General features: G+C 37.5%; 4 protein-coding genes across 4 annotated transcripts; 1 reads left to right on the top strand and 3 right to left on the bottom strand.

The window, feature by feature from the left end:
- The first annotated feature begins 2,435 nt into the window (after nucleotides 1–2,435).
- ZIP11 (zinc transporter 11 precursor) lies at nucleotides 2,436–4,870 on the top strand. The gene is made up of 3 exons (XM_088964140.1): nucleotides 2,436–3,092; nucleotides 3,712–3,776; nucleotides 3,885–4,870. The coding sequence occupies exons 1-3, from the start codon at nucleotides 2,627–2,629 to the stop codon at nucleotides 4,407–4,409; spliced, it is 1,056 nt and encodes a 351-aa protein (XP_088820266.1). The 5' UTR covers nucleotides 2,436–2,626; the 3' UTR covers nucleotides 4,410–4,870.
- Nucleotides 4,871–8,593: 3,723 nt separating this feature from the next.
- Nucleotides 8,594–16,971, bottom strand: LOC148875084 (uncharacterized). The gene is made up of 6 exons (XM_088964141.1): nucleotides 16,543–16,971; nucleotides 12,849–13,191; nucleotides 10,001–10,085; nucleotides 9,480–9,566; nucleotides 9,147–9,383; nucleotides 8,594–9,060 (listed from the first exon to the last, which is right to left on the bottom strand). The coding sequence occupies exons 1-6, from the start codon at nucleotides 16,701–16,703 to the stop codon at nucleotides 8,984–8,986; spliced, it is 990 nt and encodes a 329-aa protein (XP_088820267.1). The 5' UTR covers nucleotides 16,704–16,971; the 3' UTR covers nucleotides 8,594–8,983.
- A 5,014-nt stretch (nucleotides 16,972–21,985) lies between these two features.
- LOC148875085 (zinc ion binding protein) lies at nucleotides 21,986–27,349 on the bottom strand. Its single transcript, XM_088982997.1, has 4 exons — nucleotides 26,851–27,349; nucleotides 26,527–26,722; nucleotides 22,545–23,135; nucleotides 21,986–22,409 (listed from the first exon to the last, which is right to left on the bottom strand). The coding sequence occupies exons 1-4, from the start codon at nucleotides 27,003–27,005 to the stop codon at nucleotides 22,218–22,220; spliced, it is 1,134 nt and encodes a 377-aa protein (XP_088839123.1). The 5' UTR covers nucleotides 27,006–27,349; the 3' UTR covers nucleotides 21,986–22,217.
- Nucleotides 27,350–40,180: 12,831 nt separating this feature from the next.
- Nucleotides 40,181–41,044, bottom strand: LOC148875086 (uncharacterized). The gene has a single exon (XM_088966799.1). The coding sequence runs from the start codon at nucleotides 40,832–40,834 to the stop codon at nucleotides 40,202–40,204; it is 633 nt and encodes a 210-aa protein (XP_088822925.1). The 5' UTR covers nucleotides 40,835–41,044; the 3' UTR covers nucleotides 40,181–40,201.
- Between the last annotated feature and the right edge of the window lie 23,329 nt (nucleotides 41,045–64,373).

Raw genomic sequence — 64,373 nt, forward strand, 5'->3', positions numbered from 1 at the left:
AACTCGGTAACACTACTCTAGATTGACACTAGATGACATGAGCTAGCTTTATGCAAATTAGGCAAAAAGACAAGGAGTCCCTACAAGAGTACTTGGCGAAGTTTAATGCCAAGTCTATCCAAGTTCAAAAGCTAGACTAGTCTGTGGCTGTGGCCGCTTTGATGCACGACCTGTAATCCTCCCACTTCAAATTTTCGCTATAGAAGAAGCCTCGGTAGAACACGACCGAGCTCCTAGCACCAAGGTTTAAAGTATCAGAGACATAAAGTGTATCAGAAAGATAATTTAAAGAGACAATCGAGATACGCTTTGGATACAAATGGATACAGACGAAAAATCAAGATATGCATAAATATGTTAAAAAACTCAAATAAATCCTAAAAATATATATTAATAACGATAGTTACAAGTTTCATATTATTGTAAGTTATTTAAAAGTAAAAAAAAAAAACTGTAATTTAATGGTCTATATAAAATTCAAGATATCGGGACACACTTAGTAACTATTGACAAATGATGCAATAACGAAAATGTATATAATTTATCTTAATATTTATTAACATAAATTTTAATAATTAATTCTAACATTTATTGATAAGCATACACTAGGAAAAAGAGAAAACTCACTTAAAAATTAAAAAATGCATAAACCTATAACAAGCAAATGGTCGTGGTTTAGTGATGAACCTCTAGTTGTTAAGTCTAATGGCTAGGGTTTGAATCTTGTTATTGCTAAGTTTGTAGTTTTTTTTTATACTAACAAAACAAATTTAATGAGAAAGAGGGTTATTAATTAAAGAAATTAATGAGAAAGAATTCCAATTAGGCGCTAAAATTGAAATTCAAATTTAAAATTATGCATTAAGTACAAAAGTAATTAACTAACTAATAAGAGAAATTTCACTTAAATATAGGAGTAAATACAAAATTAATGAGAGGTAATTCGGCTCTAAATATAATTTAATGAAATTAATGAGAGTAGGGGACTTGTATTGGGCTGTATTTCGGGTCTATATTGGCCCGAAGCAAACCGATACATACGAAAAAGAATGCTATAGATAATTTATATACATTATGTGTATCAGACTTATAACAAAACGACACGTATTGCGAAATTTTGAACATTGCCTAGCATGAGTCCAAAAGTACATCAACATTGAAGAGGCTCAAACACAACCACGGGAAGCCAAAGAGAATTAGCATGAAACAAAGCATAAAGATCAAGATGACCATTGACCTGATCGTGTCAAGAAGAGGTCAAAACGTTAACGAGACTGTAGGCCTTATACTCCACCCTCGACCTTCAAGAACTTTGTACCCTTACCAAGGTTTTAAATTTTGCAATGCATAGAACATGTATAATTAGATGGTTTTGTATTTTTTCATTCGTATTGGACTGATACGGATCTGTGTCGGCCTCATATCGGACCATTTCAGGTATGTATTGGCTGATACAACCCAAAATGGGCCGATATTGAGACCTTAGTAAATGTTAATATTATTTAATTAAATGCTCATTTGATTTACCTTTAATTATGACATTTAATATGTCATTAAATGTTATTTAAGTCAAATAACTTGTTAAAAATCACAAAGTGAAGGTAACAAGTTTCCAACCCAAGCCATTTGCTTACAATAATAATTAATTAACCATTATGCCAACCTTAGTTGCTTTTTAAAATAACATGTTTTTTTATACTTAAAGTAATCTTCTTGCTTTGGTGGATGTTTCCCAATAAATGTTAAAATTTGATTATTAATATTTATATAATAATAAGATGAGTACATATTCTATTTATTTGTTAAGAATTAAGATATATATTAACTTGTATACATAATAAATATTATCTAAATCTATATAATAAATATTAGTATATATACACACACATACATTTTAGTTCCATTATTTTTCAAGGGTTACTAATTATATCCCGATACTTTATATAAATTATTAAACAAAGTTTTTATATTTAAATAAATTAGTTATAATCACATAAAACTTATTTTTATTGTTATTCATATTTTTTAAGAATTTTTTATTGGATTTTCTAATGTATTCAGATTTATCTTAATTTTTTGTCCATATCTATATATTTTTAAAGCATATTTTAATACATTTCTTAAAATTACCTTTCGAATACATCTTACATTTCTAATACTTTGAACCTTAAGTCAAGAATCGGTTCGACCACCTATTGGATTTCGATGTCCAATTGTTCATACCCCCACACCGAGTTACTCATCCACCCACAGCCATTAAAATCGAGACCGGATCTGCTTCGGCGCCTCACACCGATCTCACAGCTACATCTCCCGTATTTATAATCGGGAGACTGGAGATGTTGCCAAGTCATTAAAATCACTGTCCCGTCTTTTCTAAGTGTCGTACTTTTTTCTTTTTCTTTTTTTTTATTCCTGCAATCTTCTCGTACTTCTCTCTCCTTCTCCCCTCATTGTTTGTTTCGTGATTCATGCAGTACAAACCAAAATACACACCAAACATAGCCACACACAGCCATCTAGTACACGCTAACCCTATTTAAACGTCTCGAAGACTCGAAACCTTATCCATCTCATTCGCATCTGGATGCTCTGAAGTCTGAACTCTGAACTCTGAGCCACTTATATGGCTCGACTTCACCTATTCATCTCCCTCCTTCTCGTCTCTGTCCTCTCCGTCTACGCCCACGGCGGCCACCATGACGATGATGACGACGGCGCCAGCACCCTGTCGCCGTCAAAGGAGGAGCCCGATCTCCGGTCAAAGTCCCTTATTATCGTCAAGATTTATTGCTTGATACTTGTTTTTATTGGAACCTTCATAGGTGGCATATCCCCCTACTTCATGAAGTGGAATGAAGGCTTTCTTGTACTGGGGACTCAATTCGCAGGTGGTGTGTTTCTGGGAACGGCCTTGATGCATTTCTTGAGTGATTCCAGCGAGACGTTCGAGGATCTTACCACCAAACAGTACCCTTTCGCGTTCATGCTCGCAAGCGCTGGTTATCTACTTACCATGTTTGCTGATTGCGTCATCTCTCATGTTTATAGCAAACAGAGGAATGACGGAGACGGCGATGTGGAGCTTCAAGGTACAGTTTCTGATGTTGTTTTTTACTTATTGAGTATTCCCAATTGGTTTTGCCCCTTTTTTCCAAATCTGCGGTCGACTATTTTTTTGATTTTTTTTTGTACAAAAATGAAAACATCTCTGTTTTTTTCGTGAATTAGAAAAAAAATATTTTCTCTTGGTTAAATTCGAGAATTATTTTCTCTGTAGTGTACATAGTAGTGAAGAGCAAACAGGCTTAAATTGTTTATTTATCGCGGAGATTATTCTTGAAGAAATGGTTTCTAGTTGTTTGTAGTAGAGACTACGTGGTGGTGTTGTAAAATTTAGTGGGAACTCACTCTTGAAATCCCCAGAAGATGGAGATTGTTGCTGCTACTTTTTTTTTTTAATGGATTCTCTGTGAACAAGAAATGGAATTTAAGATAGAATTTTTCAATTGAGCATTGAGAATTCATTGACATGTACTGTTCTGCCAACAAGCCCCTCTGTTTTACAAACTGATGGAATGAATAATCTGAAACTTAGAAGGCAAGAAAAGAGGTTCAAGTCAAGTGGTTGTTATTTTTGTTTGTTTATTACGTATCAGCTCCACTTCCATCAAATATCAATACATCGTATTCCTCTGTTGTTGGTTGCAGGAAATGGGAAAGGACCTAGCACCAGAAGCATCAGCAACGGCACAACCTCGCAATCACACTTCCAGGTTGGTTGTTGGGTATTATCAGAGACATCAGCAGTATACTTACTGACCAAGAAAGATGGTGTAATTGTTAATGCTGATAATAATAATGTTTGATTGTATGAAAAACAGGCTGAAAATAAAAGCGACAACCAGGTGATGAAGTCGTCCCTCGCAACTGCTTATTCGCTGGGAGACACAATCCTGTTAATCGTGGCTTTGTGTTTCCATTCTGTGTTTGAAGGAATCTCAATTGGGGTTGCAGAGAATAAAGCAGATGCTTGGAGGGCTTTATGGACGGTCAGCCTGCACAAGATATTCGCAGCCATCGCCATGGGAATAGCTCTGCTGCGGATGATCCCGGATCGTCCCCTGGTATCATGTGCAGCCTACGCGTTTGCCTTCGCCATATCAAGCCCCATAGGAGTGGCCATCGGGATAGTGATAGATGCCACAACAGAAGGTCCAGTTGCAGACTGGATCTACGCCATATCCATGGGTCTGGCCTGTGGTGTCTTCATCTACGTTTCCATAAACCATCTGCTGGCCAAGGGCTACACACCCCATAATCCCACATTGGTGGACACGCCCTTCCACAAGTTCTTCGCCGTGTTGACTGGAATCGGGGTGATTGCAGTCGTCATGATCTGGGATTGAGCTCTCTCTCTCTCTCTCTCTCTCTCTCTCTCTCTCTCTCTCATCTCCCTCCTTCCACCCGGCTTCTGTTCTGGCCGAACCGTAGAAGTGGAACCCCGGTTTTTGCTCTTCTTTGGGTTTAATCTTTAATGCGACAAGTAAAAAGCCATCCGGGGTCACAACTCCGCTACTATGATAGTATGATGAACTAGGAAGAATGGAGGATGGTTTCTCTTCTTTTACCAAAACAAACCAATCTTCCAGTGCAGCTGTACAGGAGAAAACAACAAAACAACAACTGGAAAAAGTATCAAAGTGATGTATAACAAACTGTTTGTATATTTGTTTCTTGGGCAATGGCTTGTTTGTAGGCTCTCTCTAGCCGATTATTTGTTTGGAGCGTAGACGCTGGGGTCAACTTGTTTGTCGAACTGAAAGAGGGAATTGAATCCTGAACATGCAAGTAATAAGTGCCAACCGTATATCCCTTGTCCTTTGTTGCAATGGTTGTTGGGGTTAATTGTTGGGGAATTCACATCTGCGCCCCACGAACGCTCAACAGCATACGGCAATCGTGTATTGGGAAGATCTCCCATTGACAACTTTGAAAGGAAGGGATCTGTTCCTCACACTTGGACGCTTCACAGGTACATCCATAGTGCATTGGGAATATCTCCCTTAAAAAATAATTTACAAATACGGGAAATATTCCCAATGCATGGTAGGATGTACATGTGAGCCGCCCTATGTGAAGAACAGATTCGAGATATTCTCAATATATTCTGAGATGTGCATATGGGGCTCCTTTTGTGGGGTGCAGTTGTGATGTTATTGTTGTAACCCTGTGTGTCTCCACCATATCCAGATTTCGAATAAAAACTTACTGTTGAAACTTGAAGACACGTCCTGTTTTCAGTGAACAAGTCTGATGGTCACATTTTATTCTTTATGGCAAACCCATGTATACGAGGCTCTCCATGGTAAGGTATTTGAGACTTCAATTTTTAATTTGAGATTTGACATATGTTTGGCATGGATGACGATTCCTCCTTGAGGATTATATTGATTCTTTGAAAAATCATCAAAATTTGTTTTTTGGTATCATTTGTCATGTAACCCGATTTTTGAAAAATCAGCTTTAAGTGTGTTTAGTATTGATTTTCAAGGGCTGATTATTTTTGTATTAGAGTTATTATTCAATGCCATGTTGTCCTCAAAAAATCAGAATCAGATATAAATCAGGAAACCACCAAGAAAGGTGATCCCTAAAAGGGATGATTTCAATAATTGCTTTTTGGCTGATTTCCTAAGAATCACTAAGATCAGTCAATCAAACAGAAATTTCACTGCTGATGTGGTTCCGACATGGCAGTGATTTTCAAGAAATCATCATTGATACCAAACATCACCATAATCAAATCAAATTTGGATAATCAATTGAATTCAAATATCCTATCCATACCATTTGATTTAAGGCCCCGTTCGCTTTTCAATAAGTTACTTGCCCGATTAAATGCAATTACTTAGGCAAGTTTTTCCTGGGAAACACTTAAACCGGGTAAATGCATTTACCCATGTTCTTTTATTTCCTGAGTAAATAAGGTAATGACCATTTTACCCATAAAAATCCATTATTAAAAGGAGCATTTTTTGTCCCATTCAAGTGTTAGCAACTTTCCCACCTAGGAGATGGGTATCACTTACTCAGGTAAGTGATACCTAGGAAAATAAACTTTCCCTAGTCCCCACAAAAAATGAACATGAGATTCTTAGTCAATGGGAACCTAAATCCCATTGGTCAACTTTCCCCCCTCTCAAAATCCTAAAAAAGAACACCCCTAAGTAATCAAATCGAATTCGGATATGACCTAATTCAAATTCGATTGATTATTTAATTCTTATATATAATATATAAAACATTTAAATATTTTATATATTATATATAATATTAAATTTTATAAATAATTTATATACATTTACATATTATTTTGTATATTTAGTATTATCTAAAATAATAAATCAGTCAAATTCTAATGATCAAATTTTCTAATCAAATTCGAATTCAATTTGCACTCTACTATGTTTCCATTTCCCACCCATGGTTACCTGCAAATAGGGGTGTCAATTGGACTGGATTTGGTCCAATCTGGTCCAGTCCAATGTGAGTCTATTACAAATGAACCAGGTCCAATCCAATCTAATGAATATTTTGAACCAATTTAGACCGGTCCAATTCAATATCTAGACCGTCCAATCTGCTTAAATTCATTTTGATTTAGATTGGTTTCAACCCAAACCTGGTCCATTGACACTATATTCTTATCTCATATCAATAGATCAGATATTGGTTTAATCCAATCCAATATAAATTTGTTAGAAAAGAACCAGGTCCAATCCAATCTAACAAATATTTTAGACCGAATTGATCCAATCCAATATGTCTTGCATGTCCGTCCAATGCTCTAAATTAATTTTGTACTGGACGGGGTCCCATCCAAACCGGTCCATTGACACCCTTACCTGCAAACTGTACTCTAACGTGTGTTATGTAATACCAACTCCAATCCAAACCGGTCCAATCCAGTATTCTCTCACAAGTCACAGCCACTTGCATTTCCCAGATCCTGCATACGACATAACAACTCTAATGCCTTGTTGAAATAATAGTAAGATTATGGACCATTCCAAATGAACCACTTGTTGACCAATTAGTCTATTCTCCAATAAAAAACCTCGTTAAAGGATTGAATTTGGGTCCCAAAAACCAATTTTGCTTCTTGTATTCCAAAGATGGGTGAAACAGACTCAGAGTAAATACAAATACCTGACAGAACTCCAATCCAATTGGAAAAGCTTCGATTCAATCGAATTTAGATCAGATCTGACAGGATTCAAATCCAACCCAATTATACATACAATGAACATCCTGGTTTAACTGGGAAAGCCACGCTCACCGAAAGCTACAAAGGCCCGTACCTGTAACCTAGATTATGCATACAACTCAAACCCAAGAATACAGGACTATAGTCTATAGTTTCTTTTCACCGACAACATAAAAAATCTAGAGGCTTTGGATTTTTCTAATTGAATTCTAGAGCTGTTGTGGCATCCCCACTGGCTAGGTTTATCTATCACCTGATTAAATTGGCATGCTAATTTATGTATTTTCATATAACTTTTTTTTTTTGTATTTTTTACATTTGCTGCAATTTATGTATCTTCGTATAACTTGTGTTTTTCTTTTTTGCTTTTTTGTAACGTGTCATTCTGGCACCCCACCAATACGCCCTTACAGTGGGTGTATCGGTGGCCTGACCAGTTCAGGGTGTGGCAAAGACCTAAACTGGCTCCCCTGAACCAGTTGGCAAAAAAAAAAACACCAAAAGGAGTATTGATTCACCCGATACACCCATAATGGCGTATTGGACGTATCAATATTTTGAACCATGCTTATTTGAACAATATTTTTTTTGTATTTTATCATTTTTTGTTTTTCCACAAGTTTTGGGTTGAAGTATATAATTAATTTTGATTTTTTGTCAACTTAGGTATTTTATGCAATTGCAACTTTTTTAAAAATAGTACATGTTTTTTTTTTAATTTTATCATTGCCATTTTTCTTCCAAATTTATATTAATTGTGTTTTTTATTTTTTATTTTTGCAATTTTTGTGTTTTTATTAATATTGGCATTTTTCAATAATTTTCTTAATATTTGTATTTTTGTTTCACTAAATATTTGTGTTTTCTTAACATTTGCCTTAGATTAGTGGGTCATATGGGTGGGTTAGGGTGTGACCCACTAAGGCCCAATGAATATCAAGGTTCAAAATATTGATATGCCTGATAGGCCGGTATGGGCGTATCAGGCGAATCGATACTCCTTTTGGTGGTTTTATTTTTTTTGCCAACTGGTTCGGGGGAGCTGGTTTAGGTCTTCGCCACACCCTGAACCGGTCAGACCACCGGTACACCCACTGTAGGGGTGTATCATTGGGGTGCCAGAACGATATATATCGGCCAATATGAGCCGATACATGTCAATAATGGGTCAGAGGGTCAATGTGGGTGGGTTGATACTCAACCCTCACCCAACCCAACCCATCCATTTTGCCACCTCTTACCATCTTAAAATTGCCCAACTCTCTTTAGATACCAATACTTCTAACCTTGATAAGAAACAACCAACACAGATGAACTGGTACATGTAGAATTAGAAATATCATCTAACTGCAGGAAAGCATTCACAGGGACGTCGAAATAGCAACAGGGTGATTCAAAGGATTAAAAGAAAAAAATAAAAGTGTGTTCCGTAAATCAATTTGAAAAACAGAAGAAACATTTTCTGCACCCGTGGATGCATACAGCTGATTCTTGACGGTAATTTAGATAATCAAAAAACCGATATGTTGTTGAACAAGGGAAATACAATGGGGGTTGGGGAACCTTGCCCAGTTGCCCCCACTAATGCCTGCTATAGGTAAAATTCCAGACAAAAATAGCACCTTGTTCGTTGGAGATTTGAATTTCGCAAAGTATCCCAGTCTCTTTTTGAAGCAAGCATGAAGAATATGTCAGAAACCAAATCCATCAACTCTAGAGGTCCAGCTGTAGCCCCTTTTCAAAACAAAATGTTACAAATATGGGTCCAACCAAGTCCCCAACAGCACAGCCTGCAGTGAAGAAAATGCTGTAATTTATTAGCTAGAAAATTGAGACAACAACATCATCAATAATAACAACAGAGTAATGTGCTTACCAATCCATTGCCCAGATGACGGACGGAAAAGAGTGGAACCAATCCCAGCTCCAATAGATGCAAAAACTAAGGATGCACCACACTTGACAGTGGTACAGGAGATCTTTTTACCAAGAAGTTGAAATTCTTCTTTGGTATCTTTATCAGCCTCCTCTCTATTGGTCATATGAGCAAAGCATTTATATATCTCAATTCCAATTTGAACAAGCCATGATGCTACAACTCCAAGCAAGTGTCCTGTTAAATAGAAACAAAGAGGTGCACGAGACCCTGAAGTTACATTTCAAGCAATCAACCATGGGGGTGGAAAACATTCATCAGATAAAAGTCAACCTCTGAAAGTTGTTCTACTGACACTATATAAGTAAACAAAAGTCGGCATCCCCCTTACTGCCTTGCGCTTGGCTGATTTGGGCATATCTACAAACATTTACTCACATCAGTTCCCTTGATATGGTAATAACAATCAGCACATAACAATAACATTATATTTAACTGTGGAGAAGAAAACAGGGAAGGTCCAAACTTACTGGCCGAATCCGTGGATCACATGAACAAATAAATAAATCAATTTTTTTTCAACTTGCCAGCAAAAACTGCTTTTAACTAAACTTGAAGCAGATTTGGAAATATACATTACTGAAGAAAAAAGAAATAAATAAAAACACAAGTTGCTACACCAGGAAATAGAGTTCCCTATGAACCAATTTACTGTGGAATATCTGACTTCCCCAAATTAAAAAACAACTATTACCAACCAAAAAAAGAAAGAAAAACATTACTTTATCTTAGTATGAGTAATAATTCAAACAATATTTTAAACAACACATTGTAAAATAGTAGAGAAAAAGTACCCTTGAGAAATTTCCATGCCATTCGTTGTGAAACATAATGCACAGCAAGTCTTTCCAGTACACGTCTGGTTGTTATAACCGTAGTCTGCATTCAGATACAACATACAAGTCAACAAACAGTAGAATGATACTAAAAAATTTACAAGCATGGTTGGTGATCAATAATTTTAATCAGCAGAAACATGAAATATCCCAGCAAGTAAATACATTACATAAAGGCCAGTACCCAATGATGGTTCAGAGCCCCAGGCCATCCAGGGTTTTGAGAGGGGTAGGCTGGATGCAGGATCCAGGTTTTTGCTTTTTTTTTTCTTTTGGCATAAATGATCACTGACATACTGAAAGCCGGGTTTATACTTGTCATCCCAAGATTTTACCATTGCATCAAGCACTAGCCCCTATGTAACAATAACATTAAATAATAAATCAATTGAAGGAAGTTTTTGTACATTACTTTTTTAGAAGGCAATATTAAAGTGATAAGTCAATATTTCCTTTTCTACAAGGACAGTATTTTTGCACTAATAAAAAGTATGAAAGGAGAGCCAGAACCCAATATACGGAAAGATTAAAGTCTGACTAGTATGACTCATGTACAGCAAATTGTGATGTGTACAGATAAAATTGTTTCAATCATTAAAGTCATCTAAATTCAGGCCCTGGAACCCCTCCAAAAGTTATACACAAGACTGGCTTACTAATTTTTTTTTAATTGGTTTATGAGAAAGAGGGGAAATAAAGTAACCACAACCCTAATTGAGATTGTGGTTATTTCCCCCTTTTTTCCTTGTAAACCAATCAAGAGAGTGTAAGAGAGAGAGAGAGAGAGAGATCAATTAGGGTTGTGGTTATTTTAATTCCCCCATTTTCCTCATTTAGAAATTAAAAAAAAAAAACTCAATTATGGGTCAAGGTAACTTTATTTCCCTTTTCTTCCTAATAAAGCAATCAAGGATGGCTTCCTAACCATTGACATGTCTCCTAAAACATGGACACTGAACAACCTTATTGGCAACCACCTCAAAATACTGCCTTTACCACTTTGCTACAATCAAGACCTTAAATCTTTTATTTTTATATTATTGAGTGGGGGAGGGTGAGACCATGGCTAGGCTAATATTGGTAAGGCATAAAAAATCCCAGTTTTTTGGGTTTTGGAAGTGATCTTGATTCCCCAACTTAATTGTGTTTCTTATTTGTCTTCTTGCTCTATATTGCAGACATTATCTCTTATTAATTCCTTTACTTCATAATCAAGTAAATTCCTCCAGAACTTGGAAATCCACATACTTTGCTCCAAAAAAAAAAGAAACTTGGAAATCCACATATACGAGTTTCTGTCCCATTCCAAGTTCCTTGCTATTCTTTGTTTTCGGCAAACTCTAAGAGGCATGGGAAGCTCTCATCTAGGGCCCTATCATTACACCACTCATCCAACCAAAACCAAATACAAGTTCCATTACTTACCTTGTGTCTGATACCCTTGAAGAAAATTTCATTAGCCTTTTCAATTTCGTCATTTGATGCTAACGAGTTGAGAAAAGAAATCATTTCTTCTGTTACCCCAAAGCCACTAGAAATCAACTAAGAAGAAATGTAACTCTCCCTATGGGTATCCCATTTCACCTTGTAGTCCTGTGATTTCATCAATTCTATGAGATAGAAGGTCCTTTCACATGTCTACAAAGGAGTCTGATCAAAAGTCAATTTTCTGATAACTAGGTCAACCCAAGGGTCCATGATGTCATCAATTAAATTATTAAAAGAATAAAAAATCATGTGAGAACAAAAAATATTATAAGATACTGAGTTATTAATTTAATAAAGAAACCCAGATGCATAAATGCATTCTGGGAGCAATCACTTTGTGCAAAAACTGCCAAAGGTTAGGTCCATATATAGTGCATCCCTCCCAAGACCCAGGTAACTGGGACCAACCAATGTTTTAACTTTTAAAAGGTATTTTGAGATATATGCCTAGATGAGAATCTCCAGACGAGGCACAGTCAAAACACTGTAAGGTGTACACTGGAGGTGTGGATGCCTCTGAGGTATACGCCAAATTATGTCCGCATATATAGTCTGGCCATTACTTGGTGTAATGGTAAAATCTTAGGCTGGCAAGTTCAAGGATGCGGGTTCAAGTTTGAGAGCGACCAAAGGAGACAGAGAAACCCAGATGGTTGGAACCAACATTGGGTAATGGCCTTTTTTATGTAGTCTAGCCCTGTAAACCAAAGGAGTCAGAGAAACCCATGATGCCTTAAAGTACCAAAAGAATTATTAAATTTAAAGGTTCCTTTCATGATTTTTATAATCTGTTAGTGGTAAATATAAATGATTTTGCAATTCAAATATACATTCGCAACATTAGTTGCACTTTAAAATTATATTCTGCTCATAAGTACAAAGATCTGTCACCATTATAAGCTACTATCAAAGTTCAACTTGTAACTCAATTAATAAGAAGACATAACTAATTTGAGGATCTTCATACCTCCAAAACGCTATCAAGTCTTAATGTAAGTCCTACATAATCTTTTTGATTACTAACATAATCAGAAGCCAATTATTAACATGAATATGAACAAGACAAACCCACTCAAATTGGATAAAAGTCCCACTAGGCCATGCATGGCCTTCTATTCATGCAATACATAAAAGTCATTGCATTGGAACCCAGCAACAAAACCTTTTCAATGTCTGAAACTTCTTGTAGGACTTGGTTGTTTTTGATAGGAAAAAAACAGTCAGCAAAAACAATGCACAATTACAATACATGCTTATCCTTGAATACCCAAAAAAATCCACTATAGCACAAAAGGAAGGAAATTGATAAGATATTAACCTCACGTAGGATCTGCTTGACAGATTTTTTGAAGGGAGTAACCAAGTCTACATGATTCTCTTCTGGAGTGTCCTGTAAGAAATCCTCATCATCCTCGTTTAAGTTGGAATGAGGTTCCAAAAGAGGCAAATAGAAAACCAAGAAGGACCTCAAGGAAGTCATTGCAAAGGACCTCAGTCCAAAGGCTGAGAATAGAGGCTTTTGCTCAATTGGGTATTCCTTGGTTTGGTATTTAATTGAATCATGCTGAAAAAATTTTCCAGAAGCAGTTTGTAGATTGGACATATAGTCTTCAGCCCATTGCCCATTAGCATCACAAAATGCAACTGATATGCCACCATCACTGAAACATGATGTAAGGGTCAGAAAATGATAAGTGCATTGTAAAGCAGTGATAAGAAAATGCGAGGAAAATTGTAAAGATGGTCTAAGTAGGTGGCTGATCAACAAAAAAATTACCATTAAGTGATGATAACCAAAAACTAATGAACCAAAACTTGACTGTTCTACAAATATAAGTAACTAAGAACTTTCAAAAATATCCCATGCTAATCATCAAATTCTTTACAAGCTAACAGATCAAGAAATGACAGAAAACTATAACTTAGATTAACTGAAGAAAAATAAAAGGCATTCATTAGTGTCATTGTGAGGTATGAGAAAAGTCCCCCTCTCAAGACAAGTTTTCACGGTGAATCTTATAAGTTATTAAGGTTTTTTATTGGTTATAATTTATTTAGGTATTTTAAAAGTAATAAAAAAATTGTTAATGGTTAATAGTGTTCATAAGATTTACAGAAAAAAAAAGCTCACAAACCAGTATTTTATGGTACACCCCCCCCCCAAAAAAAAAAAGAAATAAAAAACAAAACATGACACATCACACAATATATAAACAAAAGCCTGTGCCTCATCCCCCTAAACTCACAGTTAACAAGGCCCCATTCCATCAAGAGTTTGCAAACATCAACACAATGACACAAAAGACATTCAGGATTTTCAAACACCCGTGGCTCATTCCAAACTGCTCAACAAATGGCAAAAGGAACCATAGACTACAAGATAGCATCCCAAGAAATATAAGTCCAAAACAGAATTGCTTCCTAAATAGAAGAAAGACAAGACCAAGACCTAAAAAGGGAACTGAAGAGCTCTAAGAGACACCACATAAAAGCTTCCACAAGAAGAAGCACCCTTCTGCCCCATATGCAACTATAATCAATTTATTTAGTGACACCTCTAGCAAGAGCTATGAAGAACAACCTGATAGAGAACCTCCCTTGAGTCCTGCCCTTTCCACCACAAACCATCCCTCAAATCAGGATAAATAAGAATATATTCAAGCTTTAGGCTCAATTTGTTTGCAGTGCAATTTAATTTATACTAGTACAAATGCATACGAGTGTAGACTGTAGAGTGGAAATTCTAGTTTACTTTTGTTTTGAATTTTCCTTTGGCTTCAGATTTCATTTTACAAAACAAAGTAAAACCTAAAAAAAAAAAAAAAAAAATCAGAATTTGTACTCCCGTGCTTTTGCACCAGTGCAAATGAAATTGCATTGCAAGGCCTTAGGCTCAGTTCGGAAGGAGTACAAATACAAATATGTACAGCATAGATATATACAAAATAATACAAAATACAAGGTTTTGCACTCTATATATTTGTATTTGTACTCCTTCCAAGTGGAGCCTTAGGAACAAAAAATGCATTCAGTGATTTCCATATTCAATAGAGACATATGATTTCTAGTGACTCTTCTGCGGTTCTCCCTTAAATTGTGAAGAAATCAGAAATGTTCTCCCCACTTGAGTAGAGACTCTACAGAGCCTATACAACAAAGAGCAAAGCTTATAAATAACCACCCCATTGTTTTCTCAAAATTCAATTAAGCCCCATCTCCACCCTCAAATCAGTCAATTGAGAATAATCACCATAAATTCTTCTGAGGTCTTTCCAAAAGCTAAACCCATAGAATTAAGTAAGCAGTCTGAAGGCCCAACCATTTCTAGATATTCCATAAAGCTAATTCCTCTCTAAAGCTAACTGCAAAGAATGAATTAATACGTGTGGAGGGCCTGGAGACCCAACCATTTGGCAGTAATTGTTCTTTTCCGTAAAGCTAATTCCTCCCTAGGAAATTTATTTTCAGTGTTCAAAATTGTTATAACTTTTTCTCCACAAATCTGGACCATAAGTATTTCTTTCGGTTGTTCATGTGTGTGTGTGTGTGTGTGTGTGTGTGTGTGTGTTGTTGAGGGGGGGGGGGGGGGGGTTGCAGCCACTTCTCCCCACTTTCTCCACAAATGAGTCTTATAACTTATAAGTTATACACGTACATGGTGTAATTGTTGAAATCTGCTACATACCCATGCATCTTAGATATGGTTTAGAGTTTAGATGGATTTCAGTGGTCATGTAGCAGTGCTGTGATATTGGTAGCGATTCCTTAATTAGTAGACTTGTGTTCATTAAATAAAGGCACCAAAGTCCAAAATGTAGAGAAAATGCATTTTTAAACAGAACAGATGAGACAACCCTTCACACTATACAAGAATGACTTCTGTGCCATTTGTCACAATTCATATGGAGTCTGAAGTTTTCTCAATTCTCACCCAAGATCTCCAAAAGGCATCTAATTTCTTACATCATTTCTCTTTGAATTTCAAGTGCTTTGGGGACAGTTCTTCATTTCCCTTTTGAAGTTAAGAGCAAAGGTCCATGTCATGGTAGTTCACCATTGAGTCTTGCAAGTTCAAACTTACTAGAGATCCTTAGAGATCGAACACCAAAAGGATTTATCTGAAGAGGGCGCAAAAATCACTTCAAAAGAAAGTGATTGGATCACACTTCAGTCATTAAAACATACAAATATATTTCTTGTTTATTTTATTTTAAGATTGTAGAATTATCTACTTTATGGGAAAAAATAAAGAAAGTTATTCATTCAGATCTCAGCCATGCAAATAGATAAGAACACCTCTTGTTTATTTGAACTTTATATTATACACAGTTCACTTATACATTTTTCCCACCATCTGGTGGCTGGAAAAGGCCAGATAAAGACCAATAAATGCTAATGGTGTAAGGTTTTCTGTTTTGAAGGTGCACATTGCAAGCAACTTGACCCATGATAAGCAAAGAAACACCACAGTCTATTAGAAATCAAACGTTGAGTAAACAGTACTAAGATTGGAACTTCAGATTAAAACAAATTGATGAGTTGTAATACTGGTTACAAATTATACAGCAATAGGATAAATATGCAAGCCACCGGAGTAAATGCCAAGAACAAAAATATCGTTAACATTAAGATAATATGGATCACCCAGTAAAAGTAACCTTGCATCAAATCAAGATCTAAAGCTAAACTACTACAATTCTAAACCCCAATGAGAGAACATAATTCGGTTTGCTTGTCAATTGGTGCATATTGCAGCAAATTCATTCACTAATAACCATGAACACCCAATTGCTGTAAAGCCAAATTTGCTTCTGATGCAATCTATGATATATATCACTAAAAGTGCATTAAGAGATCGACAAAAGGATTGATCAGGGAAAAGCAAAGGTCAGTCAGTAATGCCCTAATACTCAATCAAGCCACAAAATTACAGTTGTACGAAAGATAGGGATAAATTCGGAGCGATAACATGGGGAGAAACATATAGTAGAAATATGAGAAGAAAAGGTTACCGGAACAAAAATCTAGAAGCAAAAGGCCTTGCTGCTCCAACAGAAGCAGCAGCAGCGGAAGCAGCGACAGTAGCTGAGAATAACCCGGACGAATGTAGGGTTTGGCTCGAAAGTGCAATGTTCTTCCTCCAAAGATCCAGTAAAAGAGATATTCCTGCCATTCTTAAATTATCTAAAAACACGGGGGATTACGTCTTTCAGAGCGTTTTTATGAACACATGATGGAGAGACTATAAACTTGTTGTCTTCCTTTTCCTGTTTCACTTTCGATCGATTTGTTAATCCAACTAAGATGAGATTACGATTTGTTGAGAGAAAAAGAAAAGAAATTTGGGAGCTTGGACTTGGTAAGAGCTGAATCTGTGGAGGGATCGAATCTGTGACTGTGACATCAACGGTCCATCTTTGGCTTTGGGGTGGAGCGAGTGCGAGAGCCGAGAGGAAGTGGGGACATCATAGTGACAATGCTCCTAACAATGGAGGCCGTTGGATTGGTATCATTGTCAACAAGTTCGTGCCGGAATAATCTTGGATCTGGGCATCAAAGGAATTCCAACTGAACATGTGCGATTAGCGACATCGAAGCTTCTCCGTCAGATCCAAGTGACAAGCCCGGGGTGGCAATTTTCCCCGTCCCCGACAGGTACCCGGGATCCCCGACCCGACGGGGTCGGATATGGGGACACTTTGGCGGGGTCGGGGTCGGGGATGGGGAATGCAATCCCCACGCCAACCCGCCCCTTATTAATATTATAATTATAAATTATATTATATATACATATATATATTATATAATTATAAGAATTATTAATTTATTCGTAAAACAGTAAAACATAAACATTTGAAGATAACCCTTCAACTAAACCAGTCTTCGAAAGTCGGATAGAAGAGACAAGAGAGGCGACTAAACTAGTAAACCCTAGCTTCGTCTTCGTCACCTATTTGTCGACCACCGACCGCCGACAGTCGTTGCTAACTGTCTCCACTGCCCACTCACCCGTCAGACATCGGACAGAGGAGAGGAAGAGATACTTGAGTCTCGAGTCTCGACAAAGGCTAGAGAACTGAGAGAAGAGATACTCAGAACAAAGATCTCCCTTCAACCTTCGTCATCATTGCCGACCGCCGTCCCTGTCACCGTTGTCGTCACCCTTCGGACTCTCTTTCATCATCTACCTAAACTCTCACAACCGTCCTCTCTCTCTCTCTCTCTCTCTCTCTCTCTTTCTCTCTCTCTCTCTCTCTCTCTCTTAGTTTCAGTCTTTCATACTCTCAATCTCAGTCTTTCTCTCAATAAATGGGGAATTCGGGGATGGTGGGGGATGGAGGGGGGATTCCTTCCCCGTCGGGGATCGGGGACAGGGATGGGGGTCGGGGTCAGGGATGGAGAGTGTAATCCCCGCCCCGAACACGCCCCGTTGCCATTCCTACCCACAATGTGCAAGTGCCGGCCCTTTTAGGTGATCATTTCCAGCCCACCCTGGCCTGCCTTGTAAATTTCTGCGTCTAGGCCTGGGTTTTGCGTTGAGGACCGGTCCGGCATGGGGTTTGTGGGTCTTAGCCTAATATACTCTATTCCTTACCCCAGTTACAGGACATTGGTGAAGACGGTCTTTATCAATAACAAGAACATGACAGAGAGATCATAGGCCAGGTTGTACAATTTGCAGTTTGCACTTTGGTTCTTCAAGCATGGTCCAATGACAACAGCCCGCCAAAGAAAAAAGGTTCGGTGGCAACTCCATCTTTTACTACGACCCCTTAGGCTATATGTTCCTTCCTTACCCTACTTTTTCCTCCAAACCAAACAGTCTTTAAGGTTCACAGTATCAAAGTTATCAACTTTGGATCTCCAGTAGGTTTCTGTTTTATACCGTCCAAATGAATTGTCAAGTATTCACTATTCCGTTCAACCAGATTCTTGTATCACTTGAATTCTTTGCGAGTAGATATGCGCATTGACCGGACTTCGGGCCTGGCTTTATACTGTGTTAGGTTCGGACTTTTTAGACAGCCTATACACATTTTGGCAAAATCAAACCCAAGCCCGACCCATGAACATCTTTGAGTCACACAGTCTCAAGAGTTAGGACTTCTACTAACTTGAATTGCTTTTGAGGATTATGAGTGGGGTGGCAACACCAATTATCAACCCAATTGATGGCGCACGATCTAGTGTTTCCTACTAGAGGATAGTTCAAAAGCTTGACGGATGAGATCAACCTTGCAAGAAAACAGTCAGAGTACCCGGGGTGCTTTACCTGGGATGGGCACTCCGATGCTTAAATTATAGAGAAGACAAAGAGTAATTATGGATGCTGGGAAGCAAGAGAACAAGAGAGTTCTGAGAGGTAAATCACACATACCTCCTCTGGTTGAAGGGGACGCCTTTATATAGGCACAAGTAGTCGTGAGCTTCGCGTAGCGCGTCTGAGATCTCTAGGAGGATGTGGCTTACCAGCCAGCCACACTCAGAGATAGACCTATTCATGGGCCGGGTTAGGCTAGGCTCGAGCTAGTGGTCTTTCACCTATTATCAACATATATATTCAGGCCCGAGCCTAAGCCTATCCCAACCATTGGGCCTAGATCTTAGGCCCGAGACCAACCTTCATAAAAGCCTGAGGCCCGAGTCCAAGCCTGAAGCCCGACATGAATTAGGAATGGGGATGCCAGAGTGCCGCTATGATTGCTAGAGAGAGAGAGAGATGGAGTAGTTTGTGGTTGCCAAAGTGTCATTGTTGTTAGAGTTGTTGCAGAACGGGGATTAGGGATGTCACCTTTGGTTTGAATACACAGAGATTAGGGGGAACCAAAGAGATAGAGAATGGGACCTCGCCGGAGAGATGATTCTGTCCGCCACTCACTGGTTGCTAATCATCAATCATTACTTGTGGAAAGAGATGATCCAACAAGTACTGTTGACGCTGATGTGGAAGAGAAGAAACTTCCAAGTTCTTCCAAGTTCGAACAGGTTGAAGGAGGGAGACTATCAAAGGAGAAGAATTAGGGTTAGGATTTAGAAAAATAATAATATGTGTTTTATAACATTTTTTATAATATATATTATTAATTATTATATATCTTAATATATAATATTGTCAGGCCGAGCCGGGCTTGGGTTGAGCTTTTATGTGAAATCCTGAGCCTAGGCCCGGGCCCATGAGACTAATAATATTGTCCAAGCACAACCGCAACTAGGATGGGCCTTTAGGCTACCTGACCCATGAACAGGTCTACTTGAAGGTGGTTTATGCGGATAGCGATAAGGCTTATCTGGTTATCTTCGAAGCAGGTAGCATGGAAATCAGCCTCATTGGTCGGGCAATGTGATCCTAGAGGACTCAAAGATGATAAGTAATATGAGCAGAAATTGGTCGCCACATAATGTGGACCACCACCTCACCTCGATTTGGTCAATCAGTCTTCGAAGGGATGTCACCCCTCTTGCCAAGGTCCTTGGTCAGATCCTACCGTGGCTTGTACGCCCCCTAAAGCCATCCCTAGTCGAGGTGATGTTGGGCGCCTGAAATGTGTTTGAGGATACTTCGAGGTGAATCCATCTAGCTAGGTGCAGACATGTCACTGCCTACGTGACACCAAGGTGTTATACAACAGTTTGATGGTGCCACATGGTGTAATTTCACTGGAGGGCCAAACCGCTCCTCGTCACCAATCAAGCACAGATTTAAGACAAGGTACAACAATAGGTAAGGGCCAAGCTTGCTGGGCCACATATCAAGTCAAGCATGGCAAAGCAAAACCATATAGGCATATAATGGTAAAACATGTTTCATTACGTGCACATTAGGGAGGGCTTTCCCATAGCCCATAGTGATGAAGCTATGTTTATTTCTTACCCTTGAAAGCCAAATGCAAAAAACATTGGTTGGGCTGAGAAATCAAGGCCTTGTTTGGCAGCATTACGTGAGCATTCCTAGTTTTTTCACAAAGCAAAAACACATTTGGTACAAGAAAAACAAAAAATAAAAAAAATAAAAAGATGTTCTCGCATGAGAACATCACACAAAGAATGTGTTCTTTGGGAGTGAAAAATCGATGCTCCCAAAGAACGCATTCCCAAGGATCGTGCGATTCCCACGATGTTAACCCCTATTAACGAACACGTGTTAATGATTCCAACATGAGATAAGGGGTAATTTGGGTATTTCACACTAAATGATAGAAAGAAGCCCTACCAAGCATTTCTGTTTGATAGTGAACTCCTCCAATTTACAGCTACAAATCTCAAAGGAAGAAGGGACTCCCTTAGCTCCAACCAAATGGCGAGCAAACGATAGAAAGAACCAACGGCATTGCCAGCCAAGAACATGGTTTTGTATCATGTGCTTTGTTTTAAACTCACCTTTTCTCTTGCCAGATTCACCTAAAATCATTTGTGCTCCCATCACAAAGATGAGTTTTAATCTCATCAATCTAAAATCGTTTTTCTTATATTATTTTGTTTGCATTTGTTATATGTTATGCTGAATGAGTGTGATTTCTTCTCTAATCCCATTTATGGTTATATGTTATGCTGAATGGGTGGGTTTCTTCTCTAATCGCATCATTGTGTTTTATTATATCTTTTGTTATATGTTGAATATCATGAAGATTGTCCTTTGTTATGTGTTATGAACGGATCAAGGATTAGGTGTTGCAACATGAAGACATTGCTATGATTACGATGTATTTTTTATGATTAATTTTAGGCTTAATGTGGGTGGATTTGCAAAACTGATGTTAAGAAATAGTTTCATATCCAAATGCTATTTTTGTTTCTGTAGAAAATTCGTTCTCAAAAAACAATTTACCAAACGTATCTGTTACTCCTAAAGAACAAAAAATAAAGTTCTCGTTCTGGAATAGGAATTTTTAAAAGAACAAGAGCAGGTGGAAACATTGCCAAACAGGGCCCAACTTTCTACTGGTGAAACTAGTTTGGGTAGTTTCTCTGAAGTCACCCAACCAACGTAGCTCAACCAAAGCCAACCCAAACAGGATGGACGTTTATTTACAAATGCTTACGGGTTGGCATACAGGGAGTACAAGATTAGTCTTTGTTCTTATATACCATCATTTTAACCAATGCTCTAAATATCGATACCCTCAATACGCCGATAGGGGTGCATTGGGCAATATCGGACCCTTTTTTACTTTTTTTTTTTCAAAACCAGTTCAAGGGGGCCAATTTAAGGCTCCTCCATCGCTTGAAACAGTAGAACCCTGATACACCCTCTGTAGGGGCATATTGGGGTACTCCCAATACGATACATATCGACCAATACGGGCCGATACATAACAATTTTTTCGAACCTTGATTTTAACCTACTTCTGTTAAAAAAATTGTGAAACACATAATTATACAAAAGAAACATTTTTTCCAGAAATAGCTTCACCATGACCTATGTTGGTATTTAGAATAATATGGCTTTACCATGAGTTAAGCAAAACGACTTACAACCAAGAAGAAAATCGAAAGGTCAAGGAAGCAAGGATCAATGTATGACCAGTGTAAAAATAAGCTTGGTTCTATTTCTAGGGCAACACCAGTAACCTGCGTTCAAGAAAATATTTGCCGCCGATATCTTCAAAGATGCATGGTATCTAACTCTGAAGCACTCCAAAGAACAACTTAGAACTGTCTAGTTTCATGCGTTTCCCAATTACAAATCTCATGTGCCAAGGTTAGGTGCAGGTGTAGAAACTGGTGGTCCATATGAATATCTCCATTCTCCACAAGCTGAGCATCTCTGCAGCTTCACGCTGTTTTCTAGAGTACAAAATTTGCATGACCAGATCTTGAACTTGGTTTCAACATCTTTAGGCTTTTGGCTACCACAAGCTTTGCATACTGGAGCTAACGGCTGCAGCAACCACACATATTAGCCAAATAAAGAACATAAATTCATATACATAATCCAATCAGAAACCAATGAAGAATATGCTGAAAATGAAAAACCATCAAAGAAAATAATTGAAAAATGGGTGTTAAAACTCACAGGGTTGAACAATGTGCATGTTCCACACTCCCAAATATCTTCATTCTCTGCACTATTTGTTACATCACGAATAAGCCCGGATCCCGAAGTTGAAGCACAATCAGATAAATCCACAAAATTAGATTCCAGCCCTGCATTAGATGCCTCAAAATATGATTCACCATCTGATACCCGCTGTCTTTTCCTAGATATCAGATCTGAAGCATGCCTCCCAGAAACATTAAAAGATTTTGAGTTTTCAGCAGGCTGGTCCCTAGATGCACATTTTGGTGCATCAATGTCACTTTCTTCAACAGAAGCTCCACAGGAGTCCGATCCACACCACAGCTCATCCTGTAATCTCCTTTCTGCAGCCATTGCAGCAGCTTGTACTGGACTAAGTGCAACCATAATTTTACTATCACCACCAAGGCGCTTAGGTCCAGATGGTAACAAAGATCCAAGGCGTGCTCGCTTTTCTGCTGCAGCCAGTGCAGTTTGGCGAAGAGATGACAAAGGGGGTTGACGGGAAAAACCACCCAATTGTCTCCCAGGAAGATCAAACCCCTTCCCACTGCCAGATATTCCTTTGGCAATCAATTCTTCACATTCCTGCAGAAGAGTAAAAAATTAAACATGACAACCACAAAACTTTATGAACAAAACAAATCAATGTAGTAAAGAAACTAATTGCATTTGCATCAAGATGCAAGTAAATTAATACAGGCTTAATTTTTCCAAACATCAAGTAACTAGATGGAAATACAATGATAGAATTGAGATGGAAGAACAATATAGAAGACAAAAAGGCCTTCGAGAGCACTGCCGTTAAGTAAGTGCAATTCACAATTCAGTCATGATTTGAATTGAATCAGATCCCTATCAACCCCAGAGTCCCATTCTAGAAAGAATCATGATTGAGCACCCTCTGAATCCCATCAAATTATCTTGTGAAGGTAAACCTATTCTAGACTTCTATTTAATGCAATATAGAAATGTACTGAACTTATGAATTATGTTTTGCAAATCTTAAATTTCAATATTATATCTTTTGTTCATGATTCACAATTCAAATCCCACTCTAGGACTTTATGAATCAATTCAAATTTGACAACATTGTTCCAAACCCCACTAGAGGTGCAGTGGTTCACATAGCTATATTTTTTTTTCGATAAGTAGGTTCACATAGCTATATTATATAATAAAAATTGTCCAACGCTTTTATTTAGACAAAATACAATGAATAGAACTTGCTTTAAACCATTATTTAGATATCAGTTACATAACTTTTCATGTTTATAAGCACCCTATTATACACAGATTATCATAAAAACATGCTCCTAGGTAACTTAGGTTGTTTTTGGTACCATTGTCACTTCAGGTTCAAACATTTAGAGAGGCAATGGCTAGGTGTTAAACAAATTTTTTGAGCAGTGTGTGTTTGGTTTTAGCATTGCTACCTGATGCAGATCTAATGGTTCTAGAAGCATACTAGCATATAAGTATAGAAACCTTCCCCTCCAAAAAAAAAAGGAAAATGGAGGTAGGATTCATGGGGTATTCGATGGTATATATCCATCTTTGTTAGTAAGTGATGCACCAGAATATATCTCTACACTGCCACATATGATGCCAACTAAGGGACAGCTCCATGAACTATCTCTTCAAATGGATGGCCGATGGAGGAAACTTCAATTTAATGTTCCCCCAAAGCCCCCTGGTTTATGCCTCTTGAAGAAAAATTTTATGACTGTTTTAAATCAAAACACTCAACCAAACAGAAATTTCACATTTGAACTCAAAACGCCTAGGCAGCACTTATGTGGCAGTGTTTCAAGTACCAAAACATCACCTTAATCAAGCACCTCACACCAGCAACATACACTGACATGCATGCTGATGTCCTTGTTATATGGGTGCACTACTAGATGGTTCCATTTAAAATTGGAAGAACTCTATGTTTTCTTTTCTTTTTTTTCGTAGACAAAGGGGAAAACATCAACACATGTAAACGGAACAAAGAAAACAGAAGGATAACATTATCTTTCAACAACAATCAAATTCTCCAACCAAGGAGGACCGTGCGTGACACATCCAGTCCAACCTCTCAACCAGGAGAAAAAAGCTGCCACCTGATGAGCAACTAAATTAGAAGACCTGCTAACCTATCTAAAGATATGCTCTGAAATTTAGACGCCAAAACCTTGATATCACGAATAGCAGGCTAAACCTTGTCATTCGCCATGGAAGAGAAGTTGATGGCAGTAATAAGCTCCTGAGAATTTGACTGACTCAGCAATAAGGTTCAAGGCTCCACAACCAAGAGCCTCAACCAAGCCTCTTCTTAAAAGCCATAGCTTCTGCATTTAGCACAAACAATACAGAAGCCATTCTTTCCACAGCCACTACTAACTCCCCAGTGGCTATTCTGAGAGCAAAGCCAATAGCAGCTCAAACAATAAATCAGAAGGTTTCCTGGGGAATACATTCAGTAGTGGATATAATTCATAAAATTGTTGCAATAATGGTGCTGATCATAAAAGTACCTACAAAGCAGACAGATTTTTCCTTTTGTCATCTTCCCAATTATCGTAGGTAGGCCACCAAGAAGGCAAGAACCAAGCTTCTACAACCAGAAGGATCATCCCTTTGCAGTTATTCCCCATTTGAATTGAGAATTGTGAATCCACACTAATAACTTTTTGCAACGATCTCCAAAGCATAACAAAGATTCCCACAAGCTATCCACCAAAACCTTGATATCACGAATAGCAGGCTAAACCTTGTCATTCGCCATGGAAGAGAAGTTGATGGCAGTAATAAGCTCCTGAGAATTTGACTGACTCAGCAATAAGGTTCAAGGCTCCACAACCAAGAGCCTCAACCAAGCCTCTTCTTAAAAGCCATAGCTTCTGCATTTAGCACAAACAATACAGAAGCCATTCTTTCCACAGCCACTACTAACTCCCCAGTGGCTATTCTGAGAGCAAAGCCAATAGCAGCTCAAACAATAAATCAGAAGGTTTCCTGGGGAATACATTCAGTAGTGGATATAATTCATAAAATTGTTGCAATAATGGTGCTGATCATAAAAGTACCTACAAAGCAGACAGATTTTTCCTTTTGTCATCTTCCCAATTATCGTAGGTAGGCCACCAAGAAGGCAAGAACCAAGCTTCTACAACCAGAAGGATCATCCCTTTGCAGTTATTCCCCATTTGAATTGAGAATTGTGAATCCACACTAATAACTTTTTGCAACGATCTCCAAAGCATAACAAAGATTCCCACAAGCTATCCACCAATAAATTAGAGGTTTAAAACAGATCAAATCAAAAAGGAATCCTAGAATGTAGGTTTAAAGAGTGAAGTTTAAAACTGCATGTGGCCATCAATGGTAATGGTTTAGAAAAATGGCAAATCATCTACCGCCAATGTACCCATTTTCATTTACTGTATTGCCATGTAAGTAGAAAAGCCACATTTGTTACGGTTTGATATGGCTACACCATAACAGAACATATTTAATGAAGAAACTTACCAAAAAAAAAACATTTAATGAAGAACGGGAGAAAGAACAACCCCGTCGACAATATCATTATGAAGATGGACAAATAAAGAAAGCGTACAGAAATTTGCAACTCTATATCTCCGGTGCTTATGCTGATGGTTTCAACTTCAAAAACAGAACTTTAGAAGGACTTCAGAAGTTCATATTCAACTCTCCCACAAAAGAGGAAAAAAACTACTGATCAAAAAAAAGAGGAAAAAAACACCTAGCTCACCCAAGTTACAGAAAGTTGTATTCATTACCACAAACTACGAGAACTGTGTGTGTGTGTGTGTGTGTGTGTGTGCTCGCGCGCTCGCGTGTGAGAGAGAAAGAGGGGTTTGCAAGAACCCAAATGTGAGAATAAACTGAGATAAATAGTTTTTTATTTCTACTTCTCTAAAGAATTATCAATTTTTTAAAGTGCAATGTAGAAAAGAAAATTTGACAAAACCTTTCTGATTTCATCCCATAGCTTGTAGAAGTCGGCGTTGTGAGGGCCATGTGCATTGTGGCACAGCTCGTGAAGCATCGTATCGAGAATCTGATCGTACGGGAAGAACTCCCAATCTCTGTTCGGCTTCCTTAGTCTCAATTTAACTTGAATACCTCCTCCCACATTGAGCCCTAGAAGGGCCGGATTCTTCGGACTATACTTTTTTTTTTTCATTTCCGCGACAATACCAGAAGAATTGGACGAGGAGGGGTTGACAAATTTATTGTCAATAAAAGCATAAAACTTGAGAAAAAAATTAGATAAAACAAGCAAAAAGATTACCAGAACTCAGAAAGAAGCTTCACTCTCCATTTGTGCTTTCGCATGATGGGTTGAACCTGTTTCGCTATTTTCTCAAGAATTTTCCTTGCTTCATCTTTTCCTACTTTTTCCAGAGATTTAATTTCCCAAACTTTGTTGAAGTCGCCGAGATCCATCGAGCACAGTTCTGAGATGACAAAACCTAAATTTCGGTTGTAGACGAAATTTCCTGTTGTTGTAGCTCGAACGCCCTATATTTGGGTGTCTCTCATGGATTAGTCTCCCGTTGAAAATTTGAAAGAAACTCCTAATATTTGTTTTGGGGCGGGAAATCTTCTACTCTCATTATTCTCTTTCTTGCCTCGTGCCTGTATTCCTTTCCATTTCCGACGTTTAGACTGTGTTTGGTTTGAACGAAAAGTCAAGCGCCCTGTGAGGCGCCAATGTCAACTCAAGCAAAGAAAAGAAAGAGAAAGGCAGGGAAAATATACGAACATGACGGGATTATATATACCATTCAATCCGACATTCTTCCAAAGGTCTATAAAACTCAAAAAGGGTAAATTTCTGAAACCTCCCCTCACATTTGTGGTTGATGCTGAAATTTCTGCTTAAATTTGGTAATTGCAATCATCTCCCATAAACTCAAAAAGGGTTAGCTTGTACCATAACCCGACATGGCATGACAAAGGCCCACACGGGATCGTGCCGTGGGCCAAGTAGAAACAACCCCCAACTTATCCCAGGGGAGGGAAGCACGACCCAACTTGGCCCATAGGCCGGCACGGCATGGCACGACCTACTCTTTGTGTGGATCGCAGGCAAGTCATGCCATGTCAAACCAGCATGACCCGATTTACACCTCTACCTTTCGTAGAACTTTCTAAAAAAAGGGCAAAAATGTCAAAAATACCGATGCAATTACTTTAACAAAAATGTTTGCTTTCCAAATTTTCTTTTCATATGAATCACTAGCCTAACCTAAACCCTTCCAATCTTTTTTTCTAAAATTGATTTATTTTCCAAACTTGCCCTTCACATCAATCACTAAAAGGTAAAGCTACAACTTTAAATTCTCTATGTTTTTATTGTTCATAAAGTTTGTATTGTCTTTCTTCATAGAAACCAGCCTCAATAGTAATTGCATGGATATTTTAGATATTTTAATGCCTTTTTTAGAAGATTCTACCAAGGGCATCTAATTGCAAATGTATTAGAAAGTTCATAGGAGGTGATTGCAATAATTAAACTTTAGAGAAGGTTTCAACGGACAATCAGATAAAAACTTTATGAGAGGTTTAATCTTTCAAGCAAATGGCTAAAGCCTCCCCTAAAGTTTAGTAATGACAATCACCTCCCCTGAACTTTTGAATACAATTGCAAGTATACCAGCTTTGATATAATCTTGTAAGAAAGGGCATAAAATGCCCAAAATATCTATGTTGTTACTAATGAATATGGTTTCTACCAAAAAAACAATACAAACTTTATGAACAATAAAAACAAAGAGAATTTAAAGTTGCATCCCTTTTAGTGATTGATATGATGGACAAATTTGAAAAATAAATCAATGTTAGAAAAGAGATTGGAAGGGTTTGGGGTAGTGATTCACATGAAGAGAAAATTTGAAAAATAAACATGTTTTCAAAAGCAACTACATGGATATTTTAAACATTTTATGGCTATTTCTAGAAGATTTTACAGAGGGGGTCTACTTGCAACTATGTCAAAAAGTTCAAGGGAGGTAATTGCAATTATCAAACTTCAAGAGAGGTTTTAGCAACAACCAAAAACTTCAGGGGATTTCAGCAAATTACCAAAAAAATCCTAAATTCATCCAAATCAAAATTTAAATATTGAGCATAAAAAAATTAAAAACAAAAAAGTCCAAACCAAAACCGGATTTATCATTTATGCATAGAGCTTCTAAAAAATTAATAAAAATTTGTTGATTAAGAAAATCAGATATATTTAGAAATAAATTGTGCCTTCTTGAAATCCCAGATAAGACCATTTATGTTTGTTCTTCATTATGGGGTAGTGCTACTTCTGTTCTGTCTTTATATTTGATTTTTTTTTTAACATGACTGAGAAGTATAAACAAGAAGAGCCCTAGAGAAAAGTAAAAGCTTTACATTGGACAACGTTTCCAAGAAGAGGATTTACTTCATGGATTTTATTACTATTTTTGTTATTATTTTAACTTTTAATAATTTTTTTTTAATTTATAAATTTATATCTTTTTTCAATTTTATTCTTATTTTAATAATTTTTAATTTTTTTATAACTTATCATAATTTGTTCATATTTTTCAATATTATTTTGAATTAATAAATTATAATTTATGAAATAGTACAAATTGAACTCAAAATTACCAAATAGTATGTTCTAGGGGTAAAATAGTAAAATTAAGGAATTTTAGATGCTGAAGGTTTGATTCAACACAAACAACCTTCTCTGTTCAAAGCCTCTAAAAATTCGAAAAGCATCTATGTCTCTTTTTAGAATTCAGACGCCACTAATATCTTTTTAACTTTTCATATTTATCAAATGCCACTCAAGGAATGAGATCGCCAACTATTATCATTATAGATGTGGATGTGTAGAGACTGCACAAACATAACTGATGAGGGGTAATTTGGCCCAACCTATCAACATTCGGACACATGGAAGCGATCTATTGACTGGACAACAACTCAGTGCTCCCTGCCACCTCAATAGGCCAAATCAGCTCGGGGGCCTTGGGCACCTCGACCAAGACTGAGGTCTGAGCAACTTGTCGTGGCCTGACCTGCCAAGGTGACATGTAGCCGACATCTAGAAGCTAGCCAGCTATCTCTGACCTCTTCGAGATTACGCCACATGTTTGCAAGCCTTATCATTATCCCGCCCGGATTAGACGGACACGATAAGCCTTATTAGCTCACACGAAGTCCATCTCCGAGTGCGGAACGAATTCCTAGTAGCACAGGCCAGGGATCTTGGAAGTGTTTCATAAGACCTATGATAGCTCATAAGGGCACCAACCCCAACGTCACAAGGTACACACAATTATTTGCTCACTAGTCTTCTAGCATACAAGCTTTTAGCTCGCACACAAGTTACTAACTTAAGCATCGGAGCACCCACATCGGGTAAGCCACCCCAGGTCCTCTGAACATTTCTCTTTTGTAATTCAACCAACCAACAAAGCAAACTGACGTCCAAGCTTCCATCCAGCTAAGAGCATCTAGATCACGCACCATTAATTGGCACCATCTATGGGAACTGTGACAAAAGAACATGTTCCTACCTTTTAGTCAGTTACTTTCACCAACTCAATGGCATCTTCTAGCAACAACAACAAGAACGTCGAAGTGTCTGTCACTGGGGGGTAGGATCAGCCTGCAGTCAACCAAGAGATCCCCTCTATGACCATCGGGCAATTCACCATGCCCCACACCATTCCAAGAGTATCAGCGGTGCCAAACCTGACATTCCCATTACAGCAAGTCAATGCACCACTACCTCATGCAAGCGCCCCTCTGCCAGCGGTAGTGCCCTCTATGGTTCTTGCCTGGATAGATGCACGGCAGTTCTATGAGTTGGTGTAGAATGTCAGGATTATGAACCTACAACTACGAACGTAGAGGAGAGGTTCAAAGCGTAAATGCCACCACAACAGCCTCAGCAACATCAGCAGAACCAGCAACACCAACGGTAATCACCACCTTAGGGTCCATCTCCACCTCGGGGCCAGTTACCACCTCGGGATCTAGCCCCTCTCCGATGTCCATTGCTGCCCCGAGCCTTTGTGTTTGACCAGCAGAACAACCAGCCACAACATAGTCATCAAAGCGATCAGGAGCGTTGTTGATCACAAAATGACAAGCACCACCATGACCAGCATCACCAGCAACATCATCAACAAGATGACCAATAGCCCAGCAAACAACAACCCAATGTGAGAAGTAAGGACCAATCCCTGGACCCATCCTACCACCACGACAATCGGGACCCAGCCCCTGTTCATTCAAATGTCAAAGATCGGGAGAACGTTAGAGACCAGGAGAATGTTAGGGCTGAGACTCCGGCCAATACCGAAGCAAATAACACCAATGAGGTGACAAAGAAGCAACATCGTGGACGTGCATGCCGCACCACCCCAAAGAGCAGCATTTTCCCCACATTGGAGGCTGAGAAGAAGAGAGAAGAAGTGAGTTTGGTTGCTCTTCAACCGTCCTTGATTCCACTGAGTTGGCCTTCCCCATTAGCACCAGAAATCCTATCGGCCCTGCGGCCGAAGAACTTCAAGATGCCCGCCCTGGAGACCTACGATGGAATCACTGACCCCAGTGATCATAGTGATAGCTTCTAGTCATTGGTGTTACTTCATGGGGCAGATGAAGCCTATCTCTGTATGGCTTTCTCCATGACCTTCAAAGACACGACAAGATTATGGTATTGAGGCCTACCCCCTGGCTCAATAAAAACTTGGAACCAGTTCATAGATCTTTTCACTATGCACTTCGCTATGAGTAAGAAGTGCCTGAAGTTTGTGACTAGCCTTCTAAATGTGGTCCAGCGGGAGAATGAGTCCCTCAGGGACTATATTAAAAGATTCAACCTAGAAAGGCTATAGGTACTAAACCTTGACCCGACCGTTCAACTAACCGCGACCCAGAAAGGAGTCTGTCACCCTGATCTCCGTTGGTAGCTCGAGTTGAACCCACCAACTTCTATGGAGGTGTTCCTCACAGAAGTTGATAAGTTCATCAAGGTTGAGAAGGCTCTCAGGTCCTGGTTAGAGCTGCACCAAGTTGGGAAAGGAAGAAAATAGAGGAAGAAAGCAGCAACAACAAGCATCAACGGTGAAAGAGTAAATCATCAAAAAGAAGAATGTCACCGCACAGTAGGCGAAGCAAATCGCCTAGAAAGAGTCGATCACCACGTCGAGGCTCTAGATCAGGTCGGTGATCTAGAACCCCTAGTCCAGAACCAGAACTACACCGCCCTGAATGCAAAATAGGGCGGAATTTTGTTGCAAATTAACGAAGCCAATTATGTCGAGTGGTCACCCAGGATGATACAGAGAGTTGTCATAACTTGAAGGATGAGATCGAGAAGTTGATCCACCGTGGCTACCTCAAACAATTCATCAAGTACAAGGACAAGGACCGTTGAGCTATTGAGTAGCATAGAGATGCATTGGAGTCGAGCAGGTGGAACAATAGAGAGCAGCCACCCTGGGATCCACCAGCATGGGAGAAACCGGTCAATGGGTGGATCAACATGATTACAAGTGGGTCAATGGTAGCAGGTTGTAGCACGGCAATGGGCAAAAATGTAGTCCAGGAATTGGAGCATGAGGATGAAAACCTCCCGAAGCGCCCTCGAGTGGAGGAAGTCATATACTTCACCGAGGACGATGCTCGTAGGATCTAGTATTCGAACGATGATGCCCTCATGGTCAAAATTGTGATCAATGACTTTGAGGTAAAGCAAATTCTAGTATATTCAAGCAGTTCCTCGGACATCTTATTCCTGGAAGCATTTGAGAAGATGGAGCTGGACCGGAAGGACCTTCAGCTAGCAGACATGCCCCTGGTCAGTTTCAATAGATATGTAGTGAAGCCCCTTGGCAGGATCAAATTGTCAGTAGTAGCAGGAGCAGAGCCCAACACTATCCAATTTAAGCACACCTTCCTTGTGGTCGCCACCCAGTCCCCCTACAACGTTATCTTGGGTCGGCCCATCTTGCATGCACTTCATACGATGGTGTCGACCTACTACCTCTCGATGAAGTGTCCGACAAGGTACGGAGTGGGGGTAGTACGGGGTGACCAGCTGGAATTGTAGAAGTGCTATGTCACAACACTGAAGGGCAAAGCGAAGCTAGTAGATGGCGTCGAGCTAGAGCCGCCCCCCGAACACACCAACGAGCAAGCTGAACCGATGGAGGATATTGTCTAGGTTCCACTCTTTAATACTGAGCCCACGAAGACTCTCCAAATCGGCACTCGCCTAAACGAACCACTTTGGTCACAACTGGTAAGTTTTTTACTTAAAAATTTAGATGTTTTTGCATGGCCAGCACTAGAAATGCCCAGCATTGACTCTAGTATCATTACTCATAAGCTTAATGTGGACCCTTTAGTCAGGCCAATCAGGCAAAGGAAAAGAAACTTTGCCCCAGAGAGGTGGAGGATAGTAGATGAGGAGGTTGGGAAGCTCCTCGCCATAGACTTTGGTAGAGAGGTCCAGTATCCGATCTGGGTAGAAAATCTTGTGCTCAAGAAGAAAGCCAATGGCAAGTAGCGCATATGCATCGACTACACCGATCTCAATAGAGTTTGCCCAAATGATAGCTTCCCCCTTCTTAGAATTGACCACCTGGTAGACGCAACCTCGAGGCACAAGTTGCTGAGCTTCATGGACACCTATTCAGACTACACTCAAATTCAAATAGACTTATCCAACCAGTTCAAAACTTCTTTTGTAACTGAATTAGGGTTGTACTTTTATAAAGTCATACCCTTTGGGCTAAAAAATGTAAGAGTTACCTTACAACGACTTGTAAACAAGATTTTGGAGCCATTAATAGGCAATAAAATTGAATGTTATGTAGAGGACATGGTCGTGAAGACCCAATTTTCCTCTTCTCTTATTGATGATTTAAATTGTGCTTTTCAAATCTTAAGAAAATTTAACATGAAGTTCAACCCGAACAAGTGTGTCTTCAGGGTCACGTTGGGCAAGTTCCTTGATTACATAGTGAACCAGCATGGCATCGAAGCCAACTCAGATAAAATTCAATCTATCCTAGATATCAAACCACTCGAGACAATAAAAGAAGTACAAAGGTTAACTGGCCGAATTGCCGCCCTGAACCAATTCATGTCTAATTCGGTTAGTCGGTGTTTGCCCTTTCTCATGGCCATAAAAAAGAATGAGGACTTTGAATGGTCCAAAGAGTGCCAACATGCATTCGATGAGCTCAAAAGGTACTTAAGTTCACCCTCGGTTTTGACCCAACCTGAACCTGGAGATGAGCTAAAACTTTACATCTTTGCAAGTGATGAGGCAGTCAGCTTAGTACTAATAAGAGAAGTAGACCGGGTCAAAAGACCTGTCTACTATATCAATAAGGTTTTGTAGGAAGTTGAGACTAGGTACCCCAGCATAAAAAAGTTGGCCTTCGCACTAGTCATTGCAGCTTGGAAGCTACGCCCCTACTTCCAAGCCCACACTATCATCGTCCTAATTGATAGACCACTAAGGCACGTCTTATAGAAACCCAAAAAGCACTAAGGCGCTTCCCCAAAAAGCACTAAGGCAAGGATATTATTGGCCTATCCACAAGAGAACAGTTAAGTTGAGGTGACGAATAGGGCGATCCTTCGTGGACTCAAAGCTCGTCTTGCATGAGCTAAGGGTTTGTGGGTCAATGACCTATCCAGTGTCCTATGGGCCTACCGAACTACTATTAAGACAGCAATCGGAGAGACCCCATTCAGTCTGACATATAGTACAGAGACTGTCATCCCAGCTGAGATCGAAGTACCAACCCTATGGTTAGAGGCGTACGACGAGGAGGCCAATGACAACAAGTTGTAGACCAACCCTAACCTGATCAAAGAAGTACGCGACCTGGCCTACATCTGGACTGTAGCCTACCAATAGTGAGTAGTTTGGTACTACAATGCTCGAGTCAAGCGATGCCACTTTCGAGTTGGTGACATAGTACTTTAGAAAGTAATGGTACTTGAGCCCGGTGTAGGTAAGCTTGGATGGAATTGAGAAGGTTCCTATAGAGTACAACTAGTGTTCGGTAAAGGAACGTATGAGATCAAGACGTTAGATGAGAGGCAAGTGCCCCGTGCCTGGAACATTGACAATTTAAGGAAGTACTACTTATGAGCTCAAGAGTCAGGCATCCACCACCTCAAAAATCTTCTAAGAACAAATGACCACCCGCTTAGGCGAATTGGTCAGGCCGCACGTCGGCTAAATGAGACATCGAAGAGTGGACGACGAGTTACTCTAAGCCTAAGGGTCACGGTGTCAAGCTGGTAACGACTTGGTGCCAAGATAAAATAAGACCCAGTCGCTTTCTAGCATATAGGTAGCACAAGAAAACCTTATTTATGCCTTATCAGCATATAGGCAATTTAGGTCATATACCTTACCGTGCCTACTCGCCTCGGCTAATAGTTACCTCGGGTTACCACATACCATGCCTAGTTGTTCTAGAAGTTGGGTGCCTGGGGAGAACCTACACTTAGAATATTTTTTATGAGGAAAACTTTTGTACGCGAGGTGAAGAAAAGAAAAGTTGTATTTCATTACTTCAAAATCTGAATTTGTACATCAAAAAAAAAAAAAAAAAAAAGAGAGAGAGAAAAAAACCTACTAGACCCCACCCATAGTAGGTTGCAGAACTATCCTTGGCCTCATCAGTGTCTAGGGCCTCCTCAACAACGGCATCTTGGCCATCCTTCTCCGTAGCTCCCTCTTCAACATCGTCATCATCTTCCTACTCAGAGTCGGGGTCTTTATCAGCCTCAAGCACCATCTCCATAGTGACACCCATGATGGTGACAGCTCCGAAGTCAAGCTCGAGGAACGCCCACCTAGCTAACCAGCAGAAAAGTTTGAAGCCCATACAAAAGGTTACGGTACCGAGGTCTTGCCTAAGTTTATCGAATTTCGGAGAAGTCTTGTAGTTTTCGATGGCAGAAACCTCAGTGTCCTTGATTCCTTGAGTGAGAGTGGCCTCACACTCGGTGAAAGCAATCCTCCACTCCTTGGCTTCCTTCGTCAATCTCTGAACCTGCTTGCCCTTCGTCGCCACCTTAGCCTCCAATTTTCTGATGGCATCAATGACCTTCACCATCTTGGCCCGACACTCCATGGTCACCACCTCAGCAGTTTGCACCTTCAAAGCTAGCTGCTCAAATTGCTTCAAAAGTGCATGAACTATGGAGTTGGATTGCAAAAGAAACAAAATTTTACTAAGTATTAGAGAATATCCAAGAAACATCGAAGTGGTGAGATCGAGACTTACTACCATGAGATGGCACAATGCCTTCGCGCCCATCTCAGGAGTCAGCTGCTCGGCGAGCTGAGAAATCTCCTCGGGGAAAACTGCTTCCTTGCTCTAGTCAAGGTTGACTTAGAAATCCATGATGCTTCATTTCCCCCAGAGCCTCCACCTGAAGAGCTAGCCCCGGGATAACTAGACTGAGGCTCAAAAGAATGGGCCACCTCGGGCTGATGAAGCGGTGACCTCCTCTCTTGGTCCTCTTCGACCAAGTTGATGATGGGGGGGTCCTCGGTCTTAGTAGGGGCAATGGGATCGGCTACCGCATTCTCGGAAGAATGTCCTCAGGACTTCTTCCTCTTTCTCTTCTTCATGTTGGAGAAAAGTTCAGTCATCGGAATATCAGCCATAATACATGTGGAAGGCAAGCAGAAGATCAACCAAAGCAATATAATAAAAGCATGAAAAGACAAAGTACATGTGCCCGAAGTGACGACCTACCTGAGGGACTCATCCCGGCCTTAATAAGTTTCTCCTCGGTCAAGTAGTCCTCTAGCCTTAGGCGGAGCTCTACTAGGGAATGCATCTTTTTCTTCATCTTCCTATCTAGATGATTCCTGGGGTCACTGATGCATCCAGTGTGTTGGGAAAGGCCACCTCCCATCAACAACTGTGAAGTATCTCCTCTTCCAAGTCGGGACCTTCGAAAGATACTCATAAAGAAGTTTGTATCCAAGCCGATAATTTATATAGTAACTAAACTTGTCCACTCCCTTAGGGCCGGCTGGATTTTTCTTTATGGAGGATAGCAAGTTGAAGGTATCTAAGTCTAAAGGGAGATTGATGTCGTGGAAAAGGGGGATGGTACCAACCAGGGTGCGAATTGAGTTCAGGTGGAGTTGGTCGATGGTGACGTCGAAGAATTTTAGAACTTCAATAATAAAAGGGTGAAGAGGAAAACGTAGCCCAACAATCAAGTGCTTTGCAAAGAATGTTGTCTCCTCGTGCTCGGTGTTCCAAGGGAAAGCCCTCAAAGGGTAGGTAATAACTATAGTGGTCGGGGAATTTGAACTGAATAACCAAAGTATGAATCTACTCGGGGGACATTTTGGAAGGACCGAAGCTATCTAGTTCTCTAGGCTGGTGTGTTTGCCGTGAAGACGACACCTTCTTATAAGAGGTTTTACGGTCTTGAATCAAGGTGCCCACCTCGGTTGGACCAAACTCCAATTCTTGAGACGAGGTGCCCTCCTTGGCCTGACCAGATCCCGAACTCCCATCAAACAAACTATCACTACCAGACATGATGGAAATGAAGACAAAGAAAAGACTAGAGCAAGGAAAGACATCTTACCCAAAAGGAAATAGACTGACCTCAAAGAGCGGATGACCGACCTAAAACGCCAAAGTTAGCACACGACCTCCAGAACGCGAAAGTTCAAATCAAGACAAAGAAAATGGGACCCCAAGGCCCTTATTTATAGTCATTGTAGTCGATCACGAACAACTCAGATTGACCTGATCTGACGACTCCCATGAGGGCGGTCGCACGAGTTTTGAGGTCAAAATTAGTTGAGCACATGTTTAATATCTGTGGAATTCATAATTCGAGTGATGTTCGCGCATTCCTGAGATGCGATCTAGCTCTAAGGTTGAGCCAATCGAGTCATTTAGGTATAACCCATAGACCAGACCTCGACCAAGATGAAGACTGGGCCAAATCCACCTAGGATTGTCATGAACTCCCCTACCAGGTCAAGTACCCCTGACACGGGAGTGGGGGGTAATTGATGAGGAGTAATTTGGACCGACCTATCAGCATCCAGACACATGGAAGCGATCTACTGACTGGACGACAACTCAGTGCTCCCTACCACCTTAATAGGCCAGGTCAGCTCGGGTGCCTCAGGCACCTCGACCAAGGTTGAGGTTCAAGTAGCTTGTGGTGGCCAACCTGCCAAGAAGACACGTAGCTGACTTCTAAAAGCTAGCTAGCTATCTCCGACCTCTCCCATATCACATCGCACGTCTGCAAGCCTTATCCTTATCCCACTTAGATCGGATAGACACGATAAGCCTTATTAGCTCATACGAAATCCATCTCCAAGTGCGGAATGGATTCCTAGTAACACGGGCTGGGGATTTTGGAGGTGTTTCATAAGACCTATGGCAACTCACCTATATAAGGGAACCAACCCCAACGTCAAAAGGTACGCCTGATTATTTGCTCACTAGCCTTCTAGCATATAATCTTTCAGCTCGCACACAAGTTACCAACTTAAGCATCGGAGCACCCACACCGGGTAAGCCACCCTGGGTCCTCTAAACATTCCTCTTTTTACTGTTTGACCATCCAACAAAGCAGACCGACATCTGAGCTGCCCTCAAGCTAAGAGCATCCAGATTGCGCACCATCAATAACCATCATCTTAAAGTACACAAGCCTTATGCCCATTGCTAGGGGTGTCAATTGGACTGGATTTGGTCCAATCTGATCCAGTTCATGTGAATCCATTACAAATGGATCAGATTCAATCCAATCCAATGAATATTTTGGACCAGTCCAATTTTAATGTCTAGACCATCCAATTTGTTCAAATTCGATTTTGTTAAGATCGCTTTCAATTCAAACCTGATCTATTGATACTTATATTCTTATCTTATATCAATGGACCAGACATTGGATAAATCCAACCCAATCCAATATAAATTCGTTATGGACAGACCAGATCCAATCCAATCCAATAAATACTTTCGACCATTTAAGTTTGGATTGGTCCAATTCAATATATCTTGTTGGTCCATCCAAATTGGTTTTGGTTTGAACAGGTCCAATCCAAAACCAGTCGATTGACACCCTTACCAACTGCACAACCTTGTCACCAACATATTCCATATTCCACCCCTATATATGATAAACCAGTTTGCACCATCCAAGGTCACCCAAGCAGAAGAAGCACGACCATCCTTAACAACTACCCTGTCGGAAAGCACAATTCAATCACTCGAATATAATTAGCGTCCAAACAATTATTTGTAGTAGAAGATTGAAGACATGTCAGAAGCACCTCCACCTGCAAAGGTAACTTCATATACTTTTTCCATAAACGATAAGCACTATGAACAGAATGACACCACAGAGCAATACTTCTTAGCTTTTCAAACACCAACCTATGTCTCTATCACTGTATGCACCACCATAGGATTGAGGAAATCAATATTAGAAGTTAACAGTCAAATTATGAAGTTGGCAAAACACATTGGGCAACCCAATCCACAATTTTTTTTTTTTTTTTTTGTATTACAATCCACAACATCGGTATAAGAATAGATCCATCTCCAGTCATCAACCCAATGCGCCAAACCAAAAAACAAAAAACAGAAAGTACAACAGAACAGTATTTGAGTGGGAATGAACCCGCCTCTAATTCGTCGACGTCAAGATGACTCTCTCTCTCTCTCTCTCGACCCCTAATCCCTCTCTCTCTTTCTCTCTTTTCTTCAAACACAGAAAACCCCACAAAACCCTTTTCTTTCCAAGTCTCTGTTACAAAGACAAAGAAGAGGGAAAGATTGTGAGAGTGAGTGAGCAAGAGAGAGAGAGGAACACAAATAGTGGCTTGGGCAGAGACATGGCTTGCCAAAAACTGTTTAACCAAAATTGCAGTTGTGGTATGCTTCTTGATTGAGTAGAGTGATGATTTTTTATCAGATAGCTAACCGTATATGATTCTTTTCTAATGTTAGTTGAGCGATGCGGATCTTAAAAATCCAGATTCTAGTTACTCCTGATGGCATTTGGTTTGTAATAGTGGACGTCAGACATGGACTTTGATTTTTTGAGTGCATTTGTTTATCCTTTATAAGCAGAGCTTCTCGTTCATTTAGTAGCTACCAGGATTCTAGGTGACAGTGGCATTTGAGCAGAGCAGAACTGGTTCTTATTTCTTGATTGGATCATGATATATGGACTTTGATGCAATCCCCAAGCCCTTCAGACCACCCGGGTTCTTCTCTTTTAATTAAAAGTTCACTTGCCAACGAAATAAAAAAAAATTAATTCACCAATGTATGCAGGAAGAGATTGCAGGTCTGCTTTAATTTTCTCTTTTGAGGAAAAAAGGAATCTTATATATAGTAATTAATTTCCAGACACAAACTGGTAAATGGTAATGCTTACACAATACCCATTACTTATTACCAGGTTGAATTTCTACTGATGGTGAGACTCATCTGATAGATTGAACGACTGAATTGGGATAAGATACAGTTATTCATCTCCGATAAGTACTGGTATGGTTCGGCATAAGAGAGGGAGAGAGATCAAAATGACAAAAAACTCTTCTTCACTTAATACCCATAGTCATAAGTAAAATCAGATACACCAACCATGGCAGAAAGCACTTGAGAAACAATGTAAAAGCTGCCCGCTACAATTGTTATGATGAGAAACGCAGAGATGGGGTTCTTGAGCAGTTCTAGTATAGGCTGGAAGATGGTATAGATAGCACCTGTACTCACTGTGAGAATATAAAGCGCATATCTCCTCATATTGTCCCAAAATTCCTCCATCAAAGGCCCTTCAGGACCCAAAGCCAAGGCCTTCTGGTCATCCATCCCTGCAATAAACATTGCTAGTCCCAGAGAAAATGCACCCAGGATCACGAACCTTGACAATCCACCAGAGGATACTTCAAGTAACTCGTGTTTTGGTTGATGAGCGCTAACTTTGGAATACGACTCCAAATCCAAGTCGGTTGGCTTATCCCCATAGCCCGTTTGCTTTCGGTGTCTAATGCTCTGTGTAGGAAGGGGTGTAGTTCTGGAATTGATGGATGGCAGGGATGAACTGGAAGGGTATTTGGAATATGAAATGGTACTGATTGAGAGGAGATGGCGATACTGATGTATAGCCGTTGGAGCGTTGAGGTTAGACTGCCTAATTGGAAAGTAGGATTGAGTCCTAAGAGTAAAAACCTTCATCTCGATCGATCAGGATTATTGTTTTCTCAGATTAGAGGGTTCAGAGCTTTCCCGTTGAGTTCTTTACCTCGTCTCCAAATCTCAGAACTCAGAATTGTTCCACTGTTGTTAGAGATAGAATCTAGACTAGACTTGTGGTGGGTGGAGGAGTTTCCAAGCTCTGAGATGACCTTATCCTTCCACGGTTCCACTACAACAGGCTCCCCGCTCCCCCATCATCTCTTTCACAAAATAACCCTGTTTTCATACTAAAATAACCAAAATGCCAACCTCGCACATTGGGATGGCAATTTTCCCCATTTCCCTTACGATCCAACCCAAATGAGGTGCGGATGGTGATTATTTTCTCCCACGGGAACGGGGAGAGCACTCCCTCCCCGTGTGATCCCCACTGATATATATATATTATATGTATATATATATGTACATACGTCTATATATTAATATTTTAAAAAATATAGTTGAGTATATTTAAATCTTTTCTAATAGGACTGTAAATTTTAATTATTTTATTTTTATTTTTTAAATAATATAAAAAACAAGAATAAATATATATATATATATGTATATATATATTATATGTATATATATATGTACATACGTCTATATATTAATATTTTAAAAAATATAGTTGAGTATATTTAAATCTTTTCTAATAGGACTGTAAATTTTAATTATTTTATTTTTATTTTTTAAATAATATAAAAAACAAGAATAAAATGGTTAACATTATAAAAAAATCATGGGGATGGGTATCCCCCTAGGGACGGGGATGGGGAATTTTGTGAGGACGGGAATGGGGAGATGCTCCTCATCCCCACCCCACCCTGTTGCCATTCCTACTCGCACTGCACTGCACCTGTAATTTGCATGATGTTTCCTATTAATTTTAATCCATGCGGGATTGATCATGCCATCATAGATGGCTAGGCCCCAATCATTCTTTTTTGTCTTCTTCTTTGAATTAGTGTTTCAAGCACTCCATGCAAGAGACCAATATTATATGGAACACAGAGAAATAGGACTGGCCCAAAATGACGATCCTTTACCAACTGATGATGGTTGGGTTTGTGAAACTATGTGGCCTGATTAACATTCGATCTGATTACTTTGAATTGATGTGTTTATGTAATTGGATCAAATTTAGATCTTCCAATCTACATTATATTATAGGTCGAATCAGATTAGGATTTGACTCCATCCAATATGATTAAAATCCAAATGCAAGAATATTATAATATTTATTGATTTGAATATATAAATTTTATATAATTATTTTTAAAATTATAAAAAATATATTGGTATATATTATATTATATATGAATTTATATATATAATAAATTTAGTATGTTATATTTATAGTAGTTTTTTATATATAAAAGTTGAAATGTAATTAACTTTATAATTTTTTATTTTAAAAAATTAAAGTGGAGTCAGATTAAATTCGAATATGATCCGAGTTTGTTGGGATTCGAATTCAAATCCAAGCTCTTCAAATCTAATCAGATTTTGGTTGGATTCATATGCAAGTTTCCAATAATTGGATTAGCCTTAGAATTTGATGATTCCAATCCATTTATAGCCTTATAAATGACATCTCAGTCTCAGTTCACAAGTTCTTAAGCTAGCTGTAGTGAAAACTTTGGATCAAATCCTATTGTCACCAACATTGGGCTCCTGAGTCCAATTGCCATATATCCTTCTGACCAAGGTTCAAAGTATCGGAAACACAAAGTGTATCTAAAAGATAATTTTAAGAGACGTATTGGGATACATTTTGGATACACGCATGGATACAAACGAAAAATCAAGATACGCCTAAATATGCTAGGAAATTCAAATAAATCATAAAAAATATATATTATTAATAATACTTACAAGTTTTATATGATTGTAAATAAGTCATTTAAATGTAAAAAAAAAAAACATAATTTAATCTTTATATAAAATGTGACATATCGAGATATATTTAGTAGCCATTGAAAAATGATGGAATAACTAAAATGTAAGAAAACAAAAAAAAAAAAAACTAAAATATGAATGTATATACATCAATTTTCAAATAACCAAACAAATTGGTTAATAAGCACCACAAAAAACAGAGAAATTTGATTTAAAACTAAAAATGCATATACTTACAATAAACAAATTGGTGTGGTTTAGTGGCAAAATTATGGGCATTAAAATTTGGTGACTAGGGTTCAAGTCTTGTTATTGTTAATAGTTTTTACACTAATAAAATGAAATTAATGAGAGAGAGAGAGAGAATTATTAATTAGGTTGCATCTGGAAAAGATGCAAATAAGTGTGAATGCAAATATGTAGTGTAAAAGGGTCCATATAAATTGCAAAGTTGGGTTAGTTTTACACCGACAAATTTACCTTCTTACCAAACATACTTTTAGTTGTAATGGGTGCAAACACGAATTCCAATAAAGCATATGCCTTTTTTTATCAAAAGCCCACTTGAATGCAATTTTACTTCTTTTTTATTGAGACTGCATTTGTTTTCGGTGTAAATGAGAATTGGGGTAAACTTTACACCTCGGTTCAATTTTGTTCGCATTTGTTTTCAATGTAAATTTTTCATTGAAAATCGATATAAACTCCACTTACAATGGAGTTTTACATTGATAATCAATGTAAAGACTACATCGATAAAATCGATGTAATATTTTATATGCACTAACTATTCCTTTTTCACTTTAATAGTTCACTATATTTAAACCGATTGATTAACTTTTCAATCGATGTACTTTACATCATAAAAATTTTACACTAAAAACAAACACAACCTGATGTACTTTTCTTATTATCAATGTAAATATGCATTGGAAAATATGTTTTCTAGCATTTGTCAATGCATAAATGTAATGTTGCCAAACACAAGAAAAAGTGAACCAAGTGCAAATTTACCCTGAACCAGGATTTACACTCCATTTGCATCGTTAACAAGCATAACATTAATAAAATTAATGAGAGAATTGTAATTATGTGCTAAAATTCAAATTTAAATTTAAATTTGCCTTAAATATAGGAGTAATTAACTAATTAATGAAGAAATTAGACTTAAATATAGAAGTAATAAACAACATTAATGAGAGAGATTCAGTATTAAATATAAATTAATGAAATTAATGGAACAAGGGGAGCCGAAATGATTCAGTTTGTATCGGCCTATTTCGGGCTTGTATTAACCGATACAGATCCGAAACAGCCCGATATGGCCTTGTATCAGCCGATACATATGTAAAGAAATGGAACACATGATTATTACACGTTCCATGTATTAGTTTCTTATCAAAATGGTACGTGTCGGCCGATACGGCCCGATACATTGTGATATTTTAAACCTTGCTTCTGACATCATAGAACTTACCAACTAATTTGCTTGCAAGTTCTCCGGCTGGTTGGTGCTAGTTGGTTAAAAGAGATGTAGAAGTTGGGGACATGGGAACTTAGGATTGAATCCCACCTTCGTGGTGATTGGGGTACATTCTAATACTGGTGTGGTCAAATAAAGTAACCTAGAAAGAAAGTGGGAAATCAATTGCTTAACCATTAAATTGGAGATCCATTGCTACTAAAGAATAATGATGCCACCCACACCACATCACACCACACCACCATGGTTGATATAATTTGATATATGCACCATATTTTGCACATTTTTCACCTAATACTTGCATGGGGTGTTGATGTAAACATCAAAAAACTATTATTTGAGTGGGGCTGCAAGGTGATTTCGGTACATTATGTAGGTAGGGAGGTAAGGCAACATTAGGGGCTTACTTGAAAGACATTAGGTGGCTTTAGAGAGGGAGAGGGAAGAGGAGAAGAAGTTGCAGTGAGCTTAAAGAGAGCTTTTATGCGTGAAGAGAGCTTCGACCCTCCTCTATTTATAGAGAAACCATCCTAACTGAATAGGAAGTCACATAAAAAGAAAGGAGACTTTCTCCAAAGTGGGAAAGTTTGTTAGTTGGTTACATCTAAGACAAAAGGTTCACAAGTAGAGTTTCGCCATGTGTCACCATAGGGATCTTGGCATCAAAGTTCTCACCCTTTCTCTCGAGCTTCGCACGCAAGCACGAACTCAACTACAACCTTGCTTTAGATATGTTGTTGAAGTGTTAACACACCGGTTTGTTATCACAAGTGATGTGTTGTCGCAGGATTCTTTGAGCACGCCATGCTAATGCACTATAATCTTTGGTGATATTGATTCACAGCATAACAGGTTACTACGCTGATATATTAAATCATGGGACAGGTGATGTTCGGGTCAAGCCCAATTACATTGCACTGAGAGTATAGCCCAATACATTTCTTCGCAAGTATTTTAACTTGTTGAATTTGAAGTTAAGGTGGGATTGCGCTATGGGTATTTCAAGCCATGCTATCCATGGTGAGTGTTTTCAGTGCATTTCTTTTGCTTTCTAAGCGCAAAAGTTTAGGTTGCTAATAGGATGAAAGTGTGTTGTAGTCACATGCTTGAAGGTCTTCAACGCATTCTCCATAGGACCTAAACCTGTGTACTTACATCTTGATTAAGGGTATCCACGGTTCGGTTCCGAACCGTGGGCATAATTTACAAACCAAATTGGTATCACCAGTTTTTGCATTAGCCCGAATCGAAACCAAACCGAAATAAGCAGTTAACCAGTTAACTAATTAATCGGTCTTCGGTTTTTGGTTTTTTTTCATTTTTATTAAAAAACCAGTGTGATTGTTTATTATTTTTTGTTTTCATTGTTATTTTTTCATTTTTATTAAAAAAAAATCAATGGGTTGCTAAGGGATTTTACTATATCAGCCTTGGCCATTCATGATTCAACACTTGGCCTTTTGATGTTTCAATTTTCAACAAGTTTGTAATAAATTAGTAGACTAGAAAGTAGCCATTCAAACTGGCCAATGGCCATTTGAAACTTTCAGAAAGTCAAACACCTGGCCATTTACTTGTCAAAAAAAAAAACACCTAGCCATTCAGCAATCTCCCCATAGTGAAAGCAATTCGGTCAGCTTACAACCTGTTTAGTAGACTAGAAACTGGCCATTCAAACAGTTGACCATTTACTTGTTAAAAAGAAAAAATGCCTGGCCATTCAACAAATCACTATTTCTACCCATAGTGAGAGTTATTCAATCACTGCTTAGTAGACCAAAAGCTGGCCATTCAAACTAGTAGACCAAAAACTAGCCACTCAAACTAGTAGACCAGAAACTGGCCATTTGATGTTTCAAACACTTGGCCATTTACCTGTCAAAAAGAAAAAACACCTGGCCATTCAACAAATCATTATTTCTACCCATAGTGAGAGCTATCCAGTCATTGTTTAGTATATCAGATACTGGCCATTTGATGTTTCAAACACTTGGCCATTTACCTGTCAAAAAAAAAAAAACACACATGGCCATTCAACAAACCACTATTACTCCTTCTCTACAAAAAGCATTTAATAACACATTCAAGTCTTTTCCCATTTAACAAGGTTCACAAATCTATACAAAAAGCATCCACAACCATAAAAGTTTAAATTCAATGAGGTCCACAAAATCACAACCATAAACATTCAAAACTACCTCCAAGTTTCACAAATCACAAGTTCACAACCATAAACATAAACAAGGTCCACAAACTACAACCATGAAAATTTAAATTGAATGAGGTCCATAAGACCACAACCATAAACATTCAATCATCAATATCTCACTGATACATGATATCTTTGCAAAAAAAGATTAAGACAAACACAAATTAGAATGAACATAAAAAAACAAAACTGAATAGGAAAAATAAAATAGAAAACGAAAAGCTTACCTGATTCCATACTCTCAAGTTCTTCTAAATTCTCCTCTAAATGAATGTAGCCATGTGATCTTCGTAGCCAATCTTTTCCACAAATGATAGCTTCCACCATTCTTGGAGTTAGAGAACTACGGAATGAATCAAGCACAAGGCCTCCAGTGTTAAAATCTGACTCAGATGCAACTGTAGATACTGGCATAGCTAATATATCTCGAGCCATCATAGAAAGCACTTGATATTTAGATGAATTAACTTTCCACCAAGTCAATATGTCAAATGATTTATTTTTCGAATCTTCACATTCCTCCCCTAAATATTTATCCAATTCTGTTTTGGTATCTACACCTCCTTGGCATGCTTTTTACTTTTTATACAATGGATTCATAAAATCAGCAACATCTTCTATACTCTCAATTTCCATCTCATTTGTGTCTTGAATTTGATTGCTTGATTGAACATTATGAGATGACTTAGCTGAACTATAAAACTCAAACATGGAGACCAAAACATGCTTCACCCTCTCTTTCAACACTTGAGCAATATCAACATCATAGGATTCATTAATAACCCAATCCACATACTCCAATTTACATCAAGGGTCAAGAACCACTACAATGAACAACATAATGTTGATATTCCTCACATTTGCCCAATACTTTTCAAACTTCTTTTTCATCTTAGAAGCCATCAAACTAACACCAAAATCATCACTGGCACACCTTCAAGAAATAACAATTCCAATACCATAAATTCTTTCATGTATACATTTCCAGTTATAGAAAGTGATCCAGACAATTTCAATGTAGTTTTATAGAAAATTTTAAGAAAAAATGAAGCAAACACCGAGCATATTCCCAATCATCATCAGTGGGCAAACCCTTATTTTTTTAACTAGTAAGCTCCTCTACATACTTATTATCAACAGTCTCTAACAAATCAAATGCCTTCTAAAATTTTAAAGCAGATTCCAACATCAAGTAAGTAGAGTTCCACCTAGTATCAACATCTAGGCAAATAAGACTCTTACTCTCTATCTTTTCTTTCTCTACACAATCCTTAAACCTTTGCAATCGTGATAAAGAAGACATTGCATACTTCACTGCAGAACCGATCCTAAAAATAGACTCATCCACCTCGGACAACCCCTCTTTGACAATTAAACTCAAAATATGGGCACCACATCTCATATGCAAGAACTCACTCTTTAAAACACTTCCCTTCAAACTATTGAGTCTCTTTTTCAAGTATTGAATTCCCACATCATTTGAGCTTGCATCGTCTACTGTTATAGTGAAAACTCTTTCAATGCCTCAATCAAACAAGCATCTCTCAATTGCCTTGCCAATCACTTCTCTTGAGTGACTGGAATTGGACAAAAATTTAAATTTTTTTTCTACAATTGTCAGTCATCATCTATGAAGTGAGTAGTGAGACACATATAACTAAGATTTTGACAAGATGTCCATGTGTCTGTAGTAAGGCAGATCCTCGATGGCAATTTCTTAAAATATTTCTTCAACTTCTTTTTCTCCTCCATAAAGAGATCATAACAATCTCTAGTTATTGGATTATGTGAAGAGACTATAAATCGTGGTTGCACGGTACCACAAAAGTCACGGAACCCCTCCCGTTCCACATGCTTAAAGGGCAATTCATTTACAATAATCATTCTAGCAAGCGCCCTTCTACAATCTTCTTGTTCAAACTGGTGTGGTGCTCGTCCCCCCCCCCCCCCCCTTTTACATTTTGATATGAAGACTCCTAAGTTTTTTGTTTTTTATCCACATTTAAAGGATACTTCTTGCATCTAGTCAGGTGATTAATCAAGCAAGTTGTACCACTTGCACTAGGACAATCTAAGTCCTTATCACAATAGTTACATGGTGCTCTTTGATCACTTTTAACTTGACAATCTATCTTAGTGAAGTAATCCCACACCCAAAATTTTATTCTAGAAGTAGAAGAAAGACTAACCTTTGAATCAACCTCCATAATAGGTGGATTTGATGCATTGTGATCATCGCTTTGAGGTTTAGGAGGAGGATTTGTGCCAGGGTTACTATCACCCATACTTGACATCTAATAAAGAAAAAGGATAAATAAGAATGAATCAATAAGAAAAATAATAAATAAGAATAAATGAATAAGAAAAATAATTAATAAGAATGAATAAGCATGAATAAATAAGAAAAAGTTGGGAATTTTTAAGGCCCAAAAAATTTTCAAGAAAAAGAATGAATACGTATAAATAAACATGAAACATCCATTATTGAATATACAAAGCAAGTAAGCAATTGTTTACTTGATTAAATAGGTATCTGTTAAATTTAGCAACTGGTAGGAATTAATCTTTCAGCAAAAATTATATTATGCAATAGAAGCCATCCATCAGAATCATCGAAAATCCATAACTGAAATTTGTAGAATTATTTATCCTTTTCTCAAGTATAAGTGAATTCTATTAAAATATACAAAGAAAGTAGAAGTGCTAACAATAATGCAAAACAAATAATCACAGCTTTCTCAAATCTCTTTCTGATTTCATCTTAGTATATTAAGCAGTAGCAAAACCTCTGTTCAAAGTGTAGCAGATTCTAAACTATAGAAAGTGGTGGAACGGCTCTAATATAGCCTATTTGTTCATTCTTGTAAAATATATTAAGTAACAGTAGAAAAACCTATGTTCATTCTTGAAAATTAATCACATAAATAAGATTCCACAGTCCAGAACTCTCATTACATGCCAAACATTCTGTATACTTATATAGCCTATCTGATAATCTGAACCAAGATTATTATATGATTATATCTATAACCTGTAGCATTTTCCAAAAGCAAAATATACCTAACTAAGACTAAGAGAGTAAGAGCCCCAAAATCAAACCAAAAGAAAGATCCTATTTAGTGGTATCATTCATTCGACAATCAAAGTTTCAGACATGAGACATTTATATTTTAAACAAATTTTATATCAAGCATTTAACTATTTTAACTAAAAAAACCATTTACCAGTATTTAAGTAGAACCGACGACGACGACTGGAGAGGTCAGAGGAGAAATGGTTCGGTATTCAAAATTCTGATTGTCTGAGGAGAAGAAACCATAGCCTTGAGCCCACATCCACAGGCGACGACGATGTCGAAGAAGAAAGAAGAGGCAAGGGAAGAGGAGCGGCAACCAACATCTTAGTTGCTAGGGTTTTCACTTTTTACTAGCGAGTTCTCTGTTCAAGGCCCAAAGAAGAAGAAAGAAGAGGGATATTTTCATGTTTTGGCCTTTTGTTTGGTGGGGTTCAAAATTCGAATGTGAAAGGAATTGGGCTTAGGCCGAAAGAGAGGGTCAGAGGGGCGTGGAGGGAGCTGGGCTAGGCCGCTAGGGCAGGGAAATATAAAATATATATATTATCTATAAAAATTGGTCGGTTCAGTTAACCGTCGGTTTTTTGATAGGTTAACCAAAAACCGAACCGACCCTTCGGTATTTTTTTTAATCAAACAAAAACTGAACCAATCAGTTTGGTTAACAAGATTTTTTGGATCGGTTTCTTCGGTTCGGATCAATTTTTCAGTTTCTTATGGACACCCCTAATCTTGATGAAGTTCTTAATCTCATCATCATCTCTCCCTCCTTTTCCCTATTTTGCTTTGCTCCAATATGTCTTCTTGTTGGTTTGGACTTGATTGTTAATTATTTTCTATTAGAGAAACAAGGAAGATGTCAGCTTATTCATTTATTAATTATTTTCACCAACGATAATATATGTCTCAATTAGCTACTTGCTACAATTTAGGCTTCATTCATTTATCAAGAGGTCATGTACTTGGTTAAATATACTTACTCATGTTCTTTTTTGTTAAATTTACCAACCAAGGCTTCTCAACTTTCCCATGTTCTTTGGCCTCACCCACTTTCTTGAGTAAGTGGTTAATTTTTCCATCTTTTGTCATTTATACCCTTGGCCCCCAGTCCTTTTTTTTACTATATTTTTTTAAAAGAATGTTTAATGGACCATATAGGCCCATTTTAAATAAAACATGACAAAGGGACACAACACCCGGTTCTTGACGTGTAGTCTACCATGGGAGTTTCTACAACATATATTGCATCTTTCTCAAGCTATTAAATAATAATATTAGGTTCATGTGGGATAGAATAATTTGCCTCTCTTTTGCCAATTGCCATAAATGAAACAAAATAAAATCATTTTGCAAATGTCATTTCCCCTAAGAGAATCTTGTAAAGCTCATTGTAGAAAAAGTACACTTGCTTTATACATAATTATTCACAATCTTTCAAACCATCGTTCATTATCTTTTCCTACATGATCAATAACCATAAAATTAATTCCCATTCTTCTTCAAAACATAAATGGTATGCAAAAATTGAACAAATCCTACTAGAAAAAATACTTTTAATTTTATGGTCAATAACCATAAAATTAAACAACTGATATAAGTGCTCCCATACACTATACTTGGTAAGTTTATACAATAGAAAGAAGCTTAAGGGTCTGACAATTATTTCATGTCTAGAAAAATATTCTTTCTATACAAGTATACAATATACATAATATATATGCCATAAGACTAGATGCATCTATTTAGTTGTTAGATGGCATGAAATGTAACTATGTAAGGGTGTTAGTGTCATTCAATTTACATTATTATGTTTAAATTCTATCCACACTTCTTCTTTTTTTTAGAGTTCTGTCCACAATTCTTATGGACAAAATTTTAGTTGTTTTTGAATTCAAATAAGAGGTAAATAATTCTCATTTGTTGTTTCTTTCATTCTTTGTTCCTTTTATCTTCTCCTTCCTCTACTTTATTTTTTATCCAAAGTACATTAAATGTCAAAACACTAGTGATAAGGGGTCAGTATATGACAATATTTGAGCCCTTCTATTTCTTTGGAACAATCTTGGAATTGTTTCTTGCTTGTTTAGTTGTAGTAGGATTAGTACAGTGTTATTGGATTTTGTTTTAGAAATTTAATGAACAAAATAAAAGTTTATCTAGAAGTTACCTGCATACAAGAATGTAGCCTTTTTCTTGCTCTATCATTTCTATTTTTTGTTTTATCACCAAGGATAATATTTTTCTCTTTCCTTTTCTTCTCTATTTAAATGTAACTCATAATTTAGATCTTTAATCCCACTTTTTCACTCACCATGTTCACCCTACCATCCTACATTAAACAAAGAGCCATTTAAGAGGGGGTTAAGATATAGAATTCTTCACATCTCTTATTATATAGGATATGAACATATTAGGGTGCCCCAGACTATACTACAGTAGAGATTTTTAGAATGTGTCATTTTGCATCAATTGTCACATCTAACAATTACTTTCCCTCTTGAAAATAATACATTTTCTTTACATGGTAGCTGATTTTTTGTTCTATTATTGTCTTTGATGGAACAAAGTTTTGTTCAGAGTTCTAAACAATGTTCACAATTGGCAGATATAGGAGGAAGAAAGGCAAATTGGTGGAGAGGGCTTTTGCTGCACCATTACCCTAGCATGGGGAGTTTTCAAAGCCTACTATTATAAGTCATTACTAAATGGAATGGAGCATATTGAGATGGTTAAGGTAAACAAAGTTCTGGAATTGAAGTATTCTTGCATATGCATTTTCTTTTCTTTTCTCCATATCTTATAAATTAGTGAAATCTCTGAGTGAATACAGGATAGATGCATCTAGTTCATCCTAAGATAACTTACACAACATAAAACCTATTGGCCTTATCATACTAAGATAACAAATGCATATGGTCTTATGGAAAATGTATCATATATATTGTATACTTGTCTAGAAAGAAGATTTTTCTAGACATCAAGAAAGGAAAGACAAGGAGCAGAAGAGATGCTTAAACCTTTGTTCATGAGTTACCTAGTTGTTTTTTTTAGAGAGAGGGAGTCTTATTTACATTGGGTTGTTTTGGTTTTCTTTGTATGCTCTGTATACATTACAAATTTTTAGGGTGGGGAGTGAGGTGGGTCTTTTATGGTTCCTACTAGATTGAGTGGAGGTGTTGCTAGCATATGAACTAGTAGAAACATTGTATTTTTTGTGTGTAAGATGCAACCCTGGGGCAATTGATTAGTGGGAGTAGTAGCAATGGGGGCTATGGCATTGTTTTTTTTTTTTGTTATCATATTAAATCCAAGCAAAAATATCAAGGTTTAAGAAGTTCTTACCATTCGTATGCATACAAGGAGTGGGAGTAACAACAATGGCGACTAGTAGATCGAGCAATGATAATGACTGAAAAGATCACTAGTGACAACTAATTAAAACAATGGCAATGAGCTTGCAAGGAGAGAATCAGCAACACTGGTAATGGGAGGATTAGAGGCGGCCACATTGAGCTTGCAAGTAGAGCAAAAACCCTCGAACCTTAACCATGGGTATTTTTAACTGATTGTATTTTTAGAATTTACTCCCCACTCAAAAAGCTCAACTTTCACAAGTCAAGGGTAACACTTCCCAAGTAAGTGATACTCGAGGAAAGCATCTTTACCATGGGTCCCACCTAAATCCTCAAAAAGAATATGGGAGAGTTTGTCAATGGGAATTATAATCCTATTGATAGACTTTCTCCCCTAATAGAATCCAAGAAACGAACAAGGAGAGCACATTTGTAAGACACATATGGTTTTGAGCCTTTGAGGCCCTAAGTTGGTAACCTTTGAATGAAAGTTCAAATTTTGATGAAAGAAATTAATATGGTAGACACCAATTTGAATAGAGGTTTCATTTTTTACTTTTTTTGAGAAATTGTAACAAATAGTAGAATGGTTGTTCCAAGTCCATCTCTCTTATGCTTGGAATCCCACTTATTTCCTTCATCTAATTATGGTACTTTATTAAATCAAAATGGTCACTTTCATTAGTAATCATGGAATAACTAATCAACAATATTGAAAAGTATGGAGCACACAAATATCATAACCCATATATATAGCCTCATCAATCCTTAAGGTTGGCCCACAATTACATCCATCAAAATCGTTAAATATGAGTACCACATCTTCTTGAGCATGCAACATAAAAGGACAATAGGGTGAAAGAAGGATTTTATTATCATTTAACTTTGGCCCTTTGATTATAACCATGGTTGACATTGAAAACAAATTTGGGTCATCATAGCATGAAACCTATAATGGGTCAATTGAGTGACTACCTCAATGTCATGTCCTCTAGGTGAGCCTATTTCACCCTCAGTCAACTCACATAGAAACAACCAAATACTACTATAGTGCCACACTATTAAATCCACCCTCTTCTCTTCAACCCAAACTTATAGTGGTAACCGTTCAAGAAACTGAAAATGTTCCCTAATACCTCAAGCCTCCAACAATCTTGATCAATCATGGTTAATTTCAGGTTACAAGTTCTACTATGATCGATTGGTTTCCCTCTTTGAAATCAAACTTGGTGGAAACCGTAAATGTTCAACCATGTTGAGAAAACTCAAATGTTATGCTAATTTTGAAGTCAAATCCTATGGCTTGTAGCTTCTTCAGTGAGTCTCTCACTCCTCCCTATAACAAATATATACTTGACCAATCCACTAGATTAAGACTCCGTTGAGTTGATGCAGAATTCTCATTTTCTGTTTGAGATTTCTTCTTATAAGATTGAAAGATTACCATTTCATTATGTGGCACTAGTTTCTAACCTTATTTCATATTAGAGCTTAAGCTTAAAGACAGTTTTTTCCATACAATTAGAATCTTGGTGTCTCACCTGATAGGATGAGATAACATGTACTTAGGTAAATGCCCAAAAAAAAAATCTACAATAAAAAAATGTCTACATTGTAACGATTATAACAAAATATATGTAGATAAAAAAGCATAAATAAATGTAAAAGTTTATAATTATTACATAGGAACATAAATATTCAAGGAGAAAGAGAAAAATGATATGCTATGCAAAGATGTTCCCCTTAAGAATCTATCCAAGTTTTGGTGTTTAATTTTTGTCCAACATCAGCTCTTCGTCCATTTAGGTTATCCATGAGACATTACATATTAAGGCCAATTATAGTAATAATTGATGCCCTTTATTAGGGGTGATCATTTCAGCCTAGCTCAGCCCAACCTAGAAATTCTGGACTTAGGCTTGGGTTTTGTGTTCAGGCCCAACCTGGGCCCAGACCCACATCAGGCCCACAAATTTTAGGGTCAGGCTTGGGCTTAATACTTCAAGCTCAGCCCGGGCTCGGGCCGGCTCACATACATTTACACTTACACAGTTTGTGTATAATGTATACATATGTAAACACGTTATTTTACATTAGATTATATTTTTATATATAAATATTATAACATGACATGTATAATTTATATTATATATAATATTTTATATTATATAAAGTATAAAATAATTTTATATACATGCTATGTCATTTAATATAAAATATTATAGATATGTCATGTTTTATATATGAAAGACATTGACCCAAAATCAAGCCTAGCCCAGGCCCATGTAGACCTGGGCTAGGGCTTTTATTTTAGGACCAGAACCCTAGGTTGAGTCGGGTCTGAACCTAAGCTATAGCCCTTATCATAAGTGTAAAGTCTGGCCTGATCCATGATCACCCCTACCCTTTACTGAAGAAAAGTTCTATTTTTTTCCTTTGTAAGTCAATTATTATGTGGCACTTGGCCATCTTTAAGTTACACGTATACACATGGCCTAATGGTATGTATCAACAACTATTTGGCTTATACATTGTCCAATCATTCTATGAGATTATGTACGCAAAAATATACATGTACCAATGCAAGAACCCCCTAGGCTAAAGAAAAGAAAGGAAATAGAAAATACACATTCACATCACCAACCTTTGCCTTATTGCTTTTAAGGATCTTTCAACAATTAAATTTTTACTAACAAAACCACCACCAAAAGGTTCAACACAAGCTATTGGATTTCCTGATTTTGTAGTAAATATGATTGATGCCATGAGGATGTGTCTACTGATCACACGGTATCTATTTGTGGTCAATTTTTTATATTCCCTTGACGCCCTTCATTATTATTGTTATTCATGATTATATACACCTATTTTCATCTCAAGGCTAGATTGCAAGGAAGATGAAGGGAAGGGAGTCTAATATTTTATGGTCTGGTGTTGCTTGGACCTATGATGAACAACTTAAGAATCACCCAACATTTTATAGGAATGGAACCATGCTATAAGCTTATACATGTTCCCATATTTTCCACCTTTTAAATTTTAGTGACACTCAAATTCTAATTCATTCATTTGTCCTTGTCATGGCTAAAGAGGACCATAATTATCTTGCATATTTGGAAGATAAGCATGAAGACAAAAAGGGACAGAAGAAGGTTTGAGTGGGATGGTTTCACCATAACCAAGAAGTTAAGGGTGTAGTTCAATGAAATCAATACTTTAGAAAAGTTTTTATTACACCTGCTCAAGTCATCTGTGCAGAGTGTATTGATGGTCCCAATACTTTAGAAATCAACACTTTCTTCCACAATATTATTCAGACAAAATCTATCTGTGATCTAAGCAGTTCAAAAGGAATAGAAGCATATCCTTTGATCTTAGTAAATTATAAAGTTATTTTCATCAAACAATTGTCAAGTTAGACCTCAATCCTCTCCTCAAGTAAAACCTCAAGTGCCACAATGTGTCTTGAGAAGAAGAAGAGTTTAGCCAAGGGGGTAATGCAAAGCAAGAGGCCAAGAAAACTAAAAGTTGCAGAGGGTGCCAAAGGTTTCTAACAAACCATTTTGGTATTACAGATTTAGTTCAGGAAAGAACAATCGCAATATATAGACTAATGTACCAGAACTTAAAGTTTAGATTATCAAGTAAGAGATATCTTGCCATCAAGCATTTTAGACCCCAAACCTACCATTCTCTTTCCTTTAAGGCCAATGAAAAGGTAGGACTTCTATGTCAAGATAGTGGCATCAAGAGCTGCCAATTCAGGTGTACAATCCCGAAGGTGTCTCGAAAACAATTTAAGGTCTAATATAATGAATGATGTTTAGTATGAGGATGGATGCGGTAATCTTGAGGTATGCATTGGAACCTTAAAACTATTTCTTTTGTCTTGATTTGTTTTTACGATTTTTTGTAATGCAATTGTATATACACAAGATATGGGCATATGAGTCCTTGTCCTACTCCATAATTGTCATATTTATAAACTTGATAAAGATTTCTCATTTGTATCCTATATTAAATGCTAGGCCCTGAACTACCATTAAAGAGGACAAAGTTGAATGGATTAACTAAAATCGTTTCATGACCAAAAAATTGGTTAATGCATGAAATGCTTGAGACTTAGGGTAGTATTTTTGTTCTTCCTGGTTATGGACCTCTAAGAGGTGTTTAGCGATTAAAGGGATAATGTTAGTGGTGCTCTGTGAAAGATAAATCTTATTTTATATTATTATTTAAACATTTCTTGTAGAAATAGGTTGATAACATTTATTTTTAATCTGTAGGAATGGGTTTCTACCTCCTAGGTAGCAACACCTGATAAACTTTGAATGAGATGCTTGAGCTACCCTACAATATGGCCCTATCCTCCCTCTAAGAACCCTACAAATGGTTCTTTTGAGGTTGGAGCTCTTCTTGAGACATAATGAAGTGATGACTAATGGGAAAGAGTGGTAACTAGAGTTAACTATGGAGATGGTAGTCTACAAGTTTACTTTCCTATTACATTCTTCTTCAACTTTAATGTTTTAAGTTTTTATTTTGGTTTCTAACATCAGGAATAAAAAATAAATAAAATAGCTTTCTTTATGATCTCAGGTGAAGATGTATTCTCAACCTTCTAGAGAAAAGATCTAAGAAGCTATAGGGACTGGTTGGGGAACCGTGGATTGACATTAAGGCAAAGCCTAATATGTTGTCTACAACATCAGTAGTTGTAAGTCTAGGCACAAAGTTCTTAGATCCTTCAAACATTACCAAGGGTTGAATCAGGCAATTATGCAATGTTTGATCGAGAAGTTCCATAAACTTTTAAGCTTAAAATATTTGAAGAGAATAAGCAGGAATTAGCTAGTTCAATTGGGATAGGTGCCTAGGTGGAAAATGTCAAATGGGCAAAGTCAAGGAAGTGACCATGGGTTGATAAAGAAGATAAGAGAAGTTTTGGTGATGATCATAATAAAGATTGAAGAAATGATGGTGTAGTGAAGTTAAATATGAAAGGATTTTGAGGCTTCTGACCAGAAATACAACACCGAAAATTACAATTGTTATTGTTGAGTTAGTTTCGATGCTTTGTTTTATGTATCTATAAATATCTAAGAATATATAAAATTAGATATCTTGATGTCTGATATGTAACTAGCGGTTCATAGGACTCTGCAAAGAATACCAAAGATCAGGCTAAATTTCATTGTGATCACCACAAGAAACAAGGTCATACCAAGGACCATTGTTACAAGTTAGTCAGTTATTTGCCAAACTAAGAAGTAAGGGAGAGACTTAAACGAACTTCTAGCAACCAAGAAAATCTTCTAGTGCAACTTCATCACATGTTGGCTCTTTAGCTTCACAATTCCTAACAATAGAGCAATATCAATAGCTCTTGAATCTTCTTAATAGTGAGAAATAATTTTCATTTGTCAATTTTGTAGTTACGATTTCTTCCACCACAAGGTTATTAGATACTAGGACCTCATATCGCATGGTACTAAGTCATTTTCCCCCTTGGTTAAAGACACTTCATCATTGAAACTGATAAAATTTTCAAATGGCCCAAGGTTCAAAGTATCAAAAATATAAGTTCTATCGGAAAGGTAATTTTAAGAGACATCAAAATACACTTTGGAAACACATAGATATTGACGAAAAATCAAGATACACATTGATACACTAGAAAATCCAAAAAAAAATCCTTAAAAAATATGAAAAACAATAAAAATGAACTTTATGTGGTTATAACTAATTTATTTAAACATAAAAACCATTCTTTAATGATTTATATAAAGTGTCATAATATAATTAGTAACCATTGAAAAATAATAGAACTAAAATGTATGTGTGTGTGTATATATACTAATATTTATTAGTTACTATTTTTTGAAGCCATTTATTAGTTAATATTTATTATATATAGATTTAGATAATATTTATTATGTATACAAGTTAATATATACCTTAATTTTTAATAAATAAGTATAATTTGTATTCATCTTATTACTATATAAATTTTAATAATCAAATTTTAACATTTGTTGGGAAACATCCACCAAGGCAAGAAAGATTACTTTAAGCATAAAAAAACATGTTGTTATGATGGACAATTAAGGTTGGCATAGTGGTTAATTAAATATTGTCGTAAGCAAAACTAGGGTTCAAAACTTGTTACTTATGCTTTATGATTTTAACAAGTTATTTGACTTAAATAACATTTAATGACATATTAAATGCCTTAATTAAAGGTGTGTATCAGCCCATTTTTCTCTAGTATCATCATCTAATTCAATTGCTTTACATTCTTCTCCATTGGATGACTCCCAACTATGGTATGTTGCTTTATGATAAACTTTCTGTCGTGATGCTTGTCTAAAGGCAAAATAGACTAGGTCACTTTTTCCTTTACATGCACATAGGTCAGACATTATATTTTCTATTGTTCATTGTAATATTTAAGAGGGATTATCACACCTCTTCACATTCTAGTGCTTGATATTTCTTGACTATGGTTGATGATTACACAATAGCAACTTGGGTATACTTGATGAAATGTAAGCCTAAATCTCATTCTTTCTTTGTGATGTTTTGTGCGATGGTTCAAATCCAATTTAATATTTGTATCACATGTGTGAACTTAGACAATGGTTCTAAGTTTTTTTTTAGGCCCTTAAAGTTACATGAGCCTTACGTTTTTAGGCTCATCTGCCAATTTTTTTTTGGAAGTGTCTATTTTAATAGAATCATATCTTATAAATTACTTGACGATCCTGGTTCTTGAAGGCAAAACACCATTTGAACTATTATTTCACAAGCAACTCAATTGTATTCATTTGAGGGTGTTTGTGTCCCTAATAGGCAAGCACATTAAGTAAAGGATGTGACAAGTTTGTTCCCCGATTAGACAGATGTATACTTGTAAGATATCCCTGTGTCCAAAAGGGATACCATGTGTATGATCTTGATTCAAGGCAATTTTCTATTAGTTGGGATGTAATATTTTTTGAGAATGAATTTCCCTTTACCAATGAACATGTTGTTCATGCTTCTCTCTCTAAACTAATAATACCATTACAGATAATTGATGTTGTTGACGGTTCTTAACCTATTAATGATGACATCTTGGCATAAAGATCTCATCTTGTTCTTATGGAATCAAGTCTTTTGGTCAATGCTATAGACTCACCTACCTATGATCCTATTATGGAAAGTTAACCCACTACTATTAATTCATCTGATGATCCAAGCCCAATGCCGATGCAACCAAATTGTCCAGTTTGATTCTCTTGCCCACCTCCTTGATTGACTGATTACGTTTGTCGCCACCATCAAACCATGTAGCACCCAACATTCCATTTCCAATTTTCTTATCACATTGGCAAACCAAACATCTCTCTCAATCCATTTAAATATACCAATAAAGCCCAAATTTTTTTTCCCAAGCCCAACAACATTATTGTTGGCAACAAGCTATGGCTTTTGAGTTAGCTGCTCTCAATAAAACTAATACTTGGACTCTAACAGACTTCCCACTTGGCAAAACACCTATTAGATGTCATTGGGTTTATAAAGTCAAATACAAACCGATGGATCAGTAGAACAATGCAAAGCCCATCCAGTGGCTAAAGGATAATTCAAACTAAAGGTATAGATTACAATGAAACATATGCCCTGAATCCTCAATGGCCAAGCTGGTTACCGTTCATTGCTTGCTTGCTCTTGTCACTACTCGCAGCAGGGAGTTACATTAGATGAATGTGGATAATGCCTTCTTGTATGGCACCCTTACTAAGGAAATTTTATCGTTACCTCTGCCTAGACTATTACAAGAAGGTGATAATAGGGTCTATCATCTTAGTAGATTCATTTATGGCCTCAAACAGACCTCTTACATTTGGTTATTGTACAACCATTAACAGATCACACACTTTTCACCATGGTCAAGCCCAATAGCTTCCTTGTTGTATTTACTTATGTTGATGGCTTGGTTATTGTCAGAAATGATCAAACACACATCTCTGCTCTCAAGGATTATCTTCGTCATTATTTTCCCATAAGGACCTCGGGCATCTACACTACTTTCTTGAGATAGAAGTATCTCAATTTTCTTCTAATATCTTTTTTAGCCAATGCAAATATACTTTGGGTATTTGTAAAGATTCTAGCATGTTGGGCTACAAACCCAATTCATTTCCTATCATATAGCAGCACCACCTCAGTATTGATTCAGGCCCATCGTGAACTCATCTCGCCCAATATTGGAGGCTATTCCTCATTAATTTGAATATTATAGGACTTGAAATAAGTTATGCCATTCACATCCTCAACCAATTCATGGTGACCCTCATCAACAACACTTAGATGTTTTAAGGTATTTGAAAAGTTCACTTGAACAAAGCATACTATTTTTTGCAAACTATGATTTCAAACTTCTTTTGAAAAAGGTAAGGTATATTTTATTAAAAAAAACAAGGAACTATTGGGAAATAAGGTCATTGAGACTTAGAGGAGAAGCTCTGAAGCGCGTCTGAAGACACTGTCTTTAGAACGTTATTTGCCCCCACTCAGTTTCACTGAATTTGCTATTGGGTTACAGGCAAATCCGTTCACAGAATACAACAGAGCCTTGGGCGAGCATCTGCAACCAGCAAAGTTGAAAAGTCTCCGAAGAAACCTTCTATGAGATAATTGCATACCAAACTGAGAGAGAGAAAAGTGACTTTCGAAAATTGTTTTGTGTGTGTACAAATGCTTAGTTCAGAGAAGCCACCTTGAACAGTCACAATTTCAAATAGTGATTGTTTAAAAGGCAGTTAATAGTTAATGATTGTTAACTTTGAATTGTGTCTCTTGATTACACCTGTTCGAATCATGGTCGTTGATCACATCAACGGTCAGCATTGCACCAAAAGACAAAACCGTCGCCCTTCACGAGCCATGCGGGTGCGAGCAAAGTGCTCCCCTAAAGTGCCTCATTGTGTCGCACACACGCGCACACGTTGCACGATAGCAAGCCTCCATACTCTCCTCTCTTTATCTAAAGAGTGTAAATCAGCTCCTATTAAAAACCCAAAACAAAACTTGTAATTTTCTAATGTGGGACAAGGTAAAAACTGTTTTTAGTAAGAAAAGAGTTATTTTCAAGACATGTGTGCAGGTGTAATTTTTCATGTAATTAACCAATCAGACCCCATTGGATTTAATTTAAAATCCAACAACCCCCCACTTTGATTGATCAATTACATAGGTCTCTCTTGATCCAAACTGTTATGACATAATTATGTATATAAAAGGTGTTTTATAACTTAAACCTTTTATTAATACATATATCTCAGAGCCTTGTCAAAGTTATTGGTGGCCACATGCTTCTCTCCTCATGAAAAGTGGCACCACTTCAGGTAAGTAAAGTTCTACTATATGTTCCATTATTAGATACTTTAGAAGCGAGTAAAGTGTGCCTCATTGCGCCGCACACGCATTGCGCGGTAGCAAGCCTCCATACTCTCCTCTCTTTATTTAAGGAGTATAAATCAACTCCTATTAAAAAATTCAAAACAAAACTTATAATTTTTCAATGTGGGACAAGGTAAAAATTGTTTTTAGTAAGAAAAGAAACTATTTCAAGACATGTGTGAAATGTAATTTTTCATGTAATTGACCAATCAAACCCCATTAGATTTAATCTCTAATGAAATTAAAATCTAATAATACAAGAGGCGCCTAAGCTACAAAAGAAATGTAGACCTAACCTCACAATGCCAAAACAAAACACTACAAGAGGAGAGCAAACAAAGCCTCAACTCACAACCCAGAAAAAACCAAAGTCCCTCGAGAAAACACTAAAAGGCTTGGAGTAAAGACGAAGAGCTGATTTCCCCCATCAAAGCTACGCTAAGACTACAGATCTTCCTCTGCCTCATTTACTTCTTCCTCTTACACTTCTCAAACTCCTAAAATCTTTCAAGCCACCGGATTGCTTTGCTGCTTTTACATCGTAGAAGAAATCAAGACATTTTGATTTCCTCCTACCTGGGAAGTAATCCAAGCTACCAAATGACCAATCCGAGCTGCAACTCAAAGATTTGTTCTTGGCTTATGAATTGGAACTGTTAACCGGGGTTGGACGCTTCGATTGGGCCGCGTTGTTTGCGTTGTTTGCTTTGGACTTGAACTCAAAGATCGTCTAACGTCACCCCCAACACTTTCCCGAAACACAAAAAATTCTTGACCTGATTGTCACCTCTCTCCGATGATGGATATCCATTTGCTGAACCCGGAATATAGAGAGAAGCTTCCTCCATTGAGATTATGAGATATGCAGACTAAAGTCACAGGAGGCAACGAAGGGGGATTAAGGTGAGATGATTGATTTCCAACATAATAAATCTCGGAACGTCATGGACTGGCTGACCTACTCCAGATCAACAACCTACTGAACTTCACCCGGAAAGGGTAATATGAGAACCATTGAACCAGGACTTACCAGAATACGATTCCCCAGTCGCTTCCATTTCTGAACCATTGTCAGCCATGCTCCAACTTGAAGGGGGAGTCTTAAACAAGAAGAAGATTATGGATTCAATTAGTTATGTTAATGTGTAACAATTTACAATTATTCTTGTTGAATTAGTTTCCATGCTCTTTTTTCCATATTTATAAATATCTGAGAATATACATATCCTTTTTTTCCCTCATTTCTGGTACAAGTTTATATAAAGAAATGGAAATTGATGGAAGTGGTTGCTTAAATAATGAAAAGGGTCTCTTGACCGATGCACAGTTAAGATGTTCTCACTAATTCTTGGTAGAGTCTTTGATCTTTCATGTGAGAAGTGGAGTTGGAAGTTGGAATCAATGTTTTCTATGCATTGATTTGGACATATCCTGTTTACCTCAATCTTTACCCATCAATACATGAAAATGCTTGGTGTGTTCAGTGCTTGAAGGAGGGTCTCTTGTTAGTTTGATAGTTGCTAAGCATGGGGAGTGATGGGATTGTGGGAAATTGGTTGAGTCCTTGGAAGTGAATGTCAAACTTTGGCTCATTCCTTTTTTTAGTCCGTTTAAGTGGTTATAATCAATTTTCTTTTTCCCTTTAATAAAAAATACTTTTATCAATAAAAAATAAAATAAAATCAGCCCTAGGAAGTGCGTAGCCCGACTGGGCCCACACATTTATATATTTGTTATTTATACATATGCTTATTTTTCATTTTATGTTATACTTTATATATGAATATTATAATATGACATTCATAATACATATTATATATAACATTTTATATTATATAATGTATAAAATAAATTATATACACATATTATGACATATAATATAAAATAAAATATTATATACAGCAAAGCTATAGGCTCGGAATCAGTCTGGGCCCAAGTTCAGGCTATAGCCTTTATCACAAGTGCAAAGCCTAGCCTGGCCCATGTTGACCCCTATATGAAAATACATTCACATAAGATATTGAACATTACAGGTAGGAGTTAAGGGGTGGGGACAGGGAAGGGTGCATATG

Source organism: Nelumbo lutea, chromosome 1, assembly GCF_056320005.1.
Source record: "Nelumbo lutea isolate HS-2025 chromosome 1, American lotus-T2T, whole genome shotgun sequence".
Taxonomy (NCBI): Eukaryota; Viridiplantae; Streptophyta; class Magnoliopsida; order Proteales; family Nelumbonaceae; genus Nelumbo; species Nelumbo lutea.

Bases quoted from the DNA above. Each gene is read 5' to 3' on its own strand.
- ZIP11 (XM_088964140.1), top strand. From the start codon at position 2,627: ATGGCTCGACTTCACCTATTCATCTCCCTCCTTCTCGTCTCTGTCCTC. The intron at 3,093-3,711 runs GTACAGTTTCTG...TGTTGGTTGCAG, and splicing joins CGGCGATGTGGAGCTTCAAG to GAAATGGGAAAGGACCTAGC. The intron at 3,777-3,884 runs GTTGGTTGTTGG...TATGAAAAACAG, and splicing joins CCTCGCAATCACACTTCCAG to GCTGAAAATAAAAGCGACAA.
- LOC148875084 (XM_088964141.1), bottom strand. From the start codon at position 16,703: ATGGCAGGAATATCTCTTTTACTGGATCTTTGGAGGAAGAACATTGCA. The intron at 10,086-12,848 runs GTTAATATCTTA...ATCTGAATGCAG, and splicing joins TCAAGCAGATCCTACGTGAG to ACTACGGTTATAACAACCAG. The intron at 9,567-10,000 runs GTACTTTTTCTC...AAATGTTTGTAG, and splicing joins GGCATGGAAATTTCTCAAGG to ATATGCCCAAATCAGCCAAG.
- LOC148875085 (XM_088982997.1), bottom strand. From the start codon at position 27,005: ATGGATCTCGGCGACTTCAACAAAGTTTGGGAAATTAAATCTCTGGAA. The intron at 26,723-26,850 runs GTAATCTTTTTG...AAAAAAGTATAG, and splicing joins AAGCTTCTTTCTGAGTTCTG to TCCGAAGAATCCGGCCCTTC. The intron at 22,410-22,544 runs GTGAGTTTTAAC...TGGTTGCTGCAG, and splicing joins CATGCACATTGTTCAACCCT to CCGTTAGCTCCAGTATGCAA.
- LOC148875086 (XM_088966799.1), bottom strand. From the start codon at position 40,834: ATGAAGGTTTTTACTCTTAGGACTCAATCCTACTTTCCAATTAGGCAG.